Source organism: Emys orbicularis, chromosome 19 (genome assembly GCF_028017835.1).
Source record: "Emys orbicularis isolate rEmyOrb1 chromosome 19, rEmyOrb1.hap1, whole genome shotgun sequence".
Taxonomy (NCBI): Eukaryota; Metazoa; Chordata; order Testudines; family Emydidae; genus Emys; species Emys orbicularis.
In genome coordinates this window covers 13,717,550-13,783,855 of record NC_088701.1, presented here as the reverse complement: position 1 = coordinate 13,783,855, position 66,306 = coordinate 13,717,550, and the positions used below count along the sequence as shown (strand labels likewise).

The 66,306-nt window shown below is 49.7% G+C and overlaps 1 long non-coding RNA gene across 1 annotated transcript; it reads right to left on the bottom strand.

Moving 5' to 3' along the window:
• Positions 1-40,645: 40,645 nt before the first annotated feature.
• LOC135891809 (uncharacterized) lies at positions 40,646-44,760 on the bottom strand. Its single transcript, XR_010562282.1, has 5 exons — positions 44,663-44,760; positions 44,133-44,233; positions 42,627-42,753; positions 41,169-41,255; positions 40,646-40,709 (listed from the first exon to the last, which is right to left on the bottom strand). It is a non-coding gene; the product is annotated as an uncharacterized LOC135891809 (long non-coding RNA).
• Positions 44,761-66,306: the final 21,546 nt, after the last annotated feature.

The following is a 66,306-nucleotide window of genomic DNA, read 5'->3' as shown; positions in this document are numbered from 1 at the left end:
TAACCTGGCTGACACCTGACCCAAAGGACCAATAAGGGGACAAGATACTTTCAAATCTTGGGGGGGGAAAGGCTTTTGTGTGTGTCCTTTGTTTAAGGGGTTGTTCGCTCTTGGGACTGAGAGGGACCAGACAGCAATCCAGGTTCTCCCCATCTTTCTAAACAAGTCTCTCTTATTTCAAAATTGTAAGTAAAAGCCAGGCAAGGCGTCTTAGATTTACTTTGTTTTCTCAACTTGTAAATGTACCTTTTACTAAAGTGCTTATCTTGTTTGCTATACTTTGAACCTAAGACAGAGGGGATTCCTCTGAGCTCTTTAAGTTTGATTACCCTGTAAAGTTATTTTCCATACTGATTTTGCAGAGATGATTTTTACCTTTTGCTTTAATTAAAAGCCTTCTTTTTTAAAACCTGATTGATTTCTCCTTGTTTTAAGATCCAAAGGGGGTTTGGATCTGTATTCACCAGGAGTTGGTGAAAGGAAGGAGGGGGGAAGGGTCAATCTCTCCTTGTTTAAGATCCAAGCAGTTTGGATCTGTATTCACCAGGGAATTGGTGAAAGGTTTCTCAAGGCTTCCCAGGGAGGGAATCCATCGAGAATGGTGGCAGCGGGACCAGAGCTAAGCTGGTAGATAAGCTTAGCAGTTTTCATGCAGGCCCCTACATTTGTACCCTAAAGTTCAAAGTAGGGATACAGCCTTGACAGGGGCGGTGGGTGGGAGGGACTACAGTCACATGTGGCTTCCTTCCTCCTCTGCTGCCCCCACCATAGCCTCACTGGGGGTGGGGGATGAGGCTGCCCCTTGCCCAGTTTGCAGGAATGGTGGCTGGGGTGCAGATCACAGGGTCAAACACTCACTGAAGCCTCAGGAGCTGCTCAGGTGAGTGAGGTCCACTGCAGATGATCCTGTCTCCTCCAGGTGGGTGCCAGGGGAGGGGAGGGGAGGGCTGTGTCTGAGAAGCACATGTGTGCCTTCGTCCTCCCCCGACTTGCAGCAGCCAGCTGCTCGCTCACCCTCAGCGTCTCTGGTTGCCATAGAGGCAGCAGCCAGGAGAGAGCCACAGCTTTCCAACACTTTTTTTTTTTTTTTTTTTTAATGGAGATATCCTATGGAAGGGACCTTGAAAAGTCATCAAGTCCAGCCCCCTGCCTTCACTAGCAGGACCAAGTACTGATTTTTGCCCCAGATCCCTAAGTGGCCCCCTTAAGGATTGAACTCACAACCCTGGGTTTAGTAGCCCAATGCTCAGACCAATGAGCTATCCCTCTGGAGTTAGAACAAGAGCAGAAAGATCTCATTGGTCAGGAAAATGTTTCTTAGGAGCAGATTAAAGTGGATGGTCAGGTGAAAGCCCTAACTGAGGAAGGAAAGGGTAGATTTTGGATGGGTGATGGATTGTGGGCTAGTACAGCTTGTAAAAGTGAACCTGAAAAGGGTAACTGTGATTTGCTGGAAGTGGCTCAGTGTAGTGAGAAGAGCAGCAGTGTATCTGTTGGGAGTGACAATGTGCCTGGTAAGGAAAGTCTGGATGAGCCTAGCAGCCTTGTGAGCTGATGGCTTTATCTAGTCAGTAGTTTGGGAAGGCCAGGAGAGTGGAAGATGGGTTTGTTTCCGCGGGGCGGGCGGCGCTGGGCGGGGGAGAGATTGTTTCCGCAGGGCTGGGCGGCACTGTGTGTGTGTGTGTGTTTCGGGGGGGGGCACAATTTTATATTCTTGCCTCGGACACAAAAATAGCTAGTTACGGCTCTGTCTGGAACTACTCCATACGAAGCCAGTCAGGACTCTGGGGGAGCCTCCTCTCTCTGAGCAGACTGTCTCCAGGCAAGAAGCTTACGCAGCTTCGACCTTCCTGGGTCTGACCTCGGAGCATTCAGCATCCCCTCCTCACACCATGTGCTTCCCACAGCGAGTCCGCACAGGCAGGGTCCTGGGGAAGCCAGAGGGCCCTGCACCCCCACTCTGCAGTCAGACGTGACTCTCAGCCAGCCAGTAAAACAGGTTTATTAGACCACAGGAACACAGTCCAAAACAGAGTTTGTAGGTACAGAACCAGACGCCTAAGTCAGGTCCATCTTGGGGCCAGGGAGGCCAGACCCCGGGTCTGGGCTTCCCTCTCTTTCCCCAGCCAGCTCCAAACTCAAACTCTCCAGCCCCTCCTCTGGCCTTTGTCTCTTTCCCGGGCCAGGAGGTCACCTGATCTTTGTTCTCCAACACCTTCAGTTGGCACCTTTGCAGAAGAGGGGCCCAGGCCATCAGGACACAGGGCGTTGGCCATTCTCTGGGCAGACAGCATCACACTGGCCCTCTAGGACTCTGCGACAATCACACCCCCTTATCCCACCACCAAGATACTTAAGAACTGCATAGGGGAAACTGAGGCACCCACACAGTATTCAGAGAAAACATTAAGAACATTCCCACTTCGTCGCACTCATGCACTAAGCTCTAGAGGCCCCAGGTTCGATCCCGCCCGCTGACAACCAGGGTCTGTCACTGTTACACTGGCATGGCTGGCAATTGGCAGCAGGAAGGGTTTCCATTGAGGGTTAAGAGAAAGGAACTTGCTGGCCGTGGCTCGGTGCAGGGCCCTGCCAGCTTGCCATCTGGTTTGCACGCCAGGAAAGGAACATGGAGCAGAGCTCCAGCCCTGGCTGCGTCCCCAGCTCTTGTCTTGGCCTTGTAAAAAGCTAACAGATGTAGCGCGAGGTTTTAAAGCAAACACACCATGTTGTGGGCCTGGAGCAGAGGCCCGGGAAGTGTTCCCAATAAAAAACAGTGCCGGGATCCCTGTAATCAGCACCAGAGTGCAGGGGGAGGGGAGGGAGCTGGAAGGCCTTTGAAAACAGACAGCTTGATGCCAGCCTTCCCCTGCTGCATGAAGCTATTCCTCCAGAACCGAGCCACAAAGGACCCAGTCCTGCAATGGGACAGCAGGAGGGCTGGTATCGCTATCCTCCTGTTTTACAGAGGGGGAAACTGAGGCACAGAGCTGGGCAGTGTCAGGGCGCAGCTGGGGATGGAGCCTGTCGGATCCTCACTAGCTTCAGCAGCGTTCGCGCTTGTGTCTGCTCCAGGTAGAAACACAGGCACCCATGTGCAGGTACAGCATTCCGTCCCTAGAGGGCAGCAGTGCCCATGTGGGAGCACACACGCACCTCCTCCCCCCCCCCCCCCCCCCCCCCCCTGCAAAGCAGCTCCAGCCCCACTCCAGGGTTACGTTCTCCTCCCCTGCCCTGTGTTCTGGCTCCCTCGAGGACCCTTCACGAGGCTGGCAGGGGAGCGCCGAGCTGGGAGCCTGGCCAGGCTGGAGCTGGCCCAAAGGAAACACCTCCACGTTCTTTCCAGGTGCCACCCAGTCCCCTGGCGCCTGCAGGAAGGTTTGGGAGAATCACACACATGCTGGGTCTCCCAGTCACCAGCGCTTTGCCCGGAGCAGACCCAGTCCAGCCAGCTTGACTTCCCTCTCTGTGGAGCTGGGAGCGCGCCTGGAGCTGCCAGCCCAGTCCTGTCTACTCAGCGAACCGCTTGCTGCTGCTCTTTCCAGGGACTCCTCCTCCCCTCCCCAGCCCTGGAGCCAGACGAACACCCACACACAGGCCTACTGTGCCCATGGTGGGAGCTCTCCCCTCCTCCCCCCGTACAGCGGCTGCAGGGCTCCAGTGATCGCGTCCAGGACATATTCAAGGGGAACCCGATGGGATTGTCCAGGCAAGGAGGGCATGGGCCCTGCCCAGCTAGGACGGGGCACCGTCCCCAGGCTGCTGCATCAAAGCCAGCCGTGGTGAGGAGCGATCAGCGACGGTGCGCTGGCTCATAGGTGCCATGAGCTGGGTGGTTCTCATCATCCTTGTTCGGGTGGCGCTGCCCAGGTGAGCTCCTAGACCAAGGGGGAGGGAAACAGGGAAAGGGAGTGACCGCACACCCCCCCCCGCACCCCAACCCCCTGCCCTGAGCCCCATCCCGCATCCCAAACCCCTCATCCCCAGCCCAGAGCCCGCATCCCCAGGCGGAGCCCTCATCCCCTCCCGCACCCCAACCCCTGCCCCAGCCCTGAGCCCCATCCTGCACTTTGAACCCTTTGGTCCCAGCCCTGAGCCCTGTCCCGCACCCCAAACCCCTCATCCCCAGCCCCACCCCAGAGCCTGCACTCCTAGCCAGAGCCCTCACCCCCTCCCACACCCCAACCCCTGCCCCAGCCTGGAGACCCCTCCCACACTCTGAACCCCTTGGCCCTACCCCCCAGCAGCAGGTCAGAGCCAGGCATAGAACCCAGGTGTCCTGACTCCCAGGCTTCTGCCCGCTAGGCCGATGTAGCTGGGCCACCCAGATGATGCTTAGCATGGGGCTCACCCATGTGATGGGTTCATCACCCCCATTTCACAGAGGGGGAAATTGAGGCACAGAGCAGGTGAGAGGCTGGCCCAGTGGGTGCCTGAGCTGGTGTCAGTGCTCCTGGCTCCCAGACCTGTGCTTAGACAAACACCCACCCCCTTGGCACTCGCTGGGCGGGCTGGCAAAGGGGATGCGGCAGGACAGCTGTAGCCCCTAGTACGAACAGGCTGCATCCCTAGCACCTGGCACCAGCCTCAACCCCCAAAACAAAGGCCCCTCCCTGCACCAGCAGCTCCCTCCTGGAGTGCCCAGCCTGGAGCGCCCCCCAGAGGCTCCTGGGAAAAGCTCAGCAAGGAGTCCCCTGTTTGCCTTCTCTGTCTGCCCCCTGCATCAGCCCCCCACCCCCTACCCCAGGCCTGTCCCCCCAGCTCCAGGGAGTCTCACCCGTCAGCCACCTCACTTTTTCCATCGTGTGCTTTTCATTTTAGCCTGACTTGAGAAGCTGGAAGAAGTGGGGTGGGGGGCAGGGGGTAAGGAGGTGGGGGGGAAATGAGGGGTGAAGAGGGGGTGGGACTGAGGTTGTGGGTGGGGGGCATGAAGGGTGAGGAGAGAGTGGGGCTGTGGTTGGGGCAAGGTGGCATGTGGGTCAGTGGGGTGTGGCAGGGAGGAGGTGTGTTGGTCAGTGGGGTGTGGCTGTGGCAGGGAGGAGGCAGCGTATTGGTTAGTGGGGTGGGTGCAGGGAGAAGGCGTGTTGGTCAATGGGGTGGGCGCAGGGAGGAGGAGGCATGTGGGTCAGTAGGGTGTGGCAGGGAGGAGGTGGGTGGGTCAGTTGTTCCATGTCATTCCCGCCCCCTCCCGCTTCCCCCCCACACCCCCCGTGTACTGCATCCCTATCGAGGACTCCCTGCCCCCTAGGTGACCAGGCCATTGAACAAGCTGCAAGAGGAGCCAGTGAGTGCCCCAGCCGGCAGAGGGGCGCCAGGTGTCAGGGCCAGGGAGAAGCTTGGGGTGGGGGTGTGCACTAGACTGCTCGGGCTGCATTTCTGTGCCCTCTGGCTCTGCGGAGGGTGGGGGGTGTCTGTGCTGTCAGCCCTGTGCTGTGGGGAACTGGGCTGAGACCAGCTCACCTCAGCATCTTCCAGGCCACCCCTCAGATGTCCCCCCTCTCCTCCCGGAAGCTGAGCGAGTCAGCTGGGGGAGGACAGAGATGGTGAGAGAACCCAGGAGTCCTGATGCCCAGCCCCCCTGCTCTAAGCCCCAGACCCTGCTCCCATCCCAAAGCCAGGACAGAACTAGGGTTGCCAGGTGTCCAGTTTGCGACCCAAATGCCTGGTCGAAAAGGGACCCTGGCGGCACCAGTCGGCACTGCTGACCAGGCCACTGAAAGTCCGGTTGGCGGCACAGCAGGGCTAAGGCAGCTGCCTGGCCACGCGTCCGTCTAGGAGACGCAGGAACATGCCGGCCACTTCCAGGAGCTGCCTGAGGTAAGTGCTGCCTGCACACACACACCCCGCACCCAACCCCCTGCCCCAGCCCTGAGCCCCATCCAGCCCTCCGAACTCCTTGGCCCCAGCCCGGAGCCCCATCCTGCACCCTGAACCCCTCATCCCCAGTCCCACCCCAGAGCCCACACCCCCAACCAGAGCCCTCACCCCCCCATGCACCCCAACCCCCTGCCTGGTGAAAGTGAATAAGGGTGGGGGAGAGCGAGCGATGCTGTGAATCACCCTCCAGGAGAGATCGGCCTCTCTGCACCAGCCAGCCCTACAGGCAGGGGGGAGGGCACAGGGTACAGCTGGGGGGGGGGGGGGGGGTTAGCCTGGGGAACCCTCAGTTCATCTCCTTACTGAGGCATTGTTTGGGCCAAACATGGCTCCAGAGCCCCCCCTTCCCCTGGGTTACCCCCCCCTTACAGCTGCCCCCCCCCCAGGCCGCTGTCTGCCCTGACTGGTTGCAGAGGGGATTGTTCCCCTGCGCAGCGCATGGACCCTGCTGCTGCCTCCTGCTGGCCGCAAGGGGGTGCTGCCCGTTCAGAGAGCCATGGGGCTCGCCTGGCCAGTGCGGATACAAGAACCTGCTCCAAAGCTTCGCTGGTGAGTGCATGGGGCAGGGAGAAGCCTGTGCCTGCTGAGCTCTGTGCAGGCCCTGGGGATCCACGCCCTGGCACCGCCCTTCGGGCCAGGCTTCCACAGGTATGTAGGTGCCTAACCCCTAAGGGTTCAGTGGGCCTTTGGTGCCTAAATCCAGCCCTTAGTCTCCCGTGCCTCAGTTTCCCTCACACGATGAGGGTAGTGGCCCTGCAGTTGGGGGAGGGTTGTGAGGATAAAGGCATTGAAGCCCCTGAGGGGCCCAGGCACTGGAGGTATGGGGGCCACCTTACCCAGAGCTGGCAGGATGGGAGTGGTGCTGGGTTTGGGTGCGCCCCACCCAGGGCTCAAAGAGCCACCTCTACCTTCCTCCCCAGAGCCCACAAGCGGACTGTTGTCGCTGTGGGTTTTACCCACTTCAATGCACCATCCTGGCATCACCGTGCAGCAAAACAACCCGCTCACTGCCTGGTGCACAGCTGAGCTAGGTGTGCTGCGGGGACCTGCCCTTTGCAGCCAGCGGGGTGCGGCCCAGTGCAGACGGGCCAGGCGGCTGCCAACTGCAACTTAGGGCAGCTCTGCCTGTCTGTGCTGGGGCAGCAGCACCACTGGGCTCTGGGCTACTGAGGCCTGAAACTGCCAGTGCAGAAAGGCCTGTGTGCCCCTTTCCTACGACGGGCTCCCCAGTACCCTGCACTAGCAGGAGCCCCTGGGTCACAGCGAGAAGGGCAGAGCCACAGCCAGGGGGAGGAGCCACAGCCTGTGTGGCCGTGATAGCGGACTGTGGGAAACGGGGTCACTCTCCACTGGGGCAGGGCTCAGTGCCAAGCAGTTTGGGTCAGGGGGTCACAATCTGAATCTGGGCCGGGGGGCTATGGGCTGCACTGAACGGGCGAATGGAGCAGTTGGACATGGCGCTTTGTTCAGCTTTGAGCAACTCGGCCCCAGGGGGGCTCAGTGCCTGCGCTGGTGGGGAGGCACCTCCTGCACTCAGATGTCCTGTGAGTGGGGCTTCTAGGCAGGCAATGGAGGGGTCAGCCTGGGAGGGATGTTGGGGTGTGTGTGTGAGGAGGCTGGGCTGGGCTGAGCTGGGAGGATGCTGTGGAGTGATGGAGGGGTCGGGCTGGGCTGAGCTGGGAGGATGCTGTGGAGTGATGGAGGGGTCGGGCTGGGCTGAGCTGGGAGGATGCTGGGGGGTGACGGAGGGGTCAGGCTGGGCTGAACTGGGAGGATGCTGGGGGCTGATGGAGGGGTCAGGCTGGGCTGAGCTGGGTGGGTGATGGAGGGTTGCCAGGTCTTGGCTGGGCTGAGCTGGGAGGGATGCTTGGTGGGTACCAAAGCTGGGGGTTGTAGTGGAGGAGAGAGGTTGTCTTCGCGGTGTTGCTCAAGGATTGTCTTGTAGCAGGTTGGTGTGGTGGGCTTGTGTGGGAGAATCAAGGATGCGGGCAGTAGAGGTGACTGGGTTGGCAGTACCGAGCTACCTGCCTCCACGGAGCTGCAGCCAGCTTGGCCAGGGAAGCACAGGGCTGAACTTACAGCTGATGTCCCCGATCCAGGCCAGGTAGATGCATGGTGCAGTGGAACCCGATGGGTGGGAGGAGACTACCTCTCCCCCCATGGCGCCCTCACAGACAGCCATTCGGCAAGGAGCAGCTGCCTATGCCCGGGGGGCTTGGTGTTTGCAGTGTAGCTGTAGCCGAGTGGGTCCCAGGATATAGACCGGAGGGGGGGAGGAGGGGAGATATCTTTCATTGGACCAACTTCTGCTGGAGCCACACCAAGCCCTTCTTCAGGTCCGAAGTTCTCCCAGCGTCATGGCAATGGGAGAGTGCACAGATTGTTCAGCGTAAGGAATTAGCGCGTGTTGTAAGTGACCATGTGAGGTGAGGCGGTGCGTTAACACCGCTGCAGGTGCAGGAGAACAAGGGGCCTGGTGGGTTACAGGTGGTTGTAATAAGCCAAAGAGCCAGTGTCTGTTTAGCCCATGATTTTCAGTGTCTAGCACAGGGGTGGGTAAACTTTTTGGCTCGAGGGTCACATCTGGGTGGGGATATTGCAGGTAGGGCTGGGGCAGGGGGTTGGGATGCGGGAGGGAGGGAGTGCGGTGTGCAGGAAGGGGCTCAGGGCAAGGGATTGAGGTTTATGATGGGGCTCAGGGCAGGGGGTTGAGGTGCAGGAGGGATGCTGCAGGGGGTTGGGGAGCAGGAGGGGGCTCAGGGCAGAGGGTTGGGGTGCAGGAGGGATGTGGTAGAGGGTTGGGGTGCAGGAGGGGGACAGGGCAGGGGGTTGGGGTGCAGGAGGGGTGCGGCAGGGGGCTCAGGGCAGGGGGTTGGGGAGCAGGTGGGGTGCGGCAGAGGGTTAGGGTGCAGGAGGGGGACAGGGCAGGGGGTTGGGGTGCAGGAGGGGTGCGGCAGGGGGCTCAGGGCAGGGGGTTGGGGAGCAGGAGGGGGCTCAGGGCAGGGGGTTGGGGTGCAGGAGGGGTGCGGCAGAGGGTTGGGGTGCAGGAGGGGGACAGGGCAGGGGGTTGGGGTGCAGGAGGGGTGCGGCAGGGGGCTCAGGACAGGGGGTTGGGGTGCAGGAGGGGTGTGGCAGGGGGCTCAGGGCAGGGGGTTGGGGTGCAGGAGGGGTGCGGCAGAGGGTTGGGGTGCAGGAGGGGAACAGGGCAGGGGGTTGGGGTGCAGGAGGGGTGTGGCAGGGGGCTCAGGACAGGGGGTTGGGATGCAGGAGGGGTGCGGCAGGGGGCTCAGGGCAGGGGGTTGGGGTGCAGGAGGGGTGTGGCAGGGGGCTCAGGGCAGGGGGTTGGGGTGCAGGAGAGGTGCGGCAGGGGGTTGGGGTGCAGGAGGGGGCTCAGGGCAGGGGGTTGGGGTGCAGGAGAGGTGCGGCAGGGGGTTGGGGTGCAGGAGAGGGACAGGGCAGGGGGCTCAGGGCAGGGGGTGCAGGAGGGGGCTCAGGGCAGGGGGTTGAGATATAGGGTGCAGGAGGATTCGGGGTGCAGGCTCTGCCCAGCGCTGCTTACATGGAGTGGCTCCGGGGTGGCAGCGGTGCACAACGGGGCTCAGGTAGGCTGCCTGCCTGCCCTGGCCCTGAAGCGGAGGGCACCACATCCCTGCGGCCCGGGGGAGGGCAGAGGGCTCCGTGTGCTGCCGTCGCCTGCAGGTACTTCCCCCGAAGCACCCATTGGCTGTGGTTCTCCGTTCCCGGCCAATGGGAGTTGCAGGGGGGCAGTGCCCTGCAGGCAAGGGCAACGTGCGAAGCCCTCTCCCCCCACCCCTCCCGGGGCTGCAGGGATGTGGTGCCTGCCACTTCTGGGAGCGGCGTGGGGCCTGCAGTGCCACGGCAGTGGCAATCCCACAGGCCGGATCCAAAGCCCTGACGGGCCAGATCCAGCTCACGGGCCGTAGTTTGCCCACCCCTGCTCTAGCAGTTAGGAATTGAGCCTGTAACCCAGTAGCCCCCCTTTTTGTCCTATGCTAACGGGCCACTCTACCTCACCTGTCCCCTTCCAACATGTGCTAACTGCTCACGCTGAGCAATCCCGGCACCTTGCGTGTTGCTGCGACGCGCGGCATGCCGTGCCCAGCCCTGAAGCAGGGCTCGTGTGGCTCCCACCTCGTCTCTAGGGATATCGGTAACAGCTGTAGTGACAGGCAGCTCCAGGGCACCGGGGCAGGGACAGCCCCCTTCCCACTCCCCTCAGGAGAAGGCAGTGTCCCCTGGGGCAGGTGTTTATGTGACTGCTCTACCCTGGAGAGAGCCCCCAGCCCTGCCCTCCCACATGCTTCACCAAAGCCCAGCCACTGGGAGCGGGTCCCCTGGGCTGCCCACCTCACAATGGCCCCGACCTGCAGGGCTGGGAGAGACCCTGAGCAATGCCAAGGGAACCCCCCTCTCCCTCCCCAGCAGGATGCCCGGCCCCATGGCCTGCAGCCCGGAGAGAACTCTGCAGAGCCGCCCCCATCGGGAGCCAGCCCAGGACAGGGGCTGGTCCCAGAGTCACCGCTGCACTGCAGCCCCTCCACAGTGCGGCGCATGCTGCTACTGCTATCCCCAACCCACTGCTGCCCCCTTACCCTGCCAGCCCCAGCCCCCGTGCTGCCCTGCTACGGGGTGGGGGTGGGGGCAGAACAAGGCAGGGGCTGGGTCAGTGCAGGTCCCATTTCATCCATCTCCTCTCTGAGTCAGCCAGTTTTTCCAGCCTCTCCCAGACAGCCTGGGCACCGTCTCTTGCTGGCAGTGTCCGAGGTTCCTGGCCCAGGGAGAGTTAGAATTCCAGGCATGCCTGGCACCTGGAAATGCAGGTTCTGGGCGGGAGGCACTGGGGAATGGAGCCCCCCTGCGCCTGGCAGACAATCCCTCGGGCACCCATCCCAGGGTGGTGGTGCGTGCTCAGTGCACTCTGTAGAGCCATGTTATTGATGTGGGAAGCCCTGTTCACCTCCCCAGCCAATAGAGCCAGGAAATAGAACACAGGAGTCCTGACTCTCAGCCCCTCCCCCTTCCTGCTCTAGTCACTAGGCCCACTCCCACCCCAGGGCTGAGAACAGAACCCAGGAGTCCCGATTCGCTGTCCCTCTTCTCTAACCACTAGACCATCCGCCCTCCCATCCTCCCAGCCGTGAAGGCGGCAAGGGAGACTGTAACGTTGCCAATGTAGACTAGCCCCGAGACTGAGGGAGGGGGAGGAAGGGCAGGGGGCTCTTCCTCTTCTCCCCTCCCTCCTCTCCTGACAATGCCAGACTGTGCTGTCCTTGGGGCAGGGACCATGGCCAATAGCCAGGGCTGGTGTTAAAGGGGTGGGGTGGGACAGGCTGCACAGTGCCTGAGGCCGAGGAGCCAGGCCATTTCCTCAGGAGCCAGGGGTGCTTTGCCCTGAGGGAGGTTGCTGCGCAGGGGCACGCAGGGTGGGCTGCGCTCTGCCGTGGCTGGGGAAGGGTTGCTGGTGTAAGGGGTGGGCTCAAACCCTCCCTCCGGAGGTCACTCCCGTCCCCTCTCCCACGATGCCACAGGGCCATGCCTACCAGGGCAGCATCTTGAGAGGTAATTGCCACCTTGCCGCCCTCCCAAGCCAAAGCCAATGGGGAGTCCCCAAGGGACCCAGAAACAAACCAGGCACTCTAAAGCTCATCCTTCCATGCCCCAAACCTAGTGACCCCAGCCAGCCACCCTGCCTTAGAATCCGACCTCGGCTCAGCTCACGGGGCAACATCCACCCCAGGGCTCAACTCTGTCCCCCCCTACACCCTGCTGGCTCCTTGTATCTGCAGCAACAGGATAAGGCCTCTAGCTTGCCCTCCAGCCATCAGCTGCAGCTTACCTCAGGAACAGGCCTGCCCTAGCGCTCGCTGATTATGGATAAATGCCAAATTAACAGTTGGGTTGATACTTTATTTTTGCAATTAAGAAGTATACCTGCCAGCCTCCCCGCACCTGCAGGGCGTTGTGGGGATTATTCACTCCACAGTGGAGCGGGTAGAGGCTAAATGCTTTTTATCCTCTCTCAGGCTGAAACACAAACACAGAGGCTGAGAAAAGCAGGTCTGCAAAGAACCCAATTTAAACAAGTCTGGAAGCAAAGCCCAGAAGGAGATTGCACAGCCAAAGCCTCAATTGCAGCCTTCCAACCACAAAGCGCCTCGGAAAAACGTGGAAAGAAAGAAAAGCAACTCTCGGCCCCGCGGGGTGCCTGCCGCATGTGAGAGGAGCAAACGTGAGGGCTGTGAACGCTGCCTGCCCTTCAAAGCACCCAGCGTTGACATTCTGAAATAAGGTTTCCATCAGGCGGTCTGTATTTCACAGCCACATGAAATAGACAACACACAATTTGCTGAAGCTATTGACAGAAATATGCTGCTTCTTAAGGTGCCATAAAGGGGTCAACAGCGTTTGAGATGCTTCTCCAGCCTGGTGGGAAGGATGCTCAGCTTCCAGGCTGCTCTAAATGCTCCACACATAAATAAAGGGGATTTCACACTCCTGTCTGACAAGCACAGCTGCAGGCCTTGGAACCGTTTGTGCTTTAAAAACATTTAGTCACAGGCAGCAAAGATAAACAAGGAGTCACACGCGTTGTGAGAACCCCAGGACTGCAGGGACCTGGGAGGGGTTATTTAAAAGGTTATTTTCCCCCCTCCCCAAATCAGACATTTTTACCTGGATTAATTCTGGCAGGTGCTTGAAGTGTTTGTTTCCCTTCGCAGTGCCCAAAACACAATTTTGAGACTATTTTAAACTGACAGCTAAAAAATGCGATCAAAGCAAAGGCAGCAGAGCTAATGCACTGCAGCACCAGGGAACTTAATGCTTTCTTAAAGAACCTTCCCAAACCGGAATCGTCCTAGGGCCCATTCAAACGGTGAGCTCTCGCTTCAGCTCCAGTTCTAAGGGCACAGCACTAACCCCCCACAGAACAAACCCATCCCAACATAGTTCTCTGCTTCTGAAAGCCAAACTCGTGAGACAAGCACGGCTGACTCGTAAGCCTGGGTCCTGCAAACGTGTATTTAACGCTATGTGCAGAGTCCCATTCAATGGGACCACACATGCCTACAGAAAAGCACGTTTAGATAAGCCTTTGCACAACCAGGTTTAAGTCACCTTCTTCATTAGCTCTGGGCCAGATCTGGCTGCCGGTATAGATTGCCATCACTCCCGTGTAGAGCTCTGACAGTTTCCCCTAGCTGATGTCCTTCTGTTTTAAATTTTGCATCACAGGCTTCAAAATTATGAGGATTTTTTCTTTCATTCATGAAAGATTTTAGAAATAGCTTCCAAAAGAGAAGTATGAAGAATTACAGACAAGTGTTCAAGGAACAGTACTTTGGATCATCACAATCTGTTTACATTAAACTGGTAACAGGTTCATATTTTCAGTAACTGACTTAGGATGGTGAACGCCTTTGATTTTCACTGAGCTTAGAATCAAGTTTCTCATTCACTTTTGAAAATGGGATTTAGGTCTTGACTATCAGGGGAATACCATGAAACTGACTGATATGTTTTACAGACTGCCAAGGCTGAAGATTAGGTTAGTCATTGTGATTGGTATTTTGTTTACATGTAAGGTCAGTGTCAATGTTATAATTTACCATAAGTTATACACACTGATGAAGATACCGTAGCTATTGCACTTCAGACTCAAAATTAGGTTAATTAGAATTGGTAATTTGGTTCAAGCTAAGGCTGGGGGGAGGGAGTTGGTTTTGTGACAAATTAGGAGTCTTGCTGTTTTTACGAGACAATGGAATATACGTTTAAATCTTAATTTTATATTTCCTAATATTGTATGCTTTGGAAACTGAGAAATAAGTGATGGGCATGATTGGAACTCAGGTCAATGCAGCTGTTTAGGAATAGTGATGCCAGTGGTGTAACCCGCCTGCAGGGGCACTCTTATTCCAGTAGAAGAGTGGCTTACTGGGGGTGGTTTAGCTTAAATCCCTTCTCAATTGATATAAACCAAACCAACAAAGGCCTTTTGGATACTGAACTCAATGTCCGCAAGCATCAGACCCAAGCAGCTAGAATGGTTAAAATTCAGACCTTCACTTAAACCAAAAAAATCTTTTCCCACACCGACAAGGCCAAAGGCTCTTAAGTAATTTAAGCATTGGAAATGTTACCTATAGCCTAAAATCTATTTGTGCTGTTCTAGGTTGCCACTACTGGGGGCTCATTTTCCTGTTGCTAGACTGGATCAATTACCTCCTTAAATCAGATTTTATTCTCCAATGCACAGCCTTGTTAACGGCATACACAGCTCAGTCACACCAATCTCACTACAACCTAGAATTCACCAGTCGGTGCTGGAGGTAATGTAATCTACCATTCTGAGATGATGGAATTCTTGAGAGCAGACAGGGCTGTTTACAGGATTAGCGAGAGAGATGCTATAAAAAGGTTATTTTTCTCTTCATTTTTGTGTGGGAAGACAAAGGAAAAGGAAATAAAATGGCCTGCTAAAGTGGTGTAAGAAGACAAAGCAGGTTTTATTGAAATACAAACAAAATTACAGCCACAGACAGCTTTTAGGAACAGCATTTCCAAAACATGGGAAACGAAACAAAAGCTCAAGCTCAGGTTATTTTAACCTCTGAGAAATGAGCTAAACTCTTAACTGTGTCTCTTTTCTCTACATGGCTCATTGTTTTAGCTTTATGCAGTGTAACATTACTGCCCTGTGCAATGCAAACACACACAAACACACAGCGGTGTCCCCAAAAGCACTTAAAATGCAACCAAAGCAGCTCCCTCCACAATGCTGGTTTGAGCGCGTATGGCCAGGTTTCCCAGTAGCCTCCATTCTTCTTAATGGGAGCTCCTGGGTAATCTTGAAAATCTGGTACCAAGTTGTGGGACCCCGTTTTCAGAACTGCACCTAACCTAGTGCAGGAATGGTGGCCCAATGGCTATTAGCTAGTTACACGGTTGCTAATGGCCCCGTGTACCCATAATCAGACTAGCAAGTTGTAGGTTTTCAGCCCATCCTGAACACTTCCAAAAATAAAACTTTAGCTCAAATGCATTTTTTTTTTTAAAGGAAACCAGAGAGTAACTTTTGCCAACAGGCTTCTCAAACTTCCCCTTGGTTCTAACCCTGGAGGAGCATCAAGTTGCTGGGTGGTCAGGTGAAGCTTTCTTGTAAGGAAGACCACCACTGATTTATCCTGTATACAGACATTCTGCCCCAGCTCACTGCTGTCCTGTGCCTTGAGACAGTCACTCCCACCACCGCAAAGCTGCTGTGACAAGCTACCACAAGTGCAAGGGCACCAAGGAACTGGGCCCTGTGTCTCTCTGCAGGAGTCACTGTCCAAACACCAGATCTGGCTCCGATTTAGGAAAAGGGCTATATTTCTGCACAAGGCAGAAGGTGCTGGGTGGTCTCTGACAGCATAGCCCTGGTTTCCAGTTCAGGTACAAGTGCCTTTGGTGGGTCCATTTCAGCAAGAACACAGCATTTTAGAGTTACATATTCTGGACCAGATCCTCAGCCGGTGTAGACAGGCGTGGCTCCACTGAAGCCGATTCACACTAGAAGAGGATCTGGCCCATTGTACACAGTTCCTCTGCGTACCACTAGTTACAGCTGTATCTGGGTGCCAGCAAGAACCACTATTTTCAAGGGATTAAGATTCAGTCACAGTTTTGGTCCAGGCTGAAACTTGGTCACAGGCAAGCACCTTCCAGCTGCCAGTTTGAGGGTGACAAACAAAAGAGCTTCAGATACTTTCCCACACTTTTTGAAGTGGTTCTCCTGTTCATAAGGACATTCCCCAGGCCATTAGTCTACAACCTCAGCCAGTGCCCATGGGGCTTCTGAAGACATACAACACAATAGCTTTTCTAAGCAAAGCAGCTACAATTTTTCTCTGAGTTCACATGAGATTGAGACCTCATAGGGGAGTGACGTATCTTTGGGCTGCCTACAACACCAGCACTGCTAGAGGCCCTGCTAGAAAGGATTACGGCCTGGTTTCATTCTGGAGCACACTTTCCTGAAGTGACTTGAAAGCCTTGAACAGGGCCAGGCTTCAGCACAGCTCAGGGATACGCTGCTGTCCTGTGTACAATACACACAAACTCTGTTTTAGCAGAGATGGATCTCTCCAGCACTGCTGTACTTGGTGGGGGTGACAAACCAAATGAACTGACTGCTCCCAAACTAAGGATAACGAACGTGGAGAGTGGGTTGAGAAGAATCAAAGGGATTGATTCCTCACAATCCAAACCCACAAATAAAAAAAATGCAATAAAAAAACCTGTGGGTGTTAGAGCAGCAGAGAGTTTGTAACCTCAAGAGACAAGAGCAGCTGAGTGCAGAGTTCAGCAGCGCTTTGCCTAACTCTGGTGGAGCAGAGGGGACATCAGAGTAGGTCTCCTCTTCTCCAAGATGTCCCCTTTCAAGTTAAGGTCTTATCTTTCAGAGGGTTAAGAACAAAAACACCCCTGCAGTTGCAGTAACTTATCTGCAACCTACTAGATAAAAGGTTATAAACAGCTTGCTTCTATTTCAGTTAGGCGCCCCCACGCTGCCAGACCCCTTTTGGGTATGCTTTGAAAGGGGTGTGTGTATGTTGGTTATTTATTGCATGGATCTTTTAGATCAAAACTCAACCCAGCTTCTGATAACAAGTTAGCTGTAAGGTCACAAGTACATGTTGCTAACGCCCTACTAAGATGAAAGGGCAGAAAGTGGGGCAGGCAGGGTACGGTCAGGGCTTGTCAGTATGAGTGCTGCGGGTGACAGGCTGGGACAAGACACAGCACTGACTGACAACAGGGGATTATTTCCATGATCACATAGTGGGGGGATGGGGTTCTCTGCCCTAAACCCAACGGAGAATTTCCTTGCCCTTTAATACTAGAGAGTGGGAGTTTGAGACACATGCAGCTTTGGCCTAACTGCTCCACTGAAGCCAGTGCCTCCCACTGGCATCACCAGGAGCAGTCAGGGTCTCTACACATGGAAGTTTCCCCAGAATAGCTACATCTGTCTAAGCCCTGTGTAGACATTCTGTTCTAGAATACAGAGTGCCTTTTTCTCATTTAGCTTAATCCACTTTGGATGTGGATTAAGCTTTAAACTAAATTAGAAAAGGGTACGCTTATTCAGCAGTAAATGTCCACACAGGGAGTTAATCTGGAACAACTATTTCAATAACTTTCCCACTGTAGCCAAGCCTGAAGGCCAACACCAAGCCCTTTGGGTAATCCCAGAGGTAGCTCCAGGCAATGCTGTTTCAATTCCTGCCCTGGTGCTGAGGGGCACGCTCAGTGTCTGAGGTCTGTGCACCTTCCTGCCTCCACAAATCTTTGAGGCAATGCATCAGAATAGCTAGCCTAAAAGCAGTCCCATGACATCTGTCCTCTGGAGGCGAACATGCTGCCCTAACAGGACACTGCAGAATGCATTCTTTGGGGGCGTTACAGACTGTACCAATCTGGAGTGTGGAGGTTAGTGACATGCTGCCACTACATACAATTGTTAGGGAGAGTTATTCTGCATGCACTGGGATTTTCACAGACTAGTTTTAATGGCCAAATTAAAGATGTATAGTTTGCTTTGCTGCTAAGAAGTTGACTATTTAACTCTGCCCTCAAGAGAAATATGTTAAAGTTGCAAAGACTTAAAAAAGCTACCCAACAAGTTTTATAACAGAGCTGATGCTAACAGAGGGGAAGGTGCTACTGACCCGTTATCACAAGTTTTCAGACATTTCTCTCATCGGGTTTGCAAGTGGGACCTACTAAACCACAATGCCAGGTGTGGAACACTGAAATCCCTACCAAGAGAGTATCTCATGGATGCAACAATGGGTGCATGAAGAGCTCACTAACCAGAGAACATTTTAATTTCTTGTCAGAATGGCAGGGTGGCAAAAGGGGACTTTGCTACACTTGCCTTCTGACCAAACACACTTCACTTCCTCAAAGGGCCAGCCCTATATTTGTTTCCATGGTGACAAGCGGATGTCAAGCGCAGGATTATTCTTCCTGTGCAGGATCAAGTAGTGATGCTAGGCTAAGAGTGAGGAGGGGCCTTTGCTCTTTACTCAGAATATCTAATCTTCTCTTTTGTGCAGTGGAGGGGAACAGGACAAGGCAGATTTGACTAGAATGTGATGGGCCAGATCCTAGGTCTGGCTGACACGCCGATGCTGAGCCAGCCGGGGACGGAAATATCTTCTAGCGTAATTAATGCAGCCTAAGGACTACTTGAAACTATGCTGACTACAGCAGTTCTCCTGAGACTGCTCTTTGGGCCAAGAATGGCTGGAGTGTACCATGCTTTAGGGAGGCCCACTCCTGCACTTCTTTGCCCCAGGAGAAGGGGGCAGGTAGCGTGAAACTCGTTATGCCAGCTTGATGTCAGGGAAATCCCTGGCTGCCCTCTGTCCCCTTTGCTCTGCTGGACAGACACAGATGGGACAGAGCTATGCAGGGCCGGCTTTAGGTCGATTCCCCCGAATCGGGCCCCACGCCGCGCCCAGTGACCTTTTTAATTTTTACTTTCCCGGCAGCGCTCCAGGTCTTCAGCGGCACTTCGGAGGTGGGTCCTTCACTCGCTCCGGGTCTTCGGCAGCACTTCCACCGAAGACCAGGAGCGAGTGAAGGACCCGCCGCTGAAGACTCGGAGTGCGGCCCGGTGAGTACAAGCCCCACACTTCCTAAAGCCGGCCCTGGAGCTAAGACCAGGATCTGGCAGGATATTCTCATGCTTTAATGTTATCCAGCTCACCTGACACCAGGTGCTGGACTGGGGGACGTTCCGGCATGCATAATGCTCCTGACACCCCAGCCCTGTCCTCATAAAAATTAACATTCCCTCACCTTCCCCATGAAGCACAAGGACACCCACCCACGCCCCTGCTCAGAACTAAATGCCACTGAGTATAAAAATCATTTGCAAGCCCCCACTGCACAAGAGAGTCTGAGTGAGACTAGAGGGGGGCGCCAGGCCAGAGGTGCTCAAGCAGCAGCGTGCACTGGGCATCATGTATGTGAGGTATGGACGGTGTTAGGGTGCCATGGTGGGAGGGCACAGTGTGACTGTTTTATTGATAAGGCAGCCATTTCAAGAGACAGACTAAACTCCCTCTGTGTTGGCTGAGCACTCGCAGCCCTAACCTTCCTGAATCCCCCCATCCCAGCTCCCTTACAGATCAACTTTTAGGCCTAATCAAAACAGCAATGAGAATATTTTGTTTTAAAGGCTTTTTGCTTTGACTCCCCCATACACCATCTACAGTCTGAATGGCAGCTCCTTTTCACATGTAGGTGGATGGGCATAACAGGCAGGCCTTAGAGCTGCGGCTGATCTGACCCTGGGACTCACGAGGACTAGTACACATTCAAGGTCTCTAGAGGGAACCAAACATTCAGATGCCTAACTCCTCATCAGGGAGAGACGTACCACTTTGAGAGCTTACCCCCAGTGTGAGGGGGCTCACATGGACCAATGGTCTGACCTGGCACTGCAATCCCTATGAGAGAAACGTACCATCAGCACCATGCAGTGGTAAACAGCCGCAACACATTTTAATCCAAAGCCATGCAGGAGTCCAGCAATGATTTATGCAAACACCCTACAGGAGGTAACTTGTAGAGCATGCTGATCCAGACCGTTTGAACGCTGCTGGCTCCTTGGCACCAGCATGTATGGAGTTAGTTTTTGAGAGGCTCTGGTATCAAAGGTTAACAGCATTCTGTCTAATTACCTTGGTTGGGATAATTTCGGGACAGCAGCCAGATATGTGAAGGACAGTTCTGCAGGAAGGTTAGGGCTGTGAGTGCTCAGCCAACACAGGGGGACTTTAGTCTGAGTCTCCTAACCAGCACCTCACATTTCTAAAGGAAACAGATGAGCACTCAATAGTAGCCTCTTCTCTGGTCTTCAGTTACCAGCTCCTGCAATTAGATTAAAAAGCAAGACATTTTAGATAATCAATAATAGCAGCTCTAACCTCATCCCCCAGTTGTAAGCATACTAGGGAGCATTAGTTCCTTCCCAAAAATAGACCCAGCCTGTCTGGCTGGAGCTCCAACACCTTCATTGGATTGAAAACCAAGCAACCGTCCTTACTGCTGTGACTTTACCCAGCAGAACAAGGCTGATCCCGTGCATCAGCCCATAGTGCAATGATTCATTAGGAAAGATCAAATATGAAGCACAGGTACATTCTATAGGTCTCTGGGAAGCCCTGCTAGACTAGATCCTCACCACACCTTGGCTAGAAAACCGGCTAAAGCTTTATATGACCAGCTGCTCTATTTGGGCACGTTAAGGGTCGTTACCACACACTTGGAATAAGTTCTTCTGCTTCAACTCACTCTCAACCAATCCAAATGTACGCAGACACATCTGAACTCATCTCCAGTGTGTGTGTCAGTGCTGTGACCTTCAGGCATTGAGCTAAGCCATTCTCCCTTCCTCCCAAGTATCCTTCTCAGAAAACCTCATCTCACAAGATTAATGGACTAGAAAAGCTAATCAGATACAGGTGCACACACTCCCAAGGTGGCCTGCCCATACAGTGACAAGACTGATTGCAGGTTTTGTCTGTGAAATGTTCCAGTACCTGTCCAATGATTCCAGGTGGAGAGTCCACATGTATCAGGATACCTACCTTCCAGCATCTGGAAAAGGTCTATTATTCCATAAAACAGCCAGCCAGCCCATAGTGATGACTAGCAAAAGCTATGAGCAGTTGTTTTTCCAAGTACCAATTTCCCATCCATGCACCTCTGCATAAAAAAAAAATAAAAAAAAGGCAGAGGACTGCCGACAATGCATCCTGTACTCCCTAGACACATGCACCCAACAGGTTTTATTGTGAAATTGGCACAATATCCTGGGCTGGCTGGCTGGCTTTTTAATGTGGGAGGTGATGAAGCATCTGGTTATACCTAACAGGTTTGGTTAAAATGGAGTCCAAAAGAGGGGTGTTTTGAAGGCAAAATGCAAACTTCACTGCTGCTCTAAGTAGATCGACTTAATGGGGCATTTTTAAAGTATAGTACTAGCTTGAAAAGCGAGGCTATTAGACAGTTCCCTTTACTCTGACCTGCTACTTATGTGCATTTGCTTGTTATCTTTCTGCTTACTTTACTGACCAAACTACTTTCGTTAGCACTGCAAAGCCAGCACAGCTGAGAGTGAGAGCTGGCTTGTGTATAGCCAGATTAGTCAAACTGAGTTCCAGCTGCAGAATCTCTAATTCTTGGCAATGCACAAGCCAGCGTGACTTTCAGATTCTTACTTGGATTCTAAGCTCTTTGGGGAAGGGACTGTCTTTTTGTTCTCTGTTTGTACAGCCCTTAGCACCATGAGATCCTGGTTGTAACAACAATATAAATAATATCATCATGAATTTGCAGGCCTAACAGCTGAGGAAAACACATTTCCTTGGGAATTAATCATCTCTCTCTCAGCTTCCCTCCCCCATAGCATAGTGTATGATGATTTTCAGTTTTTTCTTAAATCAGAGTATTACAACCAGACTGTTAGACATTATGCTTTTGAAACGTATTCATCACTCAGCACCTCAGAGTTACAGTTACATGAATCCCAACCTGCTAGCTCAAAATACAGTGATAAAAATAAAGGGTGCGAAAACTACAGAAATAAGCTTCACACCAAGCCCCCATTTATGTGGAGTGTATTTTGCACTGCAAATAACTGAGTCCACGATGCTGCATCCTCAGTTCATTCACGCTTTTGCCTGGCAATTTACAGCTGGTGTCAAGTAACGGGTGTATTTCAATGGGGATCTCCTGCAAAAGTGGAGGCCTGCTTTTTTTTAAACGGGCAAATTCCTACTCAAAGTGTAAACCCTAATAATGCTATTTTGTGCTTCTCCATCACCTTTCATCTGAGGATGCTTCATAAGTTACATGCAACAGAGGGTCCTGTGGCACCTTTGAGACTAACAGAAGTATTGGAGCGTAAGCTTTCGTGGGTGAATGCCCACTTCATCAGACGAAAGTAATGGAATTTTCCAGAGGCAGGTATAAGTCAGTGAGGAGATAACGAGGTTAGTTCAATCAGGGAGGGTGAGGTGCTCTGCTAGCAGTTGAGGTGTGAACACCAAGGGAGGAGACACTGCTTCTGTAGTTGGATAACCATTCACAGTCTTTGTTTAATCCTGATCTGAGGGTGTCAAATTTGCAAATGAACTGGAGCTCAGCAGTTTCTCTTTGGAGTCTGGTCCTGAAGTTTTTTTGCTGTAAGATGGCTACCTTTACATCTGCAGCCATACAATAGCAGATGTAAAGGTAGCCATCTTACAGCAAAAAAACTTCAGGACCAGACTCCAAAGAGAAACTGCTGAGCTCCAGTTCATTTGCAAATTTGACACCCTCAGATCAGGATTAAACAAAGACTGTGAATGGTTATCCAACTACAGAAGCAGTTTCTCCTCCCTTGGTGTTCACACCTCAACTGCTAGCAGAGCACCTCACCCTCCCTGATTGAACTAACCTCGTTATCTCCTCACTGACTTATACCTGCCTCTGGAAAATTCCATTACTTTCGTCTGATGAAGTGGGCATTCACCCACGAAAGCTTACGCTCCAATACTTCTGTTAGTCTCAAAGGTGCCACAGGACCCTCTGTTGCTTTTTACAGATTCAGACTAACACGGCTACCCCTCTGATACATAAGTTACATGTTTATCTTCTCAGATAGCTAGTAATACTTAGCTTGCAGGGTAAGTATTACTATTCCTCCATTCTATAGATGGGGAAACCGAGGCACGGGGAGCTTAAGTAACTTGTCCAAGATCAAGGAGACAGTCTCCGTAGCTGGTGGGGCTCACGCTGGGAACAGATGCCCAGATCACAGAAACTCTGTCATATGCTCAGAAGTAAAAGACCATAATCCCCCATAATGTTTAAACTATTGGCACTTCAAAGGAATTCTCTTGCAATATCTTGCTTTTTTTCAAGCCTCAGGCATCCCCAGAACAGGACAGCTTTATGGCCAGTCCGTCACAGCTACAGTTTGACAAGGGGACCAAGACAAACGCTCAATGGGTCACACCTCCTTCCAGTTAGTGCTTGTTGCTGTCTAAGGGGTAAAAGATTTTCAAGTAAGTATAGTGCAAGTACATGAAACTCCCTCCCTAAGATCCGAATGGCATGGAATACCACCAGGCTGTTTAATAATAGTTACTCTGAACTCAATGCTTTGGGGATCAGGCTATTGGGACACTGGGCAACTGAATCAGTTTTTAAAGAACAAAACCTTGTGAAGAGTCATGTGGCAGAGTTCATAAGAACATAAGAGCTGCCATATTAGGTCAGATCACGTTCCATCTTGCCCAGTATCCTGTCTCCAATGGTGGTCCCGACCAGAGCTTCAAGGGGAGTAAACAGAACAGAGCAATTATGGAGTGATCCACCCCTCTCTTCCACTCCCAGCTTCTGGCAGTCACAGGTTTAGAGTCACCTTAAGCATGGGGGTAACATCCCTGATCATCTTGGCTAATAGCTATTGATGGATCTATCCTCCATGAACTCATCCAATTCTTGCTTAAACCCAGTTACACTTTTGGTCACCACAACATCCCATGTCAATGAGTTCCACAGGTTAGTTGTGCACTGTGTGAAAAAGTACTTCCTTTTGTTTGTATTAAACCTGCTGCCTATTAGTTTTATCAGGTCACCCCCTGGTTTTTGTATTGTGTGAAGCAGTAAATAATGCTTCTCTATTCACTTTTTCTACAACAGTCATGATTTTATAGGCCTCTATCGTATCCCCCGTAGTCATCTTTTTAGTCTCTCCTTGTATGGAAGCCATTCCAGACCCTTGATCATTTTTGCTTCTCTTTTCTGAGCCTTTTCCAGTCCCCACAGCCTAACATCAGTTTCAGAGACCCCCATCCCCTCCACTGGCACGACATGTAGCTGACAGGAAAGCAGGACAGCCATGCAGCAAAGGGCTGAGATAGGGCATTCAGAGTAAGGCATGGAGCTGAAGCCCAGGATCAGACTCTGGAAGGGATAACAGCCATTTCAGCACATCAGGGATGGACTCAGATGACCGAGAAGAATGCCAAGTCTTGAGCCCACACTCCCGAACAATGACAATAGACTCATCCATAGACACGGTTGTGCACAGACCCAGGCGTTTATATAGGGGAAATTTTCCTACATTTACTTCAGGGGGAATTTTGTGCCACAACACAATGCAGAATTTGCGCAGAATTTCATTTCCTCCCTCTCACAGCAGAATTGGTGCTGCAGAGCTGCTGGCTGTCAGTACCAGAGCCTGACTCTCCAGCTTGCAAATACATGACACTGCCAGGGGGAGGGGGAGGGGGAGGGGGAGGGAGAACTGGACTGTTCCGCACAGGTGCAGTTCCCAGCATGTCCTGAAGGAAGGAAATGGCGTGCAGGAAACTCTGTACAAGCCTGGGACCCAGCATCAGGCTGTTTCTCCCTCTGGATCCTTGGGCTCTTGGTGGTAGGGGGTGCAGGTGTCTGGGCTAGGGGGGTGCCCCACAGCTGGACTCTGGGGGTGTGGGTGTCTAAGACTGGAGGGGCAGAGATCTCTCCCAAGATGTGCCCAGCTGACATGTGTGACACAGTCAGACAGGTGCCCAACAAAAGCATAACAAAGAAACAGGAACTGGGCTGTCATAGGAGTTTCTTTGACTCTCTACTCCTGGGGGAATTTTTTTTGCTGGCTGACAGGTATTTTGAAATAAATTACCAAAATAATTCAAACTGTCAAAATAACAATATAATCACACCAAATAAAATATGCAGAATTTTAAAATATTGTATGCAGAATGTTAAATTTTTTTAGCACAGAATTCCCTCAGGAGTACACATTACTACACCACTATGCGGGTGGCTTCCTACGTTCCAAATAACAATGGCCTTTTCAGTTTAGGTTACATCCCCTTGGAAGTAATACTGTTAGGTTTCCGTGGATAGACACACCCTAGCTATGAGATTTCAATCAGGTTTTGCAAAACCAAACCAAATGCTACAGCTGCTACACCTGTGTACAGCTTCCACTGACTCCAGTAGCAGCTATACCTGAAGAGCTACAACTGTGTTGAGCTCCACTGTGCCAAACTCAGACCTGTTTGTAAGCCTCGACTTTTGTTCAACCAATAGCGGTGAATAATAATCTGACATTTAGATGTCAGATGCTATAGTAATGGGGGCAATACATGGAGCCAGACCACCTTTGCCACAATGCCACCTACAGCGAAATAAAACCTGGACACAGAAGACATTCCACCCACCACAGAAATGCAGCTGCTTCTAGGGAGGACTGTGTTACAGAGCTCTCCATCTCCACTTGCTGATGGTGGGAATAAAAGCATTTCAGTTTATGTAGGAGACTGCTGCTACGTGGAATAAAAATACAGAGGAAAGTTGTCCCATTCCACTTTGAGCTAACATGTAGGTCCTAGCTTACAGCATGGGGAGACCACCTGCCTTTGCACTTACTGCTTTTCCAGGATAGGCTATATGGCAAGGACTTGGGTGCTCTCATGCCTGGCATTAGGTTATTCTTTGGTTCCATCACTACGCTGGACTCAGGGCTGAAAGAGATCAAATAACAATTATCCTACACATGTGTACTTCTTTTAGCTAAGTATCTTTTACTATAAATATTTGAGTATTTTTCTAACATTAAGAAGACAAAGTATGTTAATTTAAACATGCAATCAGAACAGTTACTTCTCCTCGCAAAGGCTAGAGAAAAAGTGTAGAACATGTTGATGCCATCTACTTTTTGACTAAAATCCCCAGTTAATCAGTCATCCAAACAAGAAAGAAATAACACAAAGACAGCAAGAAAAATCAGAGTTAAAGCTTGATTATAAATATTGCACTGCCCTCAACTGTAAATGGCATCTCAGCACACATGCCCTAGTCATCTCTATACAGACGTCTAACAGTGAATGCCAGTGAAAATGAGGTAGGATCAGAGGCTAGAATAGGGAAAGAAAATTTTAAAAATTACTTAGACAAGTTAGAGGTCTTCAAGTGGGCAGGGCCTGATGAAATACATCCTAAAATACTCAAGGTGCTGACTGAGGAGATATATGAGCCATAAGCGATTATCTTTGAAAAGTCATGGAAGACAGGAAAGATTCCAGAGGACTGGAAAAGGGGCAAATATAGTACCAATCTATAAAAAAAAGGGAATAAGGACAACCTGGGGAATTACAGACCAGTCAGCTTAACATCAGTTCCCGGGAAGATAGAGAAAATAATTAAGCACTCAAATTGCAGAATCCTAGAGAATAATAAGGCGATAAGTAACAGTCAGCATGGATTTGCCAAGAACAAAATTGTGTCAAACCAACCTAATAGCTTTCTTTGACAGGGTAACAAGCCTTGTGAATGGGGGAGGGGGAGTGGTAGATGTGGTGTATCTTAAGTTTAATAAGGCTTTTGATACTGACTCGCATGACCTCCTTGTAAACAAACTAGGGAAATACAACCTAGATGGAGCTCCTATAAGGTGGGTGAATAACTGGTTGGAAAATCGTTTACAGAGAGTAGGTGGTTCACAGTCAAGCTGGAAGGGCATATTGAGTGGGGTCCCACAGGGATCAGTTTTGGGTCCGGTTCTGTTCAATATCTTCATCAGTGATTTAGATAATGGCATAGAGAGCACATTTATAAAGTTTGCAGATGATACCAAGCTGCGAGGAGTTGCAAGTGCTTTGGAGGATAGGATTAAAATTCAAAACTATCTGGACAAACTGGAGAAATGGTCTGAAGTAAATAGGACGTGCGACACTACACTCCATATTCCTCATAGTATATGACGCCATTTCTGGGCACCGCATTTCAAGAAAGATGTGGAGAAATTGGAGAGGGTCCAGAGAAGAGCAACCAGAATGATTAAAAGTCTTGAGAACATGACCTATGAAGGAAGGCTGAAAGAATTGGGTTTGTTTAGTTTGGAAAAGAGAAGACTGAGAGGGGACATGATAGCAGTTTTCAGGTATCTAAAAGGGTGTCATAAGGAGGAGGGAGAAAACTTGTTCACCTTAGCCTCTAAGGATAGAACAAGAAGCAATGGGCTTAAACTGCAGCAAGGGAGGTTTAGGTTGGACATTAGGAAAAAGTTCCTGTCAAGGCTGTTTCCCCACTCTGAACTTTAGGGTACAAATGTGGGGGCCTGCATGAAACTTCTAAGCTTAACTACCAGCTTAGATCTGGTCCGCTGCCACCACTCCCAAAGTGCTAATTCCCTTCCCTGGGTAGCCTTGGGAGACTCTTCACCAATTCCCTGGTGAATACAGATCCAAACCCCTTGGATCTTAGAACAAGGAGAAATTAACCATCCCCACTCCTTTCTCCCACCAACTCCTGGTGGATCCAGATCCAACCCCCTTGGATCTAAAAACAAGGAAAAATCAATCAGGTATTAAGGAAAAGACTTTTAATTAAAGAAAAGAAAGGTAAAAGAAAACCCTCTGGGAGAGATTAGCATACCAGCTAACTCTCATAGACAACAGATTCCAAACACAGAGGATGTTCCCCTGGGCAAACCCTTAGTTACACCAAAAAAAAAAAAATACCCAAAATACCCAATTTGACTATTCCTCTAATTGCACAAGACAGGTTACAAAGAAATAAACATAAAGCTATTTATTTCCTTCACTAATACTCACTACTTAATAAGAGGCTGACTTCTGGAGCTTTCCCACTCCGGTCCAAAGTGAAACTCAACAGACAAAGGGAACTTTCCTCCTTCCCTTTGAACCATCTTGTCCTCCCATTGGTTCCTCTGGTCAGGTGTCAGCTAGGCTAGGTGAACTTCTTAACCCTTTACAGGTAAAAGAGGCATTAACTCTTAACTATCTGTTTATGACAGTTCCTAACTGTCAGGGTGGTTAAACACTGGAAAAAAATTGCCTAGGGAGGTTGTGGAATCTCCATCTCTGGAGATATTTAAGAGTAGGTTAGATAAATGTCTATCAGGGATGGTCTAGACAGTATTTGGTCCTGCCATGAGGGCAGGGGACTGGACTCGATGACCTCTCGAGATCTCTTCCAGTCCCAGAATCTATGAATAGTAATATTATTAGGATATGATCATGGCATAATTATGAAGCATTTTGTACAAGATGGGTCATGTAAGGTGTCATTGGAAAAATTATGATTTGCATGCATGTATCATATTTGGATCTGAAGTTATATTTCAAATGGGCTTACTCTGAAAGACAGCCACAGCCAGCCTTTCAGATACAACAATGAAGAAGCCAAAGAGTGCTAATGGCTCATCAACAGAGACAATGGGCTGTGGAATAGGTTAGCCTTCCTGTGGAAGGCCAGCCTGTAAGTTATGGCTGCTAGGACTCTGCAAGGGCATGTGACCAGATCACATGTTTCTGGACTCCATTCTGGGTACCTGAATTTTTCCACAAACTGGTTTGGAAACCAAGTTTGAAACAGAGTTCCCACCATATTAAAAAGCTATATAAGGCAGGGAGTGACATCGGTTGTTCTTCACTCCCCCACAACTCAACAACAGACAGAAGCTCTGAAAGAAAAAGTCTTGGAATGGGGTACGAGATCCCAAGCTGCAAAACAAATGCAGCTTGTCCCTTAAGAATCTGCAAGCCTGCTTATATCGTCAGCCAGGGTGAGAATTTGCTAATTCATATCCAATCTTTCTAGAATTTTAGGCTTAGTTTGCGGTTCTGTTGATTTACTAGGTAATCCACTTTGGTCTGGTTTTTATCACTTATAATCACTTAAAATCTATCTTTTGTAGTTAATAAACTTGTTTTTTGCTTTATCTAAACCGGTGTGCCTGAGACCGAAGTGTCTTAGGAAAAATCTCAGCCTGGTTAACACAAGTATGCAGGGCCGGCTCTAGGCACCAGCAAACCAAGCACGTGCTTGGGGCGGCACATTTTCAGGGGCGGCATTTCGGCCATCTTTGTTGTTGTTGTTGTTGTTGCTGCTGCTTCGGACAGCAAAAGCCTAGAGCCGGCTCTGGCAGCAGCAGCGCGGGGGCCTGTGGTTCGCGCCATGGAGGAGCAGCGCCTGCACCTTGTGGCTGGGCCGGGCAGGCTCCAGGGGAACACTCGGGCTGGGGGCCGCCCCGCGGGGCACACGAGCCGCCTTCAGGTGCCGCCCCCCAGCGCCACAGCCGGGGCTGGGCGAAGCAGCCCGAGCCGCCCAGGGACTGCGGCAGGGCGGCCAGAAGCAGCAGCAGCAGCAGCGGGGCCATAGAGGGCGGGGCACTGCCATGCGGGGCCCGCATCCCGCTCTCCGGGGCGCCGCTCCCTCTGGGGCTATCCTGCCCCAGCTCCTCAGCCCCCTGCTGGGGTGGTCCCCTGGCTCTGCCCTCCTGGGTCCCGAGCCGCCTTCAGGTGCCGCCCCTGCCAGCGCCAGACCAGCTGGAGGCGAGGGGGGAGCGGGCGGAGTCAGCACTGGTGGTGGGGAGCCCAGGGTTGGGGTGGCAGGGGGTGCGGGTGGGGGAGGGCATTGGTGGGGGTGAGAGCCCAGGGCTGGGGTGGGGGGCAGCCAAAATTTTTTTTGCTTGGGGCGGCAAAAAACCTAGAGCCGGCCCTGCAAGTATGCATTGTCCTCTCCACATTGAGGGAGTGGCGAACTGGGTAATAAATTCATACTGGTTGATCAGGGCAGGACGGTACAGCTCTGGGGTCCCAGGCTGGGGGTTATTTTGGCTGTAGCCTCTCTATTGTTGGTTTATGCAGTGGCTGTCCAAAGCCTGCATGCAACTGCAGCTGGGTGTGTCCCTGCCTGTGTGAATGCTGGTGGGAGTGTAGGACCGGGAGTGGTCTATAGCCAGTCACAGCAGCACAGTGCTAAGAGGGAGCCCAGGCTGGTGAGTCAGAGGGCTCAGTGGAACCCCAGTTCCAGGTGGCACCCCTGGGGGAACCCGTCACAGGATGAAATTCAATAAGGACAAATTCAGAGTACTCCACTATCAGTTGCACACATACAAAATGGGAAATGACTGCCCAGGATGATGAAGTACTGAAGAAAGGGATCTGGGGGTCATAGTGGATCGCAAGCTAAATATGAGTCAACATAATTCTGAAATGCATTAGCAGGAGTGTTGTAAGCAAGATGCGAGAAGTAATTATTCTGCTCCACTCCATGCTGATTAAATGTCCAATTCTGGGTGCCACATTTCAGGTAAGATGTGGACAAATTGAAGAAAGTCCAGAGAAGATCAACAAAAATGATTAAAGGTCTAGAAAACATGACCTATGAGGGAAGGCTTGACAAAGCCCTGGCTGGGATGATTTAGTTGGGGATTGGTCCTGCTTTGAGCAGGGGGTTGGACTAGATGATCTCCTGAGGTCTCTTCCAACCCTGATATTCTATGATTAAGATTGAAAAAATTGGGCTTGTTTAGTTTGGAGAAGAGAAGACTGAGCCCTGGTCTACACTACGAGTTTAGGTCAAATTTAGCAGCGTTAGATTGATTTAACCCTGCGCCCGTCCACACGACCAAGCCATTTTTGTCAACTTTGTCAAGGGCTCTTAAAATAGATTTCTGTACTCCTCCCTGACGAGGAGCGAGCAGCGGCACAAGAGCCGGCAAACAGGGCTGCTAACAGGGGAGTTTGAGTGGGAGTTTACAGGGGGAGTTGGAAGGGGAGGTAGGAGGGCACGGTGTCCCGTGTGCTCTGTTTCACCAGGTGCAGTGGGCAGAGACTACAGCAGCCATGAGCCAAGCAGCGGGGGACACAATGCAGATGATTGCATGTGGCAGCTGCGGTATGTACATGGTCCTTGCGGGGGTGCCTGAACAGAGGTATGTCTGCATGAAGTGCCGCCTAATAGAGCTGCTAGAAGAAAAGATCCGAGGTTTGGAGATGCAGGTAGATACCCTGGTAGAGTTTAGAAGGGGGTTCGAGCAGCTAATGGAGCAAGGGCAAGGAGTGGCTGAAGGGGAATGCTCAGGGGTATAGGTGGAAGTAGAGGCTAAGGCCTGTGAGGGGGGAATGCCGGGGGGAGAACAAGGGCAGTGGAAGCATGTGACCGTGAGAAGCAGGCCAAGGAAAAGGAGGGCCAGTGAAGGAGAAATAGAGCTCAGGAACAGGTTTGGGTGTTTGGATAACGAGGAAGGGGTGCAGCAGGTGGTAACTGAAGGGGGGAGGGTGAGGAAGAAGAGAAGAGCGGCTAGTCCCATAGAAAGAGAGGAGGAGTTGATGGAGATAGCACCAAATCTGGGCCCCGGGAGAACACAGGATGGCATGAGGGGGATTATAAGGGAAAATAGGAACGGACAGGGGTTGAGACTAGAGGGAACAGGGGATAGATTAGTAGATTGCACTGTCACCAGGCAAAGGCAGGTTTATGTGATTGGGGACTCCTTACTGAGGAGGTTAGACAGGCCTGTGACCAGGGCGGACCCAGAGAACAGAAGGGTGTGCTGTCTACCGGGCGCTAAGATACGGGATGTGGAACTGCGGTTGAAAAGGATTCTAAAAGGAGCAGGTAAGAACCCTTTGATCATCCTTCACATAGGAATGAATGACACGGCTAGGTTCTCGCTAGAGAGAATCAAGGGAGATTATGCCAGGCTGGGGAGGACGCTTAAGGAAATCGAGGCTCAGATCATCTTCAGTGGGATTCTGCCTGTTCCTAGAGAAGGGCAGCAAAGGGCTGACAGGATTGTGATGATAAATAGTTGGCTATGGGAATGGTGCTATAAGGAGGGCTTTGGGATGTATGGCCACTGGGAGGCTTTCGGGGACAGACAACTGTTCTCACGGGATGGACTTCACCTAAGTAGGGAAGGAAATAGACTTCTGGGAGGGAGGCTGGCTCATCTCATCAAAAGAGCTTTAAACTAGGAATTTGGGGGAGACGGTTGGGAGATGTCCAGTTAATCTCCACGCCAGATTACCACATTGAGAAGGAGGGTGACGAGATAAGAACGGATATAGCCGGGGGGAAGAGATTGGACATAAGGAGGAGGGGGGGGATGGATACTAGACTAATAGGTCATACTGGCAATACGGTGTCCGTACCAAATTGGATAACTAATGTGAGAGAGGCTAAACGGCATAAATTAAGATGTTTATACACCAAATGAGAGAAGCCTAGGTAACAAAATGGAGGAATTGGAGCTCCTGGTCCGAGAAATGAAACCGGATATCGTAGGAATAACCGAAACGTGGTGGAACGATAGTCATGACTGGAGTACAGGTATGGAGGGGAATGTGCTGTTTAGGAACGACCAGAACAAAGGTAAAGGTGGGGGAGTAGCATTGTATGTCAATAATGAGGTAAACTGTAAAGAAATAATAAGTGATGGAAGGGATAAGATGGAGTCTGTCTGGGCAATACTCACATTGGGTAAAAAAACTACTAGAGCCTCCCCTGGGATAGTGCTTGGGGTGTGCTATAGACCGCCGGGATCTACCCTGGATATGGACAGAGAACTATTTAATGTTTTTAGGGAAGTAAATACTAATAGGAACTGTGTAATCATGGGAGACTTTAACTTCCCGGATATAGATTGGGGAACAAATGCTAGTAACAATAATAGGGCTCAGATTTTCCTAGACGTGCTAGCTGATAAATTCCTTCATCAAGTAGTTGCTGAACCGACGAGGGGGGACGCCATTTTAGATTTGGTTTTGGTGAGTAGTGAGGACCTCGTTGAGGAAATGGTTGTAGGGGACAACCTTGGCTCGAGTGATCATGAGCTAATTCGGTTTAAGCTAAATGGAAGGATTAACAGAATTAAATCGGAGACTAGGGTTTACGATTTCAAAAGGGCTAACTTTAGTAAATTAAAGTGACTGGTTAGGGGAGTGAATTGGACTAACATATTTATGGATCTAAAGGCAGAAGGCGCCTGGGATTATTTCAAGTTGAAGTTGCAGGAGCTGTCGGAGGCCTGTATCCCGAGAAAGGGAAAACGGTTCGTAGGCAGGAGATTTAGACCGAGCTGGATGAGCGAGCGTCTCAGAGGGGTGATTAAGAAAAAGCAGAAAGTGTACAAAGAGTGGAAGAGGGGAGGGATCAGCAAAGAAACCTACCTTACTGAGGTCAGAGCATGTAGAGATGGAGTGAGAAAGGCCAAAAGCCGTGTAGAGTTGGACCTTGCGAGCGGAATTAAAACCAACAGTAAGAGGTTTTATAGCCATATAAATAGGAAGAAAACAAAGAAAGAAGAAGTGGGACCGCTGAAGACTGTAGATGGAGTGGAGATTAAGGATAATCTAGGCATGGCACAATATCTAAACGAATATTTTGCATCGGTCTTTAATGAGGCTAATGAAGGGTTTAGGAATAGAGGCAGCGTTACAGAGGGGAATAAAGGAGGGGGGGGTTGACATTACCGTATCCGAGGTAGAAGCCAAGCTCGAACAGTTTAACGGGACTAAATCGGGTGGACCGGATGATCTTCATCCGAGAATATTAAAGGAACTGGCGTGAGAAATTGCAAGCCCGTTAGCGATAATTTTTAATGAATCTGTAAACTCGGGGGTGGTACCGTTGGACTGGAGAATAGCTAATGTAGTTCCTATTTTCAAGAAGGGGGAAAAAAGTGACCCGGGTAACTACAGGCCTGTTAGTTTAACATCTGTAATATGCAAGGTCTTGGAAAAAATTTTGAAGGAGAAAGTAGTTAAGGACCTTGAGGTCAATGGCAATTGGGACAAATTACAACATGGTTTTACGAAAGGCAGATCGTGCCAAACCAACCTGATCTCCTTCTTTGAGAAAGTAACAGATTTTTTAGATAAAGGAAATGCGGTGGATCTAATATGCCTCGATTTCAGTAAAGCGTTTGATACGGTACCGCATGAGGAATTATTGGTTAAATTGGAAAGGATGGGGATCGATATGAAAATCCAGAAGTGGATAAAGAACTGGTTAAAGGGGAGACTGCAGCGGGTTGTACTGAAAGGTGAACTGTCAGGTTGGATGGAGGTTACCAGTGGAGTTCCTCAAGGTTCGGTTTTGGGTCCGATTTTATTTAATCTATTTATTACTGACCTCGGAACCGAATGTAGGAGTGGGCTGATAAAGTTTGCGGATGACACAAAGTTGGGAGGTATTGCCAATTCGGAGAAGGATTGGGATATCCTGCAGGGAGACTTGGATGACCTTGTAAACTGGAGTAATAGTAATAGGATGGGTTTCAGAGTAGCAGCCGTGTTAGTCTGTATCCGCAAAAATAACAGGAGTACTTGTGGCACCTTAGAGACTAACAAATTTATTAGAGCATAAGCTTTCGTGGGCTACAACCCACTTCTTCGGATGCATATAGAGTGAAACATATATTGAGGAGATATATATACACACATACACATACAGAGAGCATGAACAGGTGGGAGTTGGTAAGACAACTCCCACCTGTTCATGCTCTCTGTATGTGTATGTGTGTATATATATCTCCTCAATATATGTTTCACTCTATATGCATCCGAAGAAGTGGGTTGTAGCCCACGAAAGCTTATGCTCTAATAAATTTGTTAGTCTCTAAGGTGCCACAAGTACTCCTGTTATTTTAGTAATAGGATGAAATTTAATAGTGAGAAGTGTAAGGTGATGCATTTAGGGATGACTAACAAGAATTTTAGTTATAAGCTGGGGACGCACCGGTTAGAAGTAACGGAGGAGGAGAAGGACCTCGGAGTACTGGTTGATCGCAGGATGACTATGAGTTGGCAATGTGATGTGGCTGTGAAAAAAGCTAATGCGGTCTTGGGATGCATTAGGCGAGGTATTTCTAGTAGGGATAAGGAGGTGCTGCTTCCGTTATACAAGGCACTGGTGAGACCTCATTTGGAGTACTGTGTGCAGTTCTGGTCTCCCATGTTTAAAAAGGATGAACTCAAACTGGAACGGGTACAGAGAAGGGCCACTAGGATGATCCGAGGAATGGAAAACCTGTCGTATGAAAGGAGACTCGAGGAGCTCGGTTTACCCTAACCAAAAGAAGGCTGAGGGGGGACATGATTGCTCTCTTTAAATATATCAGAGGGATTAATACCAGGGAGGGAGAGGAATTATTTCAGCTCAGTACTAATGTGGACACGAGAACAAATGGATATAAACTGGCCGTCGGGAAGTTTAGGCTTGAAATTAGATGACGGTTTCTAACCATCAGAGGGGTGAAGTTCTGGAATAGCCTTCCGAGGGAAACAGTGGGGGCGAAAGACCTCTCTGGCTTTAAGATTAAGCTTGATAAGTTTATGGAGGGGATGGTTTGATGGGATAATGTGATTTTAGTCAATAGGTCAATAACTTGCCATCGCTGGTAACTAGTATCAATGGTCAATGCGGGTCTGGCTAGAGAATCTTGCCCACATGCTCGGGGTTCAGCTGATCGCCATATTTGGGGTCGGGAAGGAATTTTCCTCCAGGGTAGATTGGCAGAGGCCCTGGAGGTTTTTCGCCTTCCTCCGCAGCATGGGGCAGGGGTCGCTGGCTGGAGGATTCTCTGTGACTTGAAGTCTTTAAATCATGATTTGGGGACTTCAACAGCTGAGTCAAGGGAGAGAATTATTCCAGGAGGGGGGGGGTCAGCTTTTGTGGCCTGCATCATGCAGGAGGTCAGACTAGATGATCATAATGGTCCCTTCTGACCTTAAAGTCTATGAGTCTATGAGGGGATTAGCACTGAAATCGACCTTGCTGGGTTGAATTTGGGGTAGTGTGGACGCAAATCGACTTTATTGGCCTCCGGGAGCTATCCCAGAGTGCTCCAATGTGACCGCTCTGGACAACGCTTTCAACTCAGATGCACTAGCCAGGTTCACAGGAAAAGCCCCGGGAACTTTTGAATTTCATTTCCTGTTTGGCCAGCGTGCGAGCTCATCAGCAGAGGTGACCATGCAGTCCCAGAATCGCAGAAGAGCTCCAGCATGGACTGAACGGGAGGTACTGGATCTGATTGCTGTATGGGGACATGAATCCATGCTATCAGAACTCCGTTCCAAAAGACTAAATGCCAAAATATTTGAAAAAAATCTCTAAGGCCATGATGGACAGAGGCTATAACAGGGACCAGCAGCAGTGCCACGTGAAAATTAAAAAAATAAAATTAATGGAGATATCCTATCTCCTAGAACTGGAAGGGACCTTGAAAGATCATTGAGTCCAGCCCCCTGCCTTCATTAGCAGGACCAAGTACTGATTTTGCCCCAGATACTTAAGTGGCTCCCTCAAGGATTGAACTCACAATCCTGGGTTTAGCAGGACAATGCTCAAACCACTGAGCTATCCCTCCCCCCTACCAAAAAACCAAAGAGGCAAATGGCAGCTCCGGGTCTGACCCCCAGACATGCCGCTTCTATGATGAGCTGCATGCATGGGGGTGTTAGTTGGGTTTGTGCTGCACATTAACCCGAAAACCACAGCCCCTCCTTTTAAATGGCCAACCCATTTTAAATGGCCAACCCAACAGGTGCTTGGTATGGGAAATGAGGGCGCTGCTGTTTGAAACCATTCCCACACGTTATGAAGGTTGAAGAAGCCAAAAGACTGTGGCTTACCATGCCTGCCTGCAAGCCGAATTCTGTTGCCCGGCCCTGCGTGTGTGATCTCTCACACCAAACCGGCAGGCCCTCAATAGAAGAGGCAAAATGCGACCTTGTACCGAAAGCACATGTGCTATATAATGTTAACAGCTTGGTTCACCGTGAAAGAGTCTACCCATTGTTCTCTAAAATGTGTCTTTTCAAATACTACTCTCCCTTTTTTTCCTCCCACAGCTGCAAATGTTTCAACGCTCCCCCTATCATCTCCGTCCCAGAGGCTAGCGCAGATAAGAAGGCGAAAAAAAACGCACTCACGATGAAAATGTTCTCTGAGCTCATGCAGTCCTCCCACACTGAAAGAGCTCAGCAGAATGCGTGGAGGCAAACAATGGCAGAGTCCCGGAAAGCCGAAAATGAACACGAGGACAGGAGGGACGAGCAAGAAAGATGGCGGGAGCAAGAGGAGAGGTGGTGGCAGCGTGATGAGAGGAGGCAGAATGCAATGCTGAGGCTACTGGAGGATCATAGAATATCAGGGTTGGAAGGGATCTCAGGAGGTCATCTAGTCCAACCCCCTGCTCAAAGCAGGACCAATCCACAGACAGATTTTTGCCCCAGATCCCTAAATGGCCCCCTCAAGGATTGAACTCACAACCCTGGCTTTAGTAGGCCAATGCTCAAACCACTGAGCTATCCCTCCCCCCAAACTGATATGCTCCGGCGTACGGTTGAGCTGCAGGAAAGGCAGCAGGAGCGCAGACCGCCACTGCAGCCCTTATGTAACCAACTCCCCAAGTTCCATGGCCTCCTCACCCAGACGCCTAAGAACGGGGGGGCGCCCCTCCGGCCACCCAACCACTCCACCCCATAGGACTGCCCAAGCAACAGAAAGCTGGTATTCAATAAGTTTTGAAATACAGTGTGGTCTTGTCCTTCCCTCCTCCCCTACCCCTCCCGGGCTACTTTGGCAGTTATCCCCCTATTTGTGTGACAAATTAATAAAGAATGCATGGTTTTGAAACAACAATGACTTTATTGCCTCTGCAAGCAGTGATCGAAGGGGGGACGTCGGCTGGCTTACAGGGAAGTAGAGTGAACCAAGGGGGCGGGTTTTTATCAAAGAGAAACAATCAGAACTCTCACACCCTACTCTGGCCAGTCACGAAGCTGGTTTTCAAAGCTTCTGTGATGCGCAGCGCACCCTGCTATGCTCTTCTAACCGCCCTGGTGTCTGGCTGCGTGTAATCAGCGGCCAGGCGATTTGCCTCAACCTCCCACTCCGGCATAAATGTCTCCCCCTTACTTTCACAGATACTGTGGAGCACATAGCAAGCAGCAATAACAATGGGAATACTGGTTTCGCTGAGGTATAACCGAGCTTTTAAACGTCCAAATGCACATTCTACCACCATTCTGCACTTGCTCACCCTATAGTTGAACTGCTCCTTACTACTGTCCAGGGTGCCGGTGTATGGCTTCATAAGCCATGGCATTAAGGGGTAGCCTGGGTTCCCAAGGATAACTATAGGCATTTCAACATCCCCAATGGTTATTTTCTGGTCTGGGAAGTAAGTCCCTTCCTGCAGCTGTTCAAATAGACCAGAGTTCCTGAAGATGCGAGCGTCATGTACCTTTCCCGGCCATCCCACGTTGATGTTGGTGAAACGTCCCTTGTGATCCATCAGTGCTTGCAGCACCATTGAAAAGTACCCCTTGCGGTTTAGGTACTGGCTGCCAAAGTGGTCCGGTCCCAAGCTAGGGATATGCGTTCCTTCCATCACCCCACCACAGTTAGGTAATCCCATTGCAGCAAAGCCATCCACTATGACCTGCACATTTCCCAGAGTCACTACCCTTGATAGCAGCAGCTCAGTGATTGCGCTGGCTACTTGGATCACAACAGCCCCCACAGTAGATTTGCCCACTCCAAATTGATTCCCGACTGACCGGTAGCTGTCTGGCGTTGCAAGCTTCCACAGGGCTATCGCCACTTGCTTCTGAACTGTGAGGGCTGCTCTCATCTTGGTATTCTTGCGCTTGAGGGCAGGGGAAAGCAAATCACAAAGTTCCATGAAAATGCCCTTACGCATGCAAAAGTTTCACAGCCACTGGGAATCATCCCAGACCTGCAACACTATGCGGTCCCACCAGTCTGTGCTTGTTTGCCGGGCCCAGAATTGGTATTCCATGGCATGAGCCTGCCCCATTGCCACCAGGATGTCCAAATTGCTGGGACCCGTACTTGGAGAGAAGTCTGTGTCCATGTCCTCATCACTCTCGTCACCGCCTCCTCGCCTACTTTTGCAGGTTCTGGTTCTGCACGTACTGCAGGATAATGCGTGAGGTGTTTACAATGCTCATAACTGCCGCGGTGATCTGAGCAGGCTCGAGGCTTGCCATGGTATGGCGTCTGCAGGAGAGCAGAGTTGCAATGGAAGCGGTGGCTGACGATGGATGCCACGAGAATAGATATTTATAGAGAACAACGAGAGGACCTGTGAGGTGGATTCATGAGAGCAGGAGAGCAGAGTTGCAGCGGAAGCGTACCCGGAGCCCATGACAGACAACATGGAGAAATTCGCTATTGACACAATAGCAGCAGAGCAGAGATGCAGCGGAAGCGGTGGATGACGACGGTTAGCAGTCCTACTGCACCGTCTGCTGCCAGCAGCACCCAGTACACAACAGCGGCGGTGTCGGTGAGCTGAGCTGAGCGGGCTGCACGCTTGCCGTGGTATGGCGGCTGCGCAGAAAAAAGGCGCGAAACGATTGTCTGCCATTGCTTTCACGGAGGGAGGGGCAGCTGACGACATGTACCCAAAACCACCCACGACAATGTTTTTGCCCCAGAATTCCAATGGGCGGCAGAGACTGCAGGAACTGTGGGATAGCTACCCACAGTGCAACACTCCGAAAGTCCACGCTAGCCACGGTACTGTGGACATACTCCGCCGACTTAATGCGCTTAGTGCGGACACACACAATTGAGTGTATAAAATCGCTTCCTAAAAAAATCAACTTCTATAAATTCGACCTAATTTCGTAGTGTAGACATACCCTGAGAAGGGACATTATAACAGTTTTCAAGTAGATAAAAAGATTGTTACAAGAAAAAGGGAAGCGGCCAGCAGCAGGTCCGGCTCCTAGGCAGAGGCGTGCAAGCAGCTCCGCGCGGCTCTCGCCCACAGGCACTGCCCCCCCGCCCACCAGCTCCCATTGGCCAATGGGAATGCAGAGCCGGTGCTCAGGGCAGGGGCAGCGCATGGAGCCCCGTGGCTCTCCCCCACCCCCAACCTAGGAGCCGGACCTGCTGCTGGCCGCTTCAAGGGCACAGCGCAGTGTCGGAACAGGTAGGGACTAGCCTGCTTTAGCTGCTCAGCACCCCCGACGGGACTTTTAATGGCCCGGTCAGTAGAGCTGACCAAAGCCGCCGCAACCCAGTGCCTTCCATTCCGTGACCCAGTTCTGGGTCATGACCCACAGTTTGAAAAGCACTTGTCTAGATAATACTTAGTCCTATCGTGGGTGCAGGGGACTGGACTAGATGACCTCTCGAGGTCCCTTTCAGTCCTATGATTCTATGTCACTGTTACGGGCTGTAGAAGGCCGTACCTTGATGACCTCTGATTAGACAGGTAAGGCATAGTACAATGATTTGGTTGTTCAGGGGTGAGACAGAGATAATGACCAGACACAGTATGCTTCATTTTCCAAACTTGCATTGTGATTACACTTCACAAATAAAATAATTATTTCTGACTCAGGGCTCTAACTGCCTGCAAAATCTCCTGGCTGTTAAAAGTTACTTGCAGCAGGTCATGAGAGATTAGATTAGCGGTCAGAAGTTTAAGCCTAAATTGCCTAAGGGCTGACATCAATCTGCATTTCTATCAAGCCCAGCATAACAGTTTAGTGTTTAACCCCCCAACAAATATATAACCAGTGGGGATTGAATCCAGGACCATCAGCACTAATAGTACTACAGTAGAACTAGAGGAGTAACCATTATCTGGTAGCAATAGTATGTTCTTATACTCTCATATGGATCTGCAACTAAAAGGAAACAGGAAACACTGACCCAGAGGCATAGGAATGTTGATTCATGCCGGTGGGAACTCCCCCACCATCACCCCAAAAATAGGATTCATAAAGTAAATTGCATCTGCCCATCAACACAGCAGCATGAGTTAAAAGTAGTTTGAAAACACATCTTCTATGGAAAGCACTGTCACAAGAAATACACCTTTTGTTACCTGTTGTTTATGACACTATTGAACGTGCCCCAAACGAACGTAGAATTTGATTGCTCCTGTAGATCTGCCAAAGGAAACAGACATCACTGTGGCTCAGTACTGAGTAACTTCTGCAAGCGTCATAGCAACATAAAATGAGAAATATGGCAGAGACTCTGCTAGGTTTACAAAACGGAATGAGAATTGAGCCAAGGCTTGGCGTAAGTGACAGCAAAGCAAACATTTCATTGAGAAATATAAAGTGTAAAGGTTATCATCAATTTCCACTTTCATCAAAGCACAGATGGTGCGACAGACTACATGGAAAACAACAGATGTTTTGTAGAGAATAGCAGGCATGTGGTAGAGCCTGTGAAGCAGGAGAACTTAATTTGTTCAGGGACAGTATAATTGGGTGTCCCAACACATGATCTGTGCAGAAGGATCTCTGGGACCTCTCTCTTAGTCCATGTCACTTCTTTGGGGGCAAGAAGAAGGGAATAGCAGGGGCTGACAGCCACCCTATGTCAATCTACTTCCGCACCTTTATCCCAGTCTTCGTCACATGGGGGCGGCTGCCACATGCTGACAGTGTTCATCTTCTCTCTGTAGCAGTTATTCGACTGACTCACTTAAAGCAAAGAAGTTTCTTAGTGAGAAAATCTTTTTGGATAAAATACAATCCTATTTTAGGGACATTAATCATGTTTTGACCTAGCTTCAGAATAGCTCTAGGCTTTGGAGAGGAGCAGCATACACTGGAAGCTGATCAGTACTCCCCTAGTCTTAGGAGCAAAACTCTTTAGGCCAGGGATGGGCACCTTGAAGGTAGCAAAGGGACACAAAATCCACGAGAACCCTTTGGTGGCCCATACCTTAAGAGGCCATATATTGCCTAACTCTGAAAGGTTTGCTATAACACAGAATGTTTGGCAGGCCAAATCAAATGATCTGGCAGGGTGGTTGCAGTCCCCCATTTGCCAATCCCTGTTTTAAGCCTTTTCTAAAGCTAAACAATTCTGCACACATTTTTCAGCAATGGTGCAGCTGCTTCAACATACGCATTGGGAGAGGGTTCAGGTGTGTTTCTATTGTCATGTCACAAAAATCTGCTCAGGGTTTTTTCACTACTATCATGCTCTAAGCCCCGTCTACATTAACATGCACATCATTGCTAGCTTCAGTACAACTCTACTTTTGCCAGAGAACAGGTACGTTTTCCAGTGTAGTGATAGCCACATAGACATCAGTGGGGAGAGAAATTGGAACACGACCCACATAACCAAGTGATGTAGGTGCTGGGGTGACAGACCTGGACAGTGAACTCCTCGTCAGAGCCGACAGCATGGGCAGTGGTAGGAAAGCTTCCCCATAATCCCCTCCCCAACTTGCCCCACTCTGAACTGGAGGAACCCACCTTCAATTGGGAAAGTTATTCAGCCTCCCTGGCCCAGTCATGGCTTTTCTGCTAAGATAGTCAAGTAGGATGTAACAGAAGTGAGGATTGTTATGATCTAGATGCTTGTCCATTAAGAACTGGACTGAGACCAATTTATTTCACACATGTCACTAGACAGGCTATACAGATTTTTGGTCACTATCAGGTCAGATCTGCATTGGAGACCCACCTCTCTCATGGCCACTATCTTTCTGCTCTAAGCGGTCCAGATTACCAACTAGATCTCATTTCAACACACACAGTTTATGGCACAATGTACAGTTCCCATTTTAATGCTAAAATCTCTGGCAGATAACACATGTAATGCAAGCCAGTTGCCTCTCAGATGCTTAGGAGAATTTGCATGGACACAGAATGAATGAAACTCAAGTCTCCAAGGGCTCCTGCTGTTTCTGTATCACATAGCACTACAGGTAAAGGGTTGCTTATGGAATAATAGAGTATTAAAACAATCTTTAACAGCCAAAATTAAGTTAGAACGCTGTTAGCCCAAGAGTTCCAGAAGTGACTTTACAGAGCCAAAGGAATCTAATATTTTCTCACCAATGTCTTGCTCAATGCAGCTTTTGTCATCACAGCTTGATATATGATGGCTGATCTCATCTCTGGGAACCAGATGGCAGGCATTAAAGGGGCATGTGGCTAGCTGCTTTGCAATATCAGGGTGGTTCTAGAGAAACAGAAAAAGTACATGCTATCTCACTGAATTCATCCTAACCCTTGTGTTTTCTAGTCACTAGTGAAGGGTTTGTGCAATCTGCATCCTGAAATAGGTTGAAAAAATGTAAACAAGGAAAGCCAAAACTCAGCTCAGGTCCTGAGCACAAATGCAGTGTAGAAACAGCAAAGCATATGCATCCTTTATGATACAGGCTATGTTTGTTCATTTTTACATTTAAACAACACCCTGAATTTATCTGATTGAAGATCAGCCCCAGAACAAACACAGTGAAATTGTTGCAGTGTCATCACTGGCATGGTTCGATGCCCAGATGAAATTGCCCTAAAAAGCTACACGGGGAGTAAGTGCCTTGAAACCCTAAATAATTCAGCCACTTTATGTTTAAATTAAGTGAGCGACAGACTAGAGAACAAGTTCCTGCCTGCGCTAGAGCTTAAGTCTTTGCAGTTAATTTAACCCTCCTGAAACAGGAGGGAAGTTACTCGATGTTCCAGCTGAGGCCACATCTATATTGGGAGCACTTTGCCAGTAGAGGTAAACTAGTGTGGACATAGAAGAGCACTACTATCTCCCACTGAAAGAAGAAACTTTACCCTTAAAAAGATCAAGAAGACAGAGAGGAAGAACACACACTGCTCAGGCCTGCTCTGCATGGCTTTTATATTACTATAGCTATGTTGGCTGGGGTGTGATTCCTAACCAATACAGTTATACCGGTACATCATCTTAACAGGTGGATGCAGTTATACCAGTACAACTAATATACACTAGCACTGGAGGATACTGCCTGAGAGGACAAAAGAAAGGAGCAGCTTCTCCTGGTAAATATATAGCATTCTAGCCCAGGATAGAAGCCTGAGAAGAGAGAAAGTTTCAGACAGACGTACACTGAATAGAGTTATTAGCAATATAAAAAAAGAGGTCTTAGCAGCTGCACTGCTCTAATTGCCAAGTCAAGAATTAGCTGCAACATCAGATCATTTCGGCTTTGGCCAGCCAGAAGGCATCCATACAACGCTGGCTGCATTTGCTCCATGGCCTGAAGTGGGAAGTAAATACCCTGTCCCATGAGTGAACAGCTGGAAGAGAATAGGATCCCGTCACTGACCTAGGTATTCTGAAGAACCTGTATCACCTTTCTTCGGGGTAAATGCACTGATCTGAAGTGCATTACTAAATAAAAGCATCCAGTTCATATTAAGTGGTAAATGGATGACAGAGATATAAAGACGGCTTCTTCCAGCCTAATAGCAAGTGAATGCATCCTTCTAGCAAAAGGCAACACAGCATACTGAGCTCACCATGCATTAGCATGTACAAAAATATGATTTCCCAAGTGCATTAGAGACCTTAACATCCTGTCCTACCTTCCTGCACTTTATAAGATGATAGGGAAACCGACAGGCCCTGATTTGATGAGATTTATCATATGGACATTGTATTAACTTCTCTGGATCCAAAGCATCAACTGGAAGAGAAGGAATAAAAAGACAAGAAAACATTCTGTAAAACAAGATCTAAGAACATCAACAACACAATTAACAAGTGTGGAAACATACTAGGTACTGGACGTTTCCTCTAATGGGGTTAAGCCATCAACTTTTAATAGCCTAGACAAAAATGTAAAATTGCTAAGTTGGCACTCATCGTGTACACCCAACCAAATTCACTTTGGACTTTTGGTGAGTGGAATATTAAATTAAAAATGAGGAAAGTGCAGTCAGTAGTGCAGAGTGGCCAGTATATATCAACGAGTAACTTATGCAGAACAGTGAGCTGGAAATAAACACATTACTATAAAAACCCTTGAAGCTACCAAATTAGCTAGTGGTATAGTAGTGACATGCTAAGGGTCAGCAGAAGCACGGCATTCTGAAGTAAATCCTTTTGCATTTACCTTCATGCTCAAAGGCAATCTCTGCTGGAGTAAGAAAAATCAAACATGTCTGGAGTTAAGGCTGCAATTTGCACTACAGTGCACTTGGCCCTGTAAAGTGCAGAGGCTGGCAGGTGCTTAAGAGCCCAACACCCACTGAACATAGTGAGGCCCTAAGTCACAGGCACTTTTTGAAAATGTTCCCTCCTAGTCCACACTACGACTCAGAGAGAGGCACGAGTCACCTTAATCACTTAAAAGTTACATAGAGGGGATAAGGTAGGTGAGGACCAACTTCCGATAGCGAGCGACACAAGCTTTCAAGCATACACAGACCTCTTCTTCAGGATTCAGTCTGTGTTCGTGCAGCAGCTTTCTTGCCATCACAAATGTGTCTCCCCTCACACCTTCCAAGCTATTTACCCACATTTGTATCAGTGTACAGACAGGGCCGGCTCTGGCTTTTTTGCTGCCCCAGGCAAAAAAGCCTCCCGCTGCCCCCCCCCCGCCCCCCAGGGGAGGGCGGCGAGCCCCGGCGGGGAGAGCGGAGCCCCGGCGGCCAGAGCGCGGGGGGGGGGGAGGGCAGCGAGCCCGGCCGGGGCTCCGCTCTCCGCGGCGGCCAGAGGCTGCGCCGGGGGGAGGGCGGAGAGCCCCGCCGGGGCTCCGCTCTCCGCGGTGGTCAGAGGCTGCGCCGCGGGGAGGGCGGCGAGCCCAGTCACAGCCCCACTCTCGGGCTGGAGCGCCGCGCCGCCCCCCTCCAGGTGCCGCCCCAAGCACCAGCTTGGTGGGCTGGTGCCTGGAGCCAGCCCTGTGTACAGAGGGCATGCACACAAAGGAACAAGGGACAGCAGACTGTGGGGTATTTTCTAGAGAGCTGGAAGTAAGGGGGACGGGCCAGACTGATTACATAAATCAGTGATTTTCAACATTTTTGATACCAGGGACCAGCTTGCGGCCTTTCTAAACAGGGAGATCAGAGGGACAGGCCATTGAGAAAGACTTACACAGGTAATTGGGACAAATGGCTACTTGTGACAAAGTGGGAATTGTCAAAGTTTGTATGAATACTGTGTGTGCCTCAGTTTTCCCTATGTGTTGCACAAGTATCTAGGCGGTGGGATAAGGGTGTGAGAGCTTTGCAGATACCCCAAGAGGGAAGGTACAAGTGCCATCTAGCTACCTGGGCCCAGACAATGGTTGGACATTCTGTATCCTGGCAACTGATGGCTAGGGCCCATCCTCTGCAAGAGCCAGTCGGAGGAATTAGAGAACAAAGAGGTAGAGGCCAAGTGACCGGTTTGCCTGGGCAACAGCATACAGGATGGAGGAGGGGCAACTGGGTGTGACAGAGTGAGCTGCTGGAAGCTGGTCAGTCTCCTGGTTTGGGACTCAGGAGGAGAGCCCAGGGCTCTGGGTCTCCTCAAGATGGACTTTGCTTCAACTTCCTGCTTTCTGTGCTAACAAGATTCTGCTCTATGCTGTGTTTCAGATGACTAATAAACCCTTCTGTTTGACACCGCTGGCTGAGAGTCGCTCCTGACTGGCGAAGTCGGGGGTGCATGGCCCCTTTGGGGGGCGTGTAAGGTTTCCCCAGGTGTTCTAGTCAGGTGGACTCGCTGCAGGGAGCTTACGGCGTGAAACAGGGATGCTGAATGCTCAGAGATCAGACCCAGGAGGAGCTGAAGCCCAGGAGGCTCGTCCTAGTGAGTGTGCGCCCCGAGGGGTAGTCACACTACAAGAGAGTCTTGTCTGAGGGCTAGTCTACATTACTGCGCTGCTGTAGTGAGTCTGGTGAAAACGCACTATGCTGACTGGCGAGCGCTCTCCCGTCAGCATAATTACTCCACCTCAGCAAGAGGCGGAAGCTATGACAGCAGGAGAGTGTCCCCCCCGACTTAGCACTGGTGTGGACAGCTCAGGTGGTGCGTTGCTCAGGGGGGTGGCTTTTTCACATCCGTGACCGACAAATGACATTAACTTAAGTGGTAGTATAGACAAGCCCTGAACTTCATTCAATGGTTCCAGAGCACCAAGCCTGTGCATCCATGAATTACTGTGGCGGGCGGTGTCCCCAATGCATCAAACCAGCGCCATATGCCAGGCTAGGCCTCTGAAGAGGGCAGCTCCCTTACCTGACCATGGTACTAACTAGGGCTGTATATTAATCACAATTAACTCATGCGATTAACTAAAAAAAAAAAAAAACCAATTAAAAAATTAATCACGATTAATCGCAGTTTTAATCGCACTGTTACACAATAGTATACCAATTGAAGTGTAATAAATATTTTTGGATGTTTTCTACATTTTCAAATATATTGATTTCAATTACAACAGAATACAAAAGGTACAGTGCTCACTATTGTTTTTATTACAAATATTTGCACCGTAAAAATGATAAATAGTATTTTTCAATTCACCTCATACAAATAGTGTAGTGCAATCTCTTTATTGTGAAAGTGCAACTTACAAAGGTAGATTTGTGTTACATAACTGCACTCAAAAACAAAACAATGTAAAACTTTAGAGCCCACAAGTCCCCTCAGTCCTACTTCTTGTTCAACCAATTGCTAAGAGAAACAAGTTTGTTTACATTTATGGGAGATACTGCTGCCCGCTTCTTATTTACCATGTCACCTGAAAGTCAGAACAGGAGTTCATATGACACATTTGTAGCCAGCATCGCAAGGTATTTACATGCCAGATATGCTAAACATTCATATGCCCCTTCACGCTTCAGCCACCATTCCAGAGGTCATGCTTCCATGCTGATGACACGTTAAAAAATAATGTGTTAAATAATTTGAGACTGAACTCCTTGGGGGAGAATTGTATGTCTCCTCTGTTTTACCCACATTTTGTCATCTATTTCATGTTATAGCAGTCTAGGATGATACCCAACACACATTCATTTTAAGAACACTTTTTAATTACAGATTTGACAAAATGCAAAGAAGGTACAAATGTGAGATTTCTAAAGATAGCTACAGCACTCGACCCAAGGTTTAAGAATCTGAAGTGCCTTCCAAAATCTGAGAGGGATGAGGTGTGGAGCATGCTTTCAGAAGTCTTAAAAGAACAATACTCCAATGTGTAAACTACAGAACCCGAACCACCAAAAAAGAAAATCAACCTTCTGCTGGTGGCATCTGACTTAGATTATGAAAGTGAACATGCGTTGGGCCACACTGCTTTGGATCGTTATTGAGACGAACTTGTCATCAGCATGGACACGTCCTCTGGAATGGTGATTGAAGCATGAAGGGACATATGAATCTTTAGCGCATCTGGCATGTAAATACCTTGCGACGCTGGCTACAATAGTGCCATGTGAACGCCTGTTCTCACTTTCAGGTGACATTGTAAACAAGAAGTGGGCAGCATTATCTCCTGCAAATGTAAACAAACTTATTTATCTTAGCAATCGTCTGAACAAGAAGTAAGACTGACTGTACTTGTAGGCTCTAAAGTTTTACATTGTTTTGTTTTAGAATGCAATTTTTTTGTACATAATTCAACATTTGTAAGTTCAACTTTCGTGATAAAGAGATTGCACTATATTATTTGTATTACATGAATTGAAAAATACTATTTCTTTTGGGTTTTTTACAGTGTAAACATTTGTAATAAAAAATAAATATAAGTGAGCACTGTACACTTTGTATTCTGTGTTGTAATTGAAATAAATATATTTGAAAATGTAGAAAACATCCACAAATATTTAAATAAATGGTATTCTATTACTGTTTAATCGTTTGACAGCCTAGTACTAACAGGATATTAACCATGTTGTGTCTGTAGCCAAACACATTTTGGAGCCAGCCACTGGTAATAAAGTCAATTATGAATTGTGGCATGGAGAGGGCCTTAATAAGAACAGTCACTTTACTGGGATTATCCCCAGGAATCTGATTTAGGCCCTGTCTGCACCAGACGTGACTGTAGTTTTGTAACCAGTTTGTACCACACACAGCAAATCTGATCTGCTAGTTGGATCATCCATTTCTCCAGACCGTAGACATGCTGTAGCTGGGGGACGTAGTCCACTAGGTCAATGTGGAAACCCACAAACCATGACGCACACGGTGGAGGACTGCAAAATGACAACTTCCTGGAGGCCTTCATGCCTTGAACATTACTGATAAGAACACTGTGGTTGGCCAGATTGCATACGCTAAATAAATAAAATGAACCACACACAGCTGAGTTACGCCCCCACTCCAGCCTTCCTGGCTCACAAAGGTTGGGGCATGGTGTTGCGTGTCTGCACCCAATATGCTGCCTAGAAGCATTTGTCTCAGTACACCCAGTAACCCACCCAGCAACTACATATTACCCAAGCAGTCTCACACCCACCTTGCAAAACCTAGGTATGGTTTCTTGCTGTGATATTGATCCACATCATCCTTTATTGTCTCTAAAGTTTGTGTGGTTTTGAACTGCAAGAAGACCACTGCACCTGATTTTGGGTCCCAGAATGAAAGAATTTGTGAACCGCTGCTCTAATACACAGATGCATATATCCACCAAACTTAATGCCTAGAGTGGAAAGTTACTTCCCTACAAGCCACTCCCTCCTTTAACCAAGTTTAAGATACTTTAATACTTTCAAAGATCTAAGCTGTCTCTCACTGTATCTTTGCAGGAACCATGAATAGGATCATAGAATTGTAGGACTGGAAGGGACCCCCAGAGGTCATCTAGTCCAGGCTCCTGCATGAATGTTACAAGCCAGCAAAGAAACACTTACCATAGTTGTCTTCTAAATCCGTTTTACTGACGCTGAAAGAACACTGACTGAAGTTTCGCTGGAGGACCCTTTGAGCCAGTCTCTGAGTGTTACTCCCCTCCTCAAAATATCTACCCTATAGACCAAAAATGAGGAGATTGACAGATTTCTAAGGCCAGAAGAGACAGTTATGATAATCTAGGAGTAGTTTTCAACCTGTGCTCCGCAGACTCCTAGGGGTCCACAGACTATGTCTAGGATTTCCAAAGGGGTCCTGCACCTCCATCTGAAATTTTTTAAGAGTTCGCAAATGAAAAAAAGTTGAAAACTACTGATCTAGGCTGACCTTCTGTATAACACAAGGCATAGGACTGCCCTGAATTAATTCCCGTTTGACCTAGAGCAGATTCTTTAGAAAGGTTTCAAAGTAAAGACATCCAATCTTGATTTCAAAAATTTGATGGAGAATCTACCACAACGGTTGGTAATTTTTCCGATGGTTAATTACCCTCACTGTTAAAAATAAACCTTATTTCCATTCTGAATTTTTCTAGCTTCAACTTCCAGGCACTGGAAATAACTTGAAAGTTATTTCAATTTATCCATCACAACTACTAAGGGTCAAAGATCAACTGCACGACAGCAGCCAGTAGGCTTTACATCTATGCTATGTACGCATAGGACACAAGCATACTCTTGGTGGCCCACGTATAACATAGGGTACCGGGAACCTCATATTCTTCTGCTCCACAGAGAATGGATTTTAGCATCTTGGAGGAAACCTAAGATTTTTGTCTGAAACATCCTCTTTGCCCAATACATTTAAGAGGGTTAAAAGAACCAGATCCCAAGAAAAATTAAGCCATGTATTTTGGGAGCTCAGTTATCTTTTCTTATACACGCTTTAGTGCTCCATCCCTGAGCCCTTCCACCTGCCTGACAGGTCAACACTTTTACACCTACCTTGTGGCTCATGATCTGTATGAAGAACTTTGTTCCTAATGCTTTGGTTAAAAAAAAAGGCAAAGGGTTAGATTCTCTCCTGTCTTCACTGCAATTCATACAATTTGAATGCATCAGTCATCTAAAAAATCCTTCCCCACAAGATTATAAATCTAAATAAGACAGAATTTAAAGGACTGTAGATTTGGTTGCCCACCAGAAAATATGGTTGCTGCTTTTAAAAAACGCCAAAATGAGCTGCCTACTAAAATTGGCACACATGGGCCAAGTGTGTCAGCTGCGGATCCCTCTCTCAAGGGTGAACTGCAGATCTGACCAGCACCAATAATTTCGGAGGTGCCTTTGACAAACTGGCACGGTCTGACCTAGGACACCCCAGCGAGGGCACTGGTATGTCCTTCCCCATCTGCCGCCAGCGCACTACGGGGGGCATGTGGCAGCCAAAGGACACTGAAGGGGGCACAGACCATAGCCTGGGGCCCGGGGCGGCGCAGTGCGAGGCTGAGCCGTGGGCAGCCAGTGACCTGGGCACTCACACCGCAAGCCGGGGCGCTGGGCAATACGATCCCACCGGCCCCCGGTAGGGTGCAGGCTCGCAGCGCCCTGCACAGCCAGGACCAGGCAGGGGTTCAGCAGCCGGTGTCAGCCCCGGAGGCGGCAGCAGCAGGGCCCTAGCCCAGCCCCGCCCACGGGGGGGACAAGCGGGGCGGTCCCCCAACCACCAGCACCTAACGAGAGAGACGAGCTCCCCCAACGACCTGGCCCGCGTCTCCCCCGACCCAGCCGGGGGCACCTGAGGAAGTGGGGGGGGGAAGCTACGCCCCGCAGCCCCGGCCCGGCCATGCTGAGGGGAACTGGCTGCGAGCCGTTACCCAGCAGACTTTGCGCCGAAGCAGCGCGTGGCCTTACTGCGAAGGCGGCTCCTTGAGCTCTGGAGCAGCCACTGCGGAACTCCTCCCTCCGCCGGCGCGAGACCACAGCGAGGCTCTAACCCCCACCCCCCCTTTCGGGCACCATAACGAGGCTGCTCAAGTCACCCCTCCCAGCTGAAGGGGTGGGGCTAGCCGGGCAGCGCAGGGAGGGGTGGGCTGTGAGGGAGGTGCCGGGTCACTCTGCGCTGGGGTTAGTAGCAGGGTTACCATACGTCCGGATTTTCCCGGACATGTCGGGCTTTTTGGTCGTCAAATCCCCGTCCGGGGGGAAATTCCAAAAAGCCGGACATGTCCAGGAAAATAGGGAGGGGTCGTGGGGCTTGGATCTGCGCTGGGGCCGGAGCTGGAGCCGGAGCCGGAGCCGCTGGGGCCGGCGGTGCTCGGCCGCCGGCCAGTGCTGGGGCCGGTGCCGATCCGAGCTGGAGTTGCCGAGGCCGGAGCCGCTCGGCCGGTGCCCCGGGGCCGGGGCCGGTGCCCGTGCCCCGGGGCCCGAGCCGAGCTGGAGCCACCAGGGCCGGGGCGGGCCGGAGCCGCTCGGGCCAGCGCGCTTGGCCGGAACCAGGGCCGGTGCCCCGGGGCCGGAGCCGGGCTGGGCCGGAGCCGCCGGAGCCGGAGCCACTCGGCCGGGGCCGGTGCCTGTGTCCCGGGGCCCAAGCCGAGTTGGGCCGGGCCGGAGCCGCTCGGCCGGGGCCGGTGCCCCGGGGCCCGAGCCGAGCTGGAACCGCCGGGGCTGGGGCGGGCCGGGGCTGGCGTCCCAGGGCTCAAGCCGAGCCAGGCCGGGCCGGAGCTGCCGGGGCTGGAGCTGCTCGGCCGGGGCCGGTGCCCTGGGGCCCGAGCCGAGCTGGAACCGCCGGGGCTGGTGCGGGCTGGGGCAGGACGGGGCTGGCGCCCCAGTGCCCGAGCCGAGCCAGGCCCGAGCCGCTCGGCCAGGGGGCTGTACTGGGCCGCGCCTCCTCGCGCCCTCCCCCCACCCCAGTTTACCTGCTGCCTGCCTCCTTGTTTCAGGCTTCCCGCGAACATTTGATTTGCGCGAAGCAGGGGAGGGGGAGGAGCAGGGGGCGGAGCGTTCAGGGGAGGGAGCGGAGTTGGGGCGGGGACTTTGCGAAAAGGGCAGAGTTGGGGTGGGGCCAGGGAAGGGGGCGGAGTTGGGGCAGGGGCGGGGCCCCTTGGAGTGTCCTCTTTTTGTTATTTTAAAAAATGGTAACCCTAGTTAGTAGCGCCCACTGGGGTTGGGTTTGGAATGGAGCAGGGTGTGTTGGGAGGGCGGGGTGCATGGTGGGAGTGTGGCTAAGGGGTCACGGTGCATGCTGGGACAGCAGTGGCAGCAGGGGATGCAATGCAGCCTGGATGGGAGAGCAGTGCATGATGGGACTGCACCCTGAATTGGGGCAGTGCATGCTGGGAACATGGCTAAGAGGTGGAGCAGTGTATGCTGGGACAGCAGCTGAGGGGGAGGAGCAGTGCATGCTGGGAACATGGCTAAGAGGTGGCGCAGTGTATGCTGGGACAGCAGCTGGTGGGGGGAGCAGTGCACTCTGGGAGTGCAGTTTGAGGACCAGGGAGCTATGTATGCTTAGGGTTGCCAATTTTCTAATCCAGTGGTCTCCAAAGTGCGGTGCACGCACCCCAGGGGGTGTGCAAGAGGGTCCTTGGGGCAGGAGGAGCGCTTTTTTTTTTTTTTTTTTGCTTCGGCGCGGCAGGGAGTGCATGCTCAAAAATTTTTTTTACTGATAGGGGTGCGTGATCAAAAAAGTTTGGAGACCACTGTTCTAATCACACAAAACCAAACACCCTAGCCCTGCCCCTTCCCTGAGACTCCGCCCCCCACTCAGTACATTCCCCCTCCCTTGGTGGCTCGCTCTTCCCCACCCTCGCTCACTTTCACTGAGCTGCGGCAGGGGGTTGGGGTGTGGGAGGGGATGAGGGCTCTAACTGGGGGTGCAGGCTCTAGGGTGGGGCCAGAAATGACAGGTTTAGGGTGTGGGAGGGGGCTCCAGGCTGGGGCAGGGAGTTGGGGTGCAGGAGGGAGTGAGGGTTCTGACTGGGGTGGGGCTGGGGATGAGAGGTTTGGGGTGTAGGAGGGGGCTCCAGGCTGGGGGGTGGGGCCGAGGGATTCAGCATGCAGGAGGGGGCTGCATCTTGACGCAAGGGATTGGGGTGCAGAGGGCATGAGGGCTCCAACTGGCAGTGCAGGCTCTGGGGTGGGGCCAGGGATGAGGGGTTTGGGGTGCAGGAGGGGGCTCTGGGTTTGTGGGCAGTGCTCAGGGCTGGGGCAGGGGGTTGGGGCTTGGGGCACAGGCTTACATCAGGCGGCTCCCAGTCAGTGGCGCAGCGGGGCTAAGGCAGGCTGCCTGCCTGTCCTGGCTCTGCGCTGCACCCGGGAAGTGGCCAACAGCATGTCCAGCTCTTTGGCGGGGGGCCAGGACTCCCTGTGCACTGCTCTCACATGCAGGCACTGCCCCACCAGCTCCCATTGGCCGTGGTTCCCGACCAATGGGAGTATGGAGCTGGTACTCGGGGTGGGGACAGCGCACGGAGCCCCGTGGCCCCCCTGCCTAGGAGCCGGACCTGCTGGTCACTTCTGGGGCGTAGCGCAGTGCCAGGACATGTAGGGACTAGCCTGCTTTAGACTTGCAGCACTGCCGACTGGACTTTTAACAGCCCGGTTGGCGGTGCTGACTGTAACTGCCAGGGTCCCTTTTCGACCGGGTGTTCCGTCTGGCAACCCTATGTATGCTGGGAGTGTGGTCAAGTAGGGAGGGGTGTATGCTCATGAGCTATGGGCTGCCCTGCTTAGACTAAGCTGCCCGGCACATGCTGGGGCCTCTGGAAGAGGTCACTTCAGTACCATGACGTGCTTTTGCTCTGAAACATGACTGTCTAAAAATGGCCTCTCCTTAGCTGGCCTGCTGTGTGTGTGTGTTGGAATCAGAGCTGTGACTGTAGTGACAAAAATGAGAAGGGGGAGGATTTGTTGCATTTTGCTCCTCTTAACTCTGCAGAGCCAGCCCAGGTACAGGAGGGAGAGCTTGGGTCTATTCTGCATCATCATTGTTATTATTTATTTGTCTTAGCACAGTGCCCAGGAGCCCTAGTCATGGACAAGGATCTGTTGTGCTAGGCACTCTAAAACAAATGCAACATTAACAGAATGAATATCATATTGCCTCTATATAAATCCATAGTACATCCGTATCTTGCATACTGTGTGCAGATGGATTCGCCCCATCTCAAAAAAGATATATTGGAAATGGAAAAGGTACAAAAAAGGGCAACAAAAATGATTAGGGGTATGGAATGACCTCCATATAAGGAGAGATTAATAAGACTGGGACTTTTCAGCTTGGAAAAGAGACGACTAAGGGGGGATATGATAGAGGTCTATAAAATCATGACTGATGTGGAAAAAGTAAATAAGGAAGTGTTATTTAATCCTTCTCATAACACAAGAACTAGGGGTCACCAAATGAAATTACTAGGCAGCAGGTTTAAAACCAACAAAAGGAAGTATTTCTTCAAACGCACAGTCAACCTGTGGAATTCCTTGCCAGAGGATGTTGTGAAGGCCAAGACTATAACAGGGTTTAAAAAATAACTAGATAAATTCATGAAAGGCTATTAGTCAGGATGAGCAGGGATGCAAAACCATGCTCTGAAGTGTCCCTAGCCTCTGTTTGCCAGAAGCTGGGAACGGGCAACGGGATGGATCATTTGATGATTACCTGTTCTGTTCAGTCCCTCTGAAGCACTGGGTATTGGCCCCTGTCAGAAGACAGGATACTGGACTAGATGGACCATTAGTCTGACCCAGTATGGCCGTTTTTATGTTCTGATTGCTCATAATCTTAATCAGTTACTACTGTGCCAACTAAGTGCATGTGTCATTTAAATTGATCCACAGAACAGTTATTACAGGCAATGGTGCATGAGGACAAAAGCCCAGCTTAACTCTTTGATCCTGGCATTAGTTTGCAGGGTGAGTAGAAGAAAACCTCTGCTTGCTTGCAAGGTGAGCACATTTACTATGGTGTCTCAGAGAGATGAATCCCCCTTGATGGAATTTAGACAGTCTCTCTTTTCAGAGTCAAAAGCACTTTGAAGACAATAGTTCCTGCAGTGTGGTTCATTTGATGCAAATTAGTTGCTTTCTGCTGGCTCTGCTCATGTCTCCTGTAGCTTTGTTTAAAGTTGCCGTGGAAAATGTAAAGTTCCCAAACTGTTGTCTGCTGGCTTATTACAACCCCTTCCATGCAGGCTGTGCATGGAGCATCTTCCCCATGTCTCCATCAGATGCATCTAAATACCGACGTTCCATCTTCAGTCTGTAAGCTGCGATAATCGCAGTGAAATTGTTCATACTGAGCTTCGCTGACCCATAAATGTTATTTGTTCCGATCCCGAACAGATTGGAATTTCTATAGAAGGCGATATAGGGCCTCCTAAACAAACCCACCAATGTCAGGCTTCATTACATTCAGTAATGGCTGTCTCAAAGCGCCGGTGCCGGTGCCTGACAAATCTGCTCCGTTGTACACTCGGCAAACAAGCCCGATGAGTGTTCAACAGCCCAGAAACGAGTGACGTTAGCTTTGACTTTCAGTAGAGGTTAAAATATTGGACCTGATTCTGATCACACTTGTACTGGCATGATCAAGTTTAGCACGTTTGAAGTCAGTTGAGTTAGATGCAGTGTCTCGTTTTCATTGAGTTCCCCACTTAATTTTTAACATAAGAACGGCCATACTGGGTCAGACCAAAGGTCCACCTAGCCCAGTATCCTGTCTTCTGACAGTGGCCAATGCCAGGTGCCCCAGAGGGAATAAACAGAACAGGTAATCACCAAGTGATCCATCCCGTCACCCATTCCCAGCTTCTGGCAAACAGAGGCTAGGGACACCCTCCCTGCCCATCCTATCAGATAGCCATTGATGGACCTAATGGACCTAATTAATTTTAATTAAATTATTTTCTAGTTACCTTTAATAAGATAAAGAAAAGCCAAGGCCTGGCCCCTATGAAGCATTGGCTCCTCTAGGATCATGTCTTGGGAATCTTCCACAGCTGTAATCACAGCATCCAAATTGCAAAAGGGTTGCTGAGCATCTGCATCAGCCCCAACTGAAGCCAGGGAGGTCCAGCATTTTGAAGGTCATTGGCCGTTCATTAGAATTTGACCAAGGGATGGGCCAATCTGTTCCCATTTGGGTGCCTTGAAGTTTGGTACCTACATCCCTATTTAGGCACCTAAATAAGTGGGCTGATTTTTCAGAGTTGCTGAAATCAGCAGGAGCCTAGTGTCTCCAAATAATCAAGCTGCTTATCAAGGTGCCTAGATGTGGCTTTAGATACTGGACATTAGACGCCCCCATTTGAAAGCTTTGGCCATAGTTGTTCACCCCAATGCTGGATTTTGGCTAGTGGGTCTGCCACGTTCAGCCCCCTTTCTTATATGTCCACTGGGGCTTCGGGTTTAGAGCACCAAATTGCATGTACAGTACAGGCAGCTGGATGGCTCCCAACACTAAGTGCAGGCAGTTGGGGCAGGATTCCCTCTTAGCATGGAACAAGCTGTAGATCACAATGGATGAAGTGGCCACAGACCCATTGGACTGGCAGCAAAGGACAAAAACCCTGAAAAAGTGGTTCAGTGTTGCTGCGTGGTGTGTGATTTGCACTCTGTTAGCACCCTTGCTGTGCTTAGCACTGCCTGCACGTATAGAGAAGAGGGCCCCTGCCCCAAAGAGTTTACATTCTATGGAAAAGACCAAGGGTGGAGTGAGAGGGATAAAATATAGAGTCAAGTGTGTCTCAGCTCTTCCCCTTGGGGCCCCTACTTGGCCAGGGCTAATTCCTTGTCAGGGGGCCTGGAGGAAGGATTTGAAGGAAAGTAGAGTGGCTTTATGGATGAGTTCTTGGAGGACATTCTATGCATAAGGACAGCATAAATCAATTGGAGTATAACTATTGTACTTACATTTCAGTGTACAGTCTATAGAGCAGTATAAACACGTCATTGCCTGTATGAAATTTTAGTTTGTACTAACTTTGCTAGTGCTTTTTATGTAGCCTGTTGTAAAACTGGGCAAATCTCTAGATGAGTTGATGTACTCCCTGGAAGACTTCTGTGTACCCCCAGGGGTTCGCGTCTCCCTGGTTGAGAACCACTGGCCTAGCGCAATGGGCTCCTGGCTGAGAGGAAGTGGTCACCATTGAAGGGAAGGTTAAAAGGTGACTTGAACTCAAGTACCTACACAGGGAGGAGATTTCCAATTGCAGAATGCTCTTCAATGGAGCTGACAAAGGCAGAATGAGAGCCAATGGTTGGAAGCTGAAATTAGAGAGATTCAGACTAGAAATAAGGTGCAATTTTTTAACAGTGAGAGTAATTAACTACTGGAACAACTCAACTAGGGTCATGGTGGATTCTTCATCCCCTGAAGCCTTTAAATCAGGACTAAGAAAGTATCTTTCTAAAAGATCTAAAAGTGATGGGTGTGATGCAGGAATCACTGGGTGAGGTTCTCTCTGGCCTGTGCTAGGAGGTCAGACCAAATGGTCACAATGGTCCCTTGAACCTTAAAATCTATGACTGGGACTCCTCCTTGCTACCACATTACAAATAATAAGCCTTCCTGCTACTTGTATTTGCTTATACTAGACAGCTAACAGGTGAACCCTATCCATAAGGTGCCTCATATACACAGGGGCCAGGTGAATTAGTCCACATCGTGGCCATTAACACCTGCCAAAACGCTTAGGACCTAGAACTGCCAACTTCCCAGACTGGAAGCTCTATGGGGCAGGGGCCATCTTTTTGTTCTGTGTTTGTACAGCGCCTAGCACTATGGGGTCTTGGTCCAAGACTAGAGCTCCTAGGCACTACAGCGATACAATCAATCATATTAGTATTTGAGTGTATTGCAGGTGTGCCCAGGAGTGTTAGGCATGAAGCAGGACCCCACTGTTCTAGCCGCTGAACAAAGCCAGAACAGAAAGACAGTCCCTGCCCTAAAAAGCTTCCAATCGAAGGACAAGACAACAGATGGATGCTGACAGTGGAGGACAAGGAAACAATGAAACAAATCTTAGTAGAGCTTTAAAAAAATTGCCAGTTTAAACCAGCTAATCCTGCATTTGTTTTGCAATTGCCAGCCTAACACAAGTGAAATTGGTTATCCTGGTTGGTTTCTGACCTTGATTTGAGCTTCCAAAGGCATCACACCTCAAGAGCTAGACAAATGCTATGAACAAAGAACTGGCCTTGACATAAAGAGATTTGCTCTCTGCTGTTCTGCATTTAGACTCTGATACACATTGCAATTCGATAAAACCTAAAGCTGGAGAAAAGAAACCTGACAGTTTTGTGTCAAAATAAAATTACAGGGGCCTGTTGCTCTACGCATGGTAAACTTCCTCTTTTTGCATCACTGGGTTTCAAAATATTCAATCTCACTCCATGACACCTGCTGCTCCAGTAATTTAAAAATGTAAATGATAAACAAGTGCTAAGACCTTCAAGAAGAATCGTGTTTAAATATGGAACTAGGACGCTGTTCAAATTTAATTCATCATCAAGACATTTCTTTCTGCCACATGCTGGGAGTGTTTGTCCAGTGATTACAGCACAGTGCCGGGCAGCTCAGCATGACTACTGTCTCATGAGGTCTTTGTGTTAAAAACACACCTGGCCTCGCTGTATGTCTACCCTTCTGTAAAATGGGATACTAAGTCTCCTGTACCACTCGGGGAGAATGGTAGGCCATTCACTAGAGTCTGAAGAATTTTCAGATCCTTGGAGGAAAGGTATGAAACAAAGGCAAAGAGAACACTGAGGTGGGACATGATAAGTCTTCAAATATGTAAAAGGTTGTTAAAGAGGATGGTGATCAATGGCTCTCCATGTCCACCAAGGGCAAGACAAGATGTAATGAGCTTAGTTTGCAGTAGGGGAAACTGAGGTTGGAAAAACTCTGACCATAAGGCTAGTTAAGCACTGAAACAGGTTACCTAGGGAAATGGTCATTGGAGGGTTTTAAAAACAGGTTAGACAATCACCTGTCAGGGATGATTTAGGTGTATTTAATCCTGCCTCTGCATGGGGGAAGGACTAGATGACCTCTTGAGGTTCCTTCCAGCCCTACATTTCTATGATTAGATTTGTCAAGCTGTCTGGAGTGGCTCACAAGCGGGGTAATAACTTTCTCTTACCAAAAGAAGTTGGTCCAATAAAAGATCTTACCTCACCCACCTTGTCTCTCTTCCGATCTTGGGCAGACTGTGAAGAAGCAGGGCACAAACCCAAACTAGTTGTGTGTTTTATACTGAGATTTCACCAACCAAGTATCACATGTGAACTCCTCAGCCGCTACAACAGCCTTAACATGACAGTCCCCTGGGGTACTCAGATCTATCTTGTCATCCAGGCAAACTTGCCTTTGTGATAGATGGGTCCTCACATCAAAAATATCACAACAATATTCAGGTTACTCCCAGTCCCAAAGGACCAGTCACTTACCCCAGGTCAACTGCATTTCCAATTCTATATCAAAGAATGTTTGTAGCCAATCCTATAATAAATGTACTAAAGATTTATTAGTTAAGAAAAAGAAATGAGTTATTTTCAGGCTTAAAGAAGGTAAACATACACACACATGAGTTACAGTCTTAGGTTCTAAAGGTAATAGAGCTTGTGTATTATAGAAGCTTCTGTGTATCCTTTAGGGTTAACCGAAGCTAAACAGCTGGGGATCTCTTGCTTATGCTTAGAAGTCTTTGCCTCTCCAAGTTCAAACAGCATAGAGATAAAGTTCCTTCTGGTCAGGCATTTTTATTCCCTTTCCCCAGAGTTCAAACTAATGGGATAAGCTTTTGTGCATATCTCCTCTTCGTGGGTGTAAAAGGAACAATCAACAAAGTTTTGTCCACAGCTGTTCCACAATGGCTTGTCTGATGGCTGTAGACCTTTTATTGGACAGGAGACGACACCTCTTGTGGTAAATTAGTATTTCACACTTTGTAATGCTTCTCTCCTGACTGAGGGTTTCCAGTTTCATAGCAAACAAACACTTTCATAGTTACAGAGCAAATACTTAAATATTACCTTACAACATGGGATACAGATAAGTGAAATTAGTGCAGGCAGCAACTTACAAGCATTTCATACAGTCCAAACACTAAACACATCTCTATAAATCTAATACCTATTTTAACAATACTAACACAGATAAGCCAGACTGGTTTCCAGCTGTGCATTTGATGCTTAGGGGCCTTGGCATGAGCTGGCACCTGGTTTGCCAGCATCACAAGAATGTAGCTCTTTGGGTCAGGGAGTGTCTCTTTGTAGTGTTTGTACAGCCCTTGGCACAGTATGGGGAGGTATAGCTCAGTGGTTTCAGCATTGGCCTACAAAACCCAGGGTTGTGAGTTCAATCCTTGAGGGGACCATTTAGGGATCTGGGGCAAAAATTGGGGATTGGTCCTGCTTTGAGCAAGGGGTTGGACTAGATGACCTCCTGCAGTCCCATCCAGCCCTATGATTCTATGACTAGGGGTCCTAGGTGCTTCAATACTACAAATAAATGTATACATTTTTTTCCAGTGGAGGGAAAAAAAGGAGAAAAGGAAAAGATCATACTTCCCCCAGCTTAAGTTCTTTACCTCCTTCCCTTCCCTTTTTTTTTTCTCCAGTGGAGAAAAAAGGAGAAAATAAGGAGGGGGGGGGAAAAAACAAATCTAGATTTGTCAGGTTTCAAAAACCAAAATGGAAAATACAATTAAAAATGGAACAAATATTGGTTTCATTTTAAAATTTTCCAGCGGCTGTCAAGAAGCTGTCAAAATGTGACATTTTCCCACAAAAAACACCATTTTTTGGTAGGAAGATTTTTCTAAGAAAAAATGTCACACACATACCCATCTCTTGTCTCCAGTGCCATACCCTTCCCACAAGGGGGCAAGCCCTGGTGAAAACTGGGGCTTAGGTTGTAGATAGGGGGATTTTTTTGGTGGGCATCAGAGGGGGAATCTTCATATTTTATATTAAGGTTCCATAATAGTACCCTCACTGGTGGGCTCAGTACCAGGGTTCTTGGATGAAATGCCCCAGCCTGTGTTATCTGGAGGTCAGACTAGATGACATAAACCGAGTCCCTTCTGCCTTTAAAAGCTTTGAAGGGGAGTGGGGGGGGCTGGGTCAGCTCTGAAATCCAACTTCCTCTGCCTAGCTGAGCGCTCCCTATGACTGTTCTTCGCAGGGATGCTTGAGAGGCTAGCTTCTCTTCAAGGCCTTTGCCCTGCCATAAGCTTCCAGCTGAAGGAGGCTGTACTTGTCTCATGCATCTTTGCATCACCCACTTCAGGGCAGATCCTCCGCTCAATTTACACTAGGTGAGGATCCGCCCCTTAAAAGGAGCACTAGAGGCCTGGCTTGTAGCTGCCTTCACAGAGCTTTTGATGCCAGTCACTTCATGCGATTTCTCTGCCTCTACTTATAGTTATACCTGCTTACTGTATTTTCCACTCCATGCATCTGATGAAGTGGGTTATAGCCCACAAAAGCTTATGCCCAAATAAATGTGTTAGTCTCTAAGGTGCCACAAGGGCTCCTAGTCTGTATATGTAAAAACAACTAACACGGCTACAACTCTGAAATCTGCCTCTACTGTTTTTTTCTTCAATTATTTCTTTCCCTACCTCGTTCTGAGACAGGTTAATTTCCTTGAGGCCTGTTCTGTTTGAGAACTGCCCTGTTTATGACAGTAGTGCCTAAGGTGCTGTACACACACAGAAGAGCTCACACTGTAAGCAGACCAGATGGACACAGGGTGGGGAAGGGGTAGAACAAACAAGGTGATGGGAGCAAATGGCATGTTAGTGCCAGGATGTTTTCTCTCCTGGGAGCGGGGAGTTACTGAGGAGGAGAGCAGCTCCCTGGAAAGGACAGGGCAGAAGAGAAGGGGGTAAGCGGGGTGGGCAGCTGTGGAGTGGGAGGGGGAGGTGGGTGGAAGCATTTGGAGCAAACAGCCAATCAGCACAGTGCAAAGGGTCCTTGCTTAGCTGCCTCAGCCCCTACTGGCTACCACCTCACTGCAATTTGAGGCATTTGTGATACTGTTGAACATAGTAAAAACCAAAAGATTGAGCTAGAGAAGACACTGCTGCAGGGTGTGGCCAAGTGGGAATTTTCGGTTATATTTTTATGAATGAGGGGCAGGGTACGGACTTACTTGAGTAGGGGTTGTACCCAGTGGGTACAGAAGGGTCAAAGTGCTCCTGCAGCAGACATGCGCTGCTTGGGTCACAAGTGCCTGGAGTGACATGAATAGATTATTAAGGACTGGCTGAAACCCAGACAGACAATAGGATGCCCCAGGGACCTGTGGCAGCTGGAACATGTGAGCTCAGTGTGAGCTGCAGGAGGAAGACAATGGAAAAGGGGTGACAGCAGGCTAGGATCTAAGCTGGCCTTTGGAGAGAGACACTAGCTGTCACGGGGACGGACAAAGGGACACAGAGAGAGGAGCTTGGCTAGGTACCACCACGACAGCAGCCTCTCTGAATTCTGACCTGTCTTTACCACTGCTTCGCTGTGCTACCATAAGGCTTCCTGCTGTTGTGTTCCAGGTGATTAATAAGCTCTAACCTCTTTTGAAAAGGCGGCCTGGTGCTACTACAAATACATGCTGAGGTGCAATGATCCCTGCCAAGGGCAAAACAGGAGTCTCTCTCACTTGGATTCCTTGGGCAGGGCTCATGGTGTGAAGCAGGCGTGCTGGAGCCCAGAGGCTCAGTCTGAGGCATTGAGGCCACAGGACTTACCTTTGAGGAAGAGTGGGAGCCTGTGACGTTCCCTTGGTGTTATCTGGACCGGTGATCTGCTAGGTCACTCCAATACTTGACTCTGGGAGCCAGCCTTACCCCGCTATGCTGTGAGAACCCCCACTCCTGGGCTGTTCACACACAGCCTCTGGCATGTAAGCTGCTCCTTGGATTATGCAACCGAATGACACTAGCCAATATCTCCGGTCCCAGACTCAGTTATGTCCGCTGGACGCTGCAAGCTTATAGGAGTTGGTCAATTTAACAAAGAAATTGATATGTACCAGGCTTGTTATCCCAAGGGGAGTCTCTGACAAACCAAACGCACTGCTTCAGGTGGAATAAACAAACAGATTTATTAACTACAAAGATAGATTTTAAGTAATTATAAATCAAACCATAAGTCAAATGAAATAAAAGCAAAACGCATTCTAAACCGATCTTAACACTTTCACTGCCCTTACAAACTTACATACTTCTCACCACAGGCTGGCTGGTTGCCCTTTCAGCCAGGCTCTCTTCTTTGATCAGTGCTTCAGTCACTTGGTGGTGATGTCTGTAGATGGAGGTGGAAGAGAGAGGAAGAGCATGGCAAACGTCTCTCCTTTTTATCATGTTCTTTCTTCCCTCTTCGCTTTGTCCCCCCGTCCCCTTCAGAGTCAGGTGAGCATTACCTCATCGCTGTGCCAAACTGACCAAAGGAAGGAGGGGTGACTCACTCAAGAGTCCAACAGATCCTTTGTTGCTGCCTAGGCCAGTGTCATTTGTTCCTGTGAGGCTGGGCTGGGTTTGTCCCATACATGCCCTGATGAGGTGTGAACTGCCTCTCTGCTCTTGGGAGTTTTTGCCTGGGCTTGCTTTAAGCCATGAGGACATATTTTCAGCCTCAAAACTATATACATGAAATTACAACCTATAACAATGATTACTATAACATTACCATAACAACAATCCTCAGTACATCATGAGCCTTCTGAAGACACCCGACATGACAAACTTTGCATTAGATATCACACAATCATATTAAAAGGATGAACATGGGGGTGTAGGGTGTTCCCACAAGGTACAGAACATCACAGAGCCCTTTGGGTCAGGCACGCTGAGGGGTTCCCTAGGGCATAGCACATGGTTCCACAGGATCTGACATGGGGAAGCTAAGGAATCCGCTAAAGGAATAGTGATAGTGTGGACAAGAATCAAATTAGAGGAAACAGCAATACTCTCCCATCCACTTGAGATGCCAGAACACGATTGCACCGCTCTGCCCAGCCAGGGCTGCTTCTACAGCCAGTTTCCTTCCCTGTTTATGTGAGATCTGCCCCCTCAACAGGGAGCCCTGTGACGCTGATCACTGCTAGAGGAACCCACCCTGTAGACAGGCTAGAGTTTTACCTCTAGCTAAAGCAACAGAAGAGTCCAACTGAGTGATTTTTGGCCCAGTTTGCAAGGCCTTACATGCAAGGTGGGGAGTCCAGAGACAAGCTTTCCCCAGCAGAAGTTGGTCCAGTAAGAGAGATCACCTCACCCACCTTCTCTCTAATATCCTAGGACCAACATGGCTACAACACTGCACTCAACTTGATGGCATCTCTGGAGAGAGCACAACTTCTGAATGCAATTGGGAGGGGAGGAGCATGCGCACACAACCCCTGCCAGGGGGGAAGAACTAAGGACTCCAGCATGGAGGCGATATGGGGGACTCTTGGTATGACGTACATACAGCCCCTGTCTAAGTGGGGCTTTAGGGAGTTGCTAAAGTGCAGGGGAATGAGAGGATGACACAGAGCTGGTAGGGGAAGAAGTGGGAGCACCCAAGGAGTCCCTGCTGTTCACAATTAACTCAGCCTACAGAAGCTATGATGCATGCAACCCTCTAGTGGTAGCTCTCACGCAAAGGGACAGCAGCCTGTGACAAATGCACCTTGTACTGGGAGAGACTATGCTGCATGCAGCCCAGTTAATAGATCCACTGTCTTGTTGCAGGGAGGGGGGAGCAAGGAACACTTTACCTGTAAGAGGCTTTAGCACAGTTTGGACACCACCATCCAAAAGTGAGAGCCTCTGCAGGGTTGCAACTAGCTTCAAAGGAAGAAAGCAAGTCACTGTTAGAGGACATGGGACAATATGTTCAGAAGACTGAAAATACAGGCTAAGCTGGGCCCCTTCAAACAACATTGATTTTACTACAGCCAAATGCAAGGAACAGCCATTTCAGAACAAGGAACGCAGGCCATACCTACCGAATTGGGGACTGGATCCTGGACAGCACTGGCTGAAGAGGATTTACAGGTCACAGACGAAAAGAAGCCGCTTGTGGACTCCCAGTGTGATGCTACAGCAGAGAGGACTAATATAATCCATGTCTGTTTAAAAAAGGGAGTAGTGAGATGATTTTACCTCTTTAACTGGCCTTGGTGAGACAGATATGGGAATACTGCATCCAGTACAGCCAGCTGGCTTTTTTAAAAAACTTAAATTAGGGCTGTCAAGCAATTAAAAAAATGAGTCAAACAATAACGGAATACCATTTCTTTGACTATTTTTAGATGTTTTCTACATTTTCAAATATATTTATTTCAATTACAACACAATACAAATTGTACAGTGCTCACTATATTTTTGATTACAAATATTTGCACTGTAAAAAACAAACAATAGTATTTTTCAATTCACCCAATACAAGTACTGGAGTGCAATCTCTTTCTCATGAAAGCTGAACTTACAAATGTAGAATTATGTACCAAAAAAACTGCATTCAAAAATAAAACAATGTAAAACTTTAGAGCTTACAAGTCCACTCAGTCTTACTACTTGTTCAGCCAATCGCTCAAACAAATTTGTTTACATTTGCAGAATACAATGCTGCCTGCTTCTTGTTTACAATGTCACCTGAAAGCAAGAACAGGCCTTTGCATGGCACTGTTGTTGTAGCCGGCATCACAAAATATTTACATGCCAGATGCGCTAAAGAGTCATATGTCCCTTGATGCTTCAACCACCATTCCAGAGGACATGCATCCATGCTGATGATGGGTTCTGCTCAATAACAATCCAAAGCAGAGCGGACCGATACATGTTCATTTTCATCATCTGAGTCAGTTTCCACCAGCAGAAGGTTGATTTTCTTTTTTGGTGGTTTGGGTTCTGTAGTTTCCGCATCAGAGTGTTGCTCTTTTCAGACTTCTGAAAGCATGCTGCACACCTCACCCCTCAGATTTTGGACG